The sequence below is a fragment of the Mixophyes fleayi genome, chromosome 6 (assembly GCF_038048845.1).
Source record: "Mixophyes fleayi isolate aMixFle1 chromosome 6, aMixFle1.hap1, whole genome shotgun sequence".
In the NCBI taxonomy this organism is placed as follows: Eukaryota; Metazoa; Chordata; class Amphibia; order Anura; family Limnodynastidae; genus Mixophyes; species Mixophyes fleayi.
The window spans coordinates 180,223,727-180,295,815 of NC_134407.1; the positions used below are offsets into that span (position 1 = coordinate 180,223,727).

General features: G+C 38.8%; 1 protein-coding gene across 1 annotated transcript; it reads right to left on the minus strand.

Annotated features, from left to right (window-relative positions):
- Positions 1-8,750: 8,750 nt before the first annotated feature.
- MEOX1 (mesenchyme homeobox 1) lies at positions 8,751-46,048 on the minus strand. The gene is made up of 3 exons (XM_075215380.1): positions 45,332-46,048; positions 11,003-11,175; positions 8,751-9,590 (listed from the first exon to the last, which is right to left on the minus strand). Exons 1-3 carry the CDS (start codon positions 45,777-45,779, stop codon positions 9,468-9,470), a joined length of 744 nt encoding a protein of 247 aa, XP_075071481.1. The 5' UTR covers positions 45,780-46,048; the 3' UTR covers positions 8,751-9,467.
- Positions 46,049-72,089: the final 26,041 nt, after the last annotated feature.

A 72,089-nucleotide genomic window follows, 5' to 3' on the forward strand; every position in this document is an offset into this window, starting at 1 on the left:
GGACCCCATCAGCACTGAGTGCTGTGTCCCTCCGGTGGCAGCGGCCATCTTGTTTTTGAGTTTGCACATGCGCAGATCCGTCCTGCTATTTAACTCCTCCTCTCTGCTCCCATTCATCCAGCTCCCTCAATTAGCTTGCTATTGAAGGCACCTGAGTTCATTCAGTTGTCTGTTCTTTGTCTACCCTGACTGTGTCAAGACATGGCTCGCTTTGCTCCAGCTATTTTGTTCCAGTGTTCCTTCATTGCTGCTTAGTGCAACTCATCTCTGGATATCAGCTCATAGAGTTCAACTATCTGTTCCTGTGTTCAGTGCTACTTATCTCTGTGCATCATTTCATAGAGATCAACTATCTGTTCCAGTGTTTCTTCACCACTGTTCAGTGCTACCCATCTCTGGATATCATCTCATAGAGATCAGCTATTGTTCCAGTGTTTTTTTACCACTGTGCTCCGACACGGCTCCACAACTATTATCCTCTTAATCTGTTTGTTGCTTTACGGCATCTCCCTGCTGAATAACTCCTGATCTCATCTCCTACATACTGGTCTCGTCTGACAGTCTCCCGGAAGGCCACGAGCTGCAGGGCAGGGGCTGCAACGTCCATATTTCCTTGCGGGGGCTCCTGGTGAAGACAACCTACCTCGTTAGATTCCGCGCCTTCGGGTCAGAGTAGCGTCAAGTCAGACAGCCCCAGGGATCCTACTCCTTGCCGTGAATTGTGACAGTAAGAACAGGCCCAAAAATGACGGATGTCGCTGGAGAACCTTCGGAAAAGGATATGTTCCAACATTTGATCTGTATGGTGGAGCAACACGAAAATACGCAACTCCAGGTACTGCAGTGCCTTTAAACCCTTTCCGCTCACCTGGACACCCTTCAGGTTGCACGTTCTTCAGCTCCCACTCCACCTCCGTTTGAGTAAAGCCCCAAGCAGGCCTCTTCTGTGACTCCCTCTACGCTTAGACTTCCAACACCATCTAAATTTGATTGTAATCCCAAAACCTGTTGTGGATTCGTGAATCAGTGCCTAATCCAGTTTGAACCTCAACCCCATAACTCCCCCACTGGTAGAACAAAAGTCGCTTATATCATTTCATTGTTGACAGGACAAGCTTTGCTTGGGCCTCGCCTCTGTGGGAAATAAACAACCTACTACTCAGTGACTGCACTGCCTTCTTATCCGCATTTTGGAAGATTTTTGATGAGCCCGAACGTGTGTCACCTTTGCAGCCACTAACAATATGAGACTCCGACAGGGGACCCATTCCAGGGCTCAATATGTGACTGAATTCTGTACACTCTCCTCTGAGCTTCAGTGGAACAATGAGGCCCTGGTGGGTGCTTTTTGGCAGGGTCTTTTTGATTGGGTGAAAGATGTTTTGACCCTTCAAGAATTACCTTACACTCTGGATGCCCTCATCTCCCTATGTAACTGGGTAGACCTACGGTTCCGGGAGAGGTCTGAGAAGGATTATCCTCGTCTCCCTACGTTTAGATTGGCTCCTCGTTTTCAACCTCCTACCATTCCGGATGAACCAATGCAACTTGGGCAAACTCGTTTGGCTCCAGAAGAGCAGGAGAGAAGACAGAGGAATAATCTCTGTAACTATTGTGCGGAGTCTGGACATTATCTCAACTCGTGCCAAAAAAAGCTGGGGGACGCCAAGCCCTAATCTGTTCTCAGGAGGTCAAGTTGGGGACATCAAAAACCTCCACTTCAGGTACTTGCTCCATTTCTGTTTCGGTACAATTTGCCTCTACTAAGTTCAACTCCTTGGTCCTATTAGACTCAGGTGTAGCTGGAAATTGTATTTCCTATTCCTTGGTCTTCCAGTGTTCTTTACCTACAGTTTGAAGGTTCCTATGATCATTACCGTCATTTACAGTTTTTCGGCTCCCCAATAGGACCATTCATCTGTAAACGGAACCCGTCGCACTTCAAATTGGCGTGCTGCACTCTGAACAAATCTCATTTCTCGTGTTGTCTCAAACTACCACACTGATGATCCTAGGACTATCTTGGCTCCAACTGCATTCTATGCATCTGCATTGGAACTCTTCACAGATTTTGGTTTGGGGTCCCTTTTGACACTCACGTTGCTTGTCTCAGGTCAAACCTCTTCATGTGTCTACGGTGTCCACAGTTCCTCTAATCTCGGGGCTACCTCCTCAATACTTGTTTTCTGACATTTTCGACAAAGGGCGCTCAGAGCTTCTACCGCCCTAGCGCCCTTGGGATTGCCCAATTATTCTTATTCCAGGCTTGTCTCCCCCTAGGGGACGTGTTTACCATCTCTCTTTGCAAAAGTCGCAAGCCATGGCTGACTACATTCTGGAGAACCTACAATGTGGCTTTATTCGACCTTCAGTTTCCCTTGCTGGGGCAGGCCTTATGTAGACTTCTGCAGTTTGAATACTATTGCCATAAAGAATCTCTACCCCATCCCATTGATCACAGAGTTTTTTGATCAGATTAAAGGTGCCAATATCTTCAGTAAGATAGACCTGCGTGGGTCCTACAACCTCATCAGGATTTCAGCCGGCGACGAGTGGAAAACCGCCTTCAACACCTACGACGGTTATTATGAGTACCTAGTCATGCCTTTCGGACTGTAATTCCCCCGCTGTCTTTCAGAGTTATGTCAACAAAATCTTCTAGGACCTGCTCTACTCCTGTGTAGTAGTATACCTTCATGACATTTTGATTTTTGGGTTTCGCCTATTATAGGCAATTTATTCTAGGTTATTCCAACATCATCACTCTGATTACAGCCCTTACTTGTAAGGGAGCCAATATAACAGTTTGCTACCCACAGGTTGTGGAGGCATTTACCTTTCCCAAAGAAGCTTTCTCTTCAGCCCCCATTCTCAGACAACCGGATGCCTCTCTACTTTTTTTGTAGAAGTTGACACCTCTGCTGTAAGTGTCGGAGTGGTACATTCCCAAAAATCCAACTCCAATAAACTCCTGCCTTGTGCTTTCTACTCTTGCAAGTTTCTTCCCGCAGAACATAACTACACTATTGGAGATAGAGTTACTGGCCATGAAGATGGCACTCTTGGAGTGAGTGGCAATATCTTCTTGAAGGAGCCCAGTATCCAGTCACTATCTTTGCGGACCACAAGAATCTCCTATACTAACAAACGGCTCAATGCCTTAATCCACGCCAAGCTTGCCTGTCGTTATTCTTTTCCTGTTTTGACTGCTGTGTGACTTACAAACCTGGTAGTATGAATAAGAATGCGGATGCTCTCTCCCTGACTTTTTCCACCCAAGATTCTGACCAAGCTCCTGAACATTCCATTTTGGATCCCAGATGCCTTCTTTCCTCAGCTCTGTCCTCTCTCCCTGTTCCACCTCCAGACAAGACCTTTGTTCCTCTCCACCTCTGGAAAAGGCTTCTTCACTGGTTCCATGAGTCCCTCTTCTCCGGTCACACAGGCTTTCTCAAATCCCTGAAAATCATCTCACGAGACTATTGGTGGCCTACTCTTCATTCTGATGTGAAAAAATTTGTGGCTGTCTATACTATCTGCGCCCAATATAAATCCGCCCATCAACTCCATCTTGAGCCTCTCATGCCTCTGCCAGTACCAACTAGACCTTGGACACACAATAGCATGGATTTCGTGACAGACCTTGCACCCAGTCAAGATTTCAATACTATCTGAGTCATCATGGACCGCCTGTCTAAAATGGTCCACTTTGTTCCTTTGGTTGGACTGCCTTCGTCTCCGGCACAATTTTTTATAAAAGAGATTTTCCGGCTTCATGGCTGTCCCCTAGAAATTGTATAGGACCAAGGAGTTCAATTGGTCTATAAAATTCTGGCGAGCATTATGCAAGGCTCTCAAGATTCAATTAAATCTTTCCTCATCATATCATGCACAATCAAATGGTCAGACAGAGAGAGGAACCAGGACCTTCGAGACTTTTCTCATAATCTTTTTCTCCGCCAACCAAGATAACTGGTTTGACTTACTACCCTGGGCGGAATTTGCTCACAACAATCTGTTTCATGAGTCCACATCTGCAACTCCATTTTTCATAGTCTATGGGTTACACCCTCCTTGCAAAATTCTCGTCCCGCCCGGCCACCCAGGTTCCTGCTGTAGCCACTCTCTGGCGTGACTTCTCTATCATCTGGTCTCGAGTTGTAACATCCCTCAGAAAAACTTCTGATTGTTACAAACGTTTTGCTGATTAGAGACGCCGGGCGGTTCCTGTACTGAAAATGGAGGATAGGGTATGGCTCTTCCGCCTTAAAGTCCCTTCTATAAAATTTGCTCCACGTTTCATCGGTCCTTACAAAATCTTGTGGGTGATTAATCTTGTCTGTTTCAAACTAAAACTTCCTCCATCTCTCCGTATCTCCAATTCGTTTCATGTCTCTCTACTGAAACCACTAATCATCAATATATTCTCTTCTGCTTCACCATCGTCTCCTACACCCAAGCTTCTACAAGAATAGGACTTTGAGATCACTCAGATACTTGATGCTAAAAAATCCCGGAGCAAAATCAAGTACTGGGTGGATTGGAAAGACTTTGGCCCCGAGGAACGTTCATGGGTCAACACTTCGGATATCCATGCCCCAGCTCTCCTGCGGAAATTCCATTCTAAAATTAATTGGCAGGACTCTCCTAGGTGCCCATGGCCACCTTCAAAAGGGGGGGTACAATCACATATTGGCCCAGCACAAAGGGTCCGATACACTTACCTACTCCAGACGAGGGCCCCTGTTGGTGACAGAGGCCATCTTGTTTTTGGGTCTGAGCATGCGCAGACCCATCCTGCTATTTAGCACCTCCTCTCTGCTTCCATTCATATAGCCCCTTCAATTAGCTTGCTATTTAAGGCACCTGAGCTGATACTCAGTTGCCTGTTCTTTGTTTGTCGACCCTGTCTGTGTCAAGATGTGGCTACCTTTGCTCCAGGTATTTGGTTCCAGGGTTTCTTTATCGCTATGCAACTCATCTCTGGATATCAGCTCATAGAGTTCAACTATCTGTTCCAGTGTTTGTACATCGCTGTTCAATGCCACTTATCTCTGTGCACCATCTCATAGAGATCAACTATCTGTTCCAGTGTTTCTTCACCGCTGTTCAGTGTTATCCATTTCTGGACATCATTTCATAGAGATCGGCTATTGTTCCAGTGTTTCTTTACCACTGTGCTCCGCCACTGCCCTCTTAATCTGTCTACTGCTTTATGGCACCTCCCTGTTGAATCCCTCCTGATCTCACCTCCTATATATTGGGCCTGATTCATTAAGGAACTTAAATTAAGAAGTTTCTTATTTCAGTCTCCTGGACAAAACCATGTTACAATGCAAGGGGTGAAAATTAGTTTTCTGTTTTGCACATAAGTTAAATACTGACTGTTTTTTCATGTAGCACTCAAATATTTGATAGCTTATTTGTACACTGAAATTTAAAGTTGATATTTGTGTGCTACATGAAAAAAACATCAGTATTTAACTTATGTGCAAAATAATAATAATAATAATAATAATAATAATAATAATAATAATAATAAAAGTACTATGTGCAGCAGGACAATGAATTGCCTATATCCAACCTTTCACAAAATGTATTCTCTTGCTATACAAAATAAATCAATATAAAAAGCCATACTGAAGAATGTAGTGCGATCTTTCGAGTGGTATCATCCTTTTTTTCCTATCTGTCTAACTCACATACTTTACATGTTTTTGCTGCTCCAAGTGTTACTTGTATATATGGCTAAGCAGTAATTATTTTAACATTCGTTTTTTCCTGCTAAGAGAAGATGAATAAAAGACTTGAGGATCTTTCCAAATGGCAAGAAAAATCTTTTACATGAATACGTCACAAACAAAGGTACTTATTTTCAGCAGATTCTACCATAAAAATAAAACTGCTTTTGTGAATATAGCTTAAAATGTATTTAAAAAGTGGATCAAATACTAATGTTCAAGGGTAAAAGAATATACGGGGAAAGCACTTAATTTTTAGCTCTATTTAACCACAGAGATTATGCTAGATATTATATTGCAAACATATTTTGTTTATTAATTGCTAGAAGACATTATATTATCATGTGTGTACAGATGTGATTGTGTTATTGCAGCAAACGAGAAATTCCCTCTATAATATAAAAATCATTAATCAACGACTGCAGTAACATCACACCAGACTACAATTGTACCCAGGGGGACTACTATCTTCAAGCATCTGGTTTTGTCCTTAGCAGATAATCCACTGACTAGATAATAAAATAAAAATGTTTTCAGCTTTGAAGTAGGAATTATCAGAACACAATCATACAGCAGGTGGATTATGTTTCAAAAGACACATTAGAACTAAACCTAAGACTGCCCAATCTTCCCATTACTCTTCGAAGGTCATTGATATCTTGGATGACAAAAATATGCAACGACTTAACCTATGTATTCTTGGATGTATGCAAGGTAATGGTGTGTTGGTTTATTTTATTGGCCTCTTTAGGATTTAATGTATCCATTGACAGTGAGTGTTATGGCTCTCAACTATCAGAACTTTGGCTAGTTACCTCAGTACACTATATTAAGTTAACTGCACCAATTCAAAAAAATATTGGCGCATTCCAGGAAGTAGGGAGTTGATGATCACCCGTTGCCTTTCTATGTCCTCATGACAGTCCTATTATTCTGATGTAGAAAGTTGGCAGGCAGCAATGACACTCAATCACAATCACAACCACTTTTAGAGAACATATGGAAATCAAGTAGTCTCGAGAGGATAAACACTATTTCTGGTCATCTGCTAAAACTGATGCTCCCCCCTAAATGAGCTGTATCCACCTCCTACTCTATCTTTTTGCTTGACACAGATTGTTATTTTTGCCTTTGGGTGATGAGTTAAGCACTTTCTGCTGTGAGCCAACGTTCGGTGTTGGCTCAATCAGCAACTAACGCCCTAATCCACCCGACTCCTCCCATCAGTAGAAGAAAAATGTTGATCCCCTGAAAAAATGGGCATTTAACATCAGGAAAAAAATTAAAACTGCATTTATGATGTGAATCCACATTTGTATGGTGCATAAAGAACCTTTACTGCACTTTGCTGTACTAATTTGATGATTATTAGCCAATGATCCACCCCCCATCGCTTTAGCTAAGTGATTCTTTTTTCCTTTCGACATAAAGCGCAAGAATTGTGGATGAGGCCCTGAGACGGTGGGACCCATTAGGGATTTCCCTGGGATTTCTGGGCCAGTCCAACCCTGCCTTCTTGTAGACTGCATATGTTGTAAGTGATTTACAGAAGACATTTAGCCAACATCTAAAACTCTGTATGCTGTACATTAATATTTAAGCAATTATTTATTTTTCAAGTGGATGAAAAATAAATACTGTGGTCTGAATGTCAGAATATTGATGGTAAAAGAAATGTAAAACACAAAAAAGAAGCTAAAAAGTAAAAAATATAAAATTAAACAAAAGATATATATATATATATATATATATATATATATATATTTGTATGTATGTATAACACAATAACACAATGTTATGATTTTCAGATGCAAAAGTATTTGGTCATTGCAATGGACTATAGCGACAGACTAACAACACGTCATAAAATTCCTTCTGTACTTGCAGATTGGGTTTGAGGTTTGCCACAAAATCCAAAAGTTTTTGTTTTTTTTAAACATATATATAAATGTAGACCTTTATAATCGCTTTGCCACCGCAATATGAGCCAACTATGTGGTTGGTGCATCTTCACAGAAGACACATTTTCTACCTAATTATAATTTTTATATTATCCTTCTTGATTATATCTTGCTGTGACTTGCCTGGTTCATATACTTGCTTTTTGTTCACAAATATATATGATGACATTTCAGGAACTAATTACATTTGATATGCCAAATTGCACATACAGTATAACTAAGAAAATAGCCCAAATGACTGATTACAGAGCAGATAAGTGCACTAGGTAGAGAGCTTTGTGGGGCTGGCTTGTGGGTGGATGGTGAAGACAATAGACACATATTAGTGAAGAACAATGGCGTAATTACCATAGTATCAGGGGCTGCGGTTACAACGGTGACAACTGCTAGGGGATCCGTCTCCTCTGTCAAAGTCCCATGTGTATATGTGTTGTTTTCATCCTTTGGGGGTACATAGGAGCCCTTACAAAATGTTGCCAGGATTCCCACAAATGTCTAGTTATGCCCCTGATGAAGAAGATATTAGTGGGGTGTGTTTGCCTATGTGCTTACATGTGCATGTGTTATATAGATAGTATCCTGGCAGTATTTAGTATGTAGGCAAACTAGGCTGCTGTCCAAGGAAGCAATTGTTCAAGGGCAGCATAGAAATGTTTACATTTTACTTGTGATTTAAGTTGCAAGCAACTTGAATCAAAACATTTAGTTGTTAATTCAATTTTGTTTTCAAGCATGAAAAAATGTATTAAAATGTATTCTGGCTTTATTTATTATGTAAGTTTAACAATGGTATGCCATGCAAACATAACTATAGAGATAGAAAGTCTTTGCTAAAGGAGACTGCACAATTACTGGTTTAGGGGATATTCACTTACACAACGCATAGGACCTAGAAACAGGCTTGTGTACTGTGTATGTTGCTTTGAGTCTCTCTATCTCTTCTGATTATAACATGAGAACAGCAAATCCTCTTAACATTGCACACATGAAACAATTCTTACACCAACTTTACAAATAATATGTTTTATTAATAAAAAAAAACCATGTGTAATAAAAGGGAAGCTTTACACAATTTTCGCAATTTTAAACAATAAAAAAAAAATCAAAGTTTAAAAAACGGTGACCATAGAAAATGAAAATATTTGTCTGAGCATCGAAGTGTAAAAGGGGAGAGTAAAATGCAGCAAAAAAGAGCTTTGGCGTTTCCTGTTCTCATCAATGGGACAGTCAATAAAATGAGATGAATGATTTATACATTTAAAAAAAACACAATGCAAAATACTGATTGAGGCTTATTTTGGCACAATGGGTGGGGAATGAGCCCCTTCATATTATTGTATATACATGTCAGTCTCTGACATTGCTGTCACATGACATAATGTCATAGTATGATTACATTTTCATCGTTCTTTACCCTGGATTGAGGGAAGAAAAATTAGGGAAATGGTAAAAAAAATATTATTGCCATAGCAATTACAATATATCCTTAAACGAAGATGTCCATTGTAGCTTAATAAGTATTTTACAACTATATGTGGAGAGAATTGATTGTCGAAGCATGGAATGGTCTGATTCTTAAACTGAGAGTTCCGATTTTCTACCCATTTTTAGGATGAACTGTGGAAAGTGTGGTAAATTGAACTGTAGGGTTAAAAAAGCTTGGTTAACCAATATGATCAAGATTGGTAGACTGGTAGACCAAACATGGAGTGTGATCTTGACAGGGTATCAAATAGGAAAGTTCACAGAACATGTAGAAAACATGCTACTCAGAGCTGGGCGATGCTGTAGAGTCCAAGTCATCTGCATCTTGTTCATTCGGAGACACTGGCTGCCCGCCTTTGACGCGTTTCCACTTCATTCTTCGGTTTTGAAACCAAACTTTAACCTGTGTGAGTAAAATGATAGTAATTGTCATTGATAGGCTATGAAATCTGCTTAGTATTAATCAGCAAGGTAGTATTAAAGTCTACTGTCACAGTGAAGGCAACTATTTTGCAGGTTGAAACAATAAATGAGAGTATGTATTCTATGAAGTCACTAGTTATAAGTAACATGACTGAGACACTTCAGTCAAGGGCGCCTTCGTGCTATAAGTGGTACTTAGTAAATTGATAGCCTGCATTGTCATTAAAGATTTTATATCACCTACACACGGTAGAGGCATCTATTCATCAATTCTCTAGTAACCAGCATATCATGAATATAAGTCAGGCTTTATGAATATTAGACTGTGCATCAGTGATGTCTGGCTCCTAGCAAATGGATGGTCTGCAAACTGGTTCTAGCCCACAGAATGGATGTAAGTAGGTATAGTATATACACATACACACCGGTAATGCTGTTGCTCACAATATTAATAGCAATGCTTTATTATGCAATTAAATAAGAATATTTAATTTTCATCTTGTCTGAGGGTATTGGTTTGTTTCATTTACAACGAATAAAATATGGGAAAAAAAGAGCTTGTTATGCTGCAAAGGTCTGCCACGTTAGGTGGGAGGTGTTTCTCTAACATAGCACACAGAGAGCGATTGCCAAGACAGTAGACTTGTTTTGCAGGAATGCATTGTGTGGATTGGTGGATATACAAGTCACAGGGCAGTGATATCACAGCCATCTGAACATTTCATCATCATCGCCATTTATTTATATAGCGCCACTAATTCCGCAGCGCTGTACAGAGAACTTACTCACATCAGTCCCTGCCCCATTGGAGCTTACAGTCTAGATTCCCTAACACACACACAGACAGAGAGAGAGACTAGGGTCAATTTTGATAGCAGCCAATTAACCTACCAGTATGTTTTTGGAGTGTGGGAGGAAACTGGAGCACCCAGATGAAACCCATGCAAACAAGGGGAGAACATACAAACTCCCCACAGATAAGGGCATGGTTAGGAATCGAACTCATGACCCCAGTGCTGTGAGGCACAAGTGCTAACCACTGAGCCACCGTGCTGCCCACAACATTTCCGTTTTATGGTTGAGGAGACCTCATATATCAATTTTTCGTTCTTCTTCAAAATTGCAGACAGTTTGAAAAACATCAGATGATTTAGCTAAAATATCCCAACATTTAAATGCTTACATTATCCAGGCTATTTCTGCTACAGTGCAATACTCGTGACTGGTATGTTTCAGTCTAACATATAAGCTTTATATGTGATAGTGGAAGTGTCTTTGCTCTTTTTGTTATGACTATGTTTCTCTATGTTAAAGAGACATAAACCAACAATTGGCATATTATCTAATTTTCTACCATGTAGTCTATCTTACAAGACACCAGATCGAACATACCTGTCTTTCAGTGAGGTCAAGGTTTACAGCTATTTCATATCTCCGAAGCCGGGTAAGGTAATTATGATGAGCAAATTCAGCTTCCAGCTCTCGCAGCTGCTCTTTGGTGAAGGCCGTTCTTTCTTTCCTGGCCTTGCTGTTTGTCTCTGGCTTGGTCCCGGAGTCCCCATTTTCTGTGAACATGAAAAAAATAGGTGCGTTAGATGCCATTGCGTATAATAGCTGATCATTGACGGATATGACTTTTAAGACACAATAGTTTAATCAGACACTTTAAGCACATCTTGAACAGTGGATAGTGTGCGCCCTTTAAAGTGGCTGAAGATTGAAGATCTAACCTAATCTGAAGTTAGACTAAAATAATTTGTTCCTCAATATTATTCTACAATACCAGAAGATACTGGAGAGGAGGTCTGCTTATTTTTCCAGCATAAATTTCCAGTGCTTCCCATTTTATATGTTTTATTTTTTTTACTATCCAGAAATTACACCCGTCCCAACCTCTCACCCCACATTTTAGAAGGTGGGATGTGTGGCAACAGTGACTGCTTCATGCGGCATTAAGGCCAGGGACGGTCCTGAACGCAACTCAAGTGCATCATGACTGATGTGTAAAAAGGAATCATCCATGAATGGATCTCATTCGTCCATGAAGAACGCTAACATAGACCTAAGATATTTCAATAGCTTTTGGGAATGTAATTGGTAGATGTAGGATTTTTCTAACTAATTTCTGCCACTTCTTTAAATAGAAATGAACAACCTATAAATGTACAGTATATTAGCATCAATCCATAACATGTTCGGCCTTTTCTTGTGTGATGCATGTATTAGAGCCACTTACAGAATTACGTCTGTTATACACATGTGTTAGAATATTTGTGATTCATCACTATTCTGTTCTCCTTGCTGTGGGAGGATGAATATATGACCTGGAGGCTAAATGTGGCTCTTCAACACTTTTCCTTGGTTGCCAGCCTCCCAGTAAACCTCCATAACCTCTGACCTATGACACAATCCTTTTGACAAGCCCATGGCAAGCAGGTATGTCATTATAAGATAACCTCAGTGTCCTTTCACATGTGTGTAAACATGTATAATGACAAACAATGCATTGTAAATGGTTAGTCATAAAAGGGGGTGGGGGCATTTACACTTTATAACGGATGTACATCCGACAATGCAACGTCACTGAGGACATGTATTCTTCAACACAAGACCTGCCAATCCAATATAACCAAAATGTGTATACTGCTTTACATTTGTGCATTAATCCATTCGCGTGCACTCAGCGATGATTTATAAACCCCGAACTTGGGATTAACCTGCGCGTTTGCTGCACATATTAAAGGCTTGAGAGACAGAATATTTGTAGTAAATCATTTGAAAGCTATTTGCTTTGTTCTAAATCCTATACCACAATCCTCACATATTGCGAAATGCAGTATTTTCATATGCCTTGCTCTCAACTAGGTGTTAGCCCCAAAACATTCAAACTGTCATCACAATTTCATCCTATTGTGCAAGGATGTGCACATAGTTGCCTACTCTCCTGGAATTTCCTGGGGAGACTCCTGAGTTTCTGAGAGAGCAGGGCAACCTCCCGGTTACTAACTTCTTTTATATTAAAGTGGCGGTGGGCGGGGCCAAATGACGCCCAACACCCCCATCCCCCCCCCCTCGATCTTCTGGAGTACCTCTTGCCAAAGTTGGCAAGTATGGATGTGCATGGTCTGGAGAGACAATATGGTGGTGTAGAAAAGTTTGCCAATGGGAGGAGTTTGGCGGAGTGAGGAATTCCTTGCTCAGTGCACCTACTTTTGAGTTGAAGTGGAAATATTAAATTACATTTTGGGAAATGGGATTATTTAAATCAGATAAAGGGGTGCACTGTTTCAGAGTGTTCCCTGCTTTGCAGGAGGGCCACTGAGTTTTCCTTCCCACAAAAGAATTTCCACTGCGTTTCCGATGTTCCAGAGATCAAGCTCGTCCCCATACTTAAATTAGGAAGCAATGTGCATCTTCCAGTGGCACTTCTGCAAGAAATTATAGTTTCTAAGTGCTCTTGAAGGAATGTACTAAAACTTTCAAACATACAGTCACATGTATTAAAGACAGTCTGATGTCCCTTCACTCTCATGAATAATTTAGTGAGCAGTGCTTTAGTAATTTAATAAAACTAGTGCTAAAGTGGAAGTTGGTTGGATTATAACAGGAAGTTTTTACTGTTTCCAGAATTCCCATTTTCTGGAGCATCTGCTGACCTGGAAAATTAGGCACAGAATGATCTTAATGGGGTATTTAAAAAAATAAACCCTGCAGTGGGCATATATCTTGAAATTTGCTTGGAGGACAAGTAGCTGCACTTGTCTATGTAAAGAAGTTTTGCAGTGATAGGATTTGTAGTTTGTAAATGACCCTTTCTGTCTTCAGCTGGCTGGACTGAGAAAACGTTTAGCTATATTAAAAAAAATATATACTCACAATCAGTGGTGGAAGTGGGCGGTACACGGTGGTACAAAACTACAGTGTGCGTTTCTAAGGTGGAATTGACTTAGTTGGCCTATTTTGTGGACCTGGAGCTGCCATGGTAATCCAGACTTTTGTGTAACTGGACTTGTGTCAGCAGGAACCAGAAATCACCCTTTGTTCTCCAAGTAGTATATTTAGTAAACTGCTGGTTTGAAAAAGTAGATATGTTTCCTATAGCAACCAATCAGATTCTAGTTATCATTTATTTAGTACATTGTACAAAATGACAGCTAGAATCTGATTGGTTGCTATAGGCAACATCTCCACTTTTCAAACCTGCAGTTTACTAAATAATATACCTCTAAATGAGAAGCTCCTGTCTGTCTTGTTTTTTAGAACTAGCAGAACCATAGCAATGTTGCTTTCTAAGGTTACTGTTTATAAATGGACATAGTTTCTAACTTCAATAATCCATACACACAGAAAAGTAAAGTTGGCTGAGCCATACAGCCATACTCAGATGTTATTACAAAATGAAAAAGATATATATGCAGGTACGTCTGCTTCATTACTTTGATGAATGAAACATATATAGCAACTCCACATAAAAATATGACATTGAGGATTAGCAGATGTTAAAATTGTACTCAGACAGCCATCCAGACATTTGCCGTATGATATCATTCCTGCAGTACTATCCTTGGAACTCCTTGACATACTGCAGCCATCCTAATGGAATATTTTGTCTCATCTGTAATTTTTTTTTTCTCTCCCTAAGACATTGTTTTAAGTGCGAGACACTTTCCACTGTGTTTTCCTCATGCTTCACATGAAAAGACTCACACATTGGATCGCAAACCAGGCAGCATCTGGATTCTGCACAGCACAGCTTAGCAGAGCTCACACCTCAAGCGCCTTCTTGCTGCTCGTAAACCCCGTGATAGTCATGCACTACTAACAAAATTGCACCTTCTGTCGAGGTGGGAAGAAAAACATTACTTTGAAGCGCGCAAAAAAAGAAGATCAAGAAAATGTTGCAGCAGCGCCAAAGTACAGTTCAAACTTGTGGACACTGTAAGCCTCTGAAAAAAGGTCTATGTTCTTTGTGTCTGCCATGCTGTACTATAATGAGGCATCAGTTCTCTGCTTGTCTGACAAGATGAAGCCTGGTTAATGGAAAACAGTCTGAAATATTCTTCCAATGACACTGAAATATTTTTCTAATATTGTCTAGTCGTTAATGTAACATATATGTATCACAATGCTGTCTTTTTTTGTGGTCTGCTGTTTTTATGTATTTTAATGTGGCCAGCTTATAAGATATCGCAGCCCAATTTTATTTGAATTTCAAAAAATAATCATCATAATGTAAATTAAATAAACTAAAATATATATTGAGTATTTTTTTATCTTGTGCTTAAATTTGGCCAGAAACCATATATGGAAGTTACTGCCTTAACATATAATATTATACAGCGTACAGCTATATTGGCATTTAATTTATGTTTACCACCATTGACTATAAGCTGAACTAATCCGGATGTTTAAAAGATTCTGCTTATAATAATTCCAAACTGAGTTCCGTGGACTTGGCATCTACTGTCCATCACAACCTGGCAATATGGATTTTCCGCTTTTCTTCCCCCTTTGCAAAACAAAATTGCTAAGTTTAGAGAGAGAACAATGAGTGGTATACTTGATACTTTGGTATTGGCACACACTGCATAAAAAGTGAACATATTTTGCTTCTATTTGGCACCTGTATTAAGTTAGTACCTTGGCTCACAATGATTAGGGCTTTTTAGCACAGCCTTTTAATGTTAACCACATGTTTGTGTGGCTCAAGATGTTGTGAGTATCATTAGCAGTGATACCGGCACAGTACATGGCATGCTAGCACCTTGGCAGGAGAACACCAGGTGGTATGCACATAAAGTGTCAAATTCTAGCAGGTAGCAATAGCCATTCTCCAGCAGTGTAACCAGGGAAATATCTGAGAAATACAAAAATGATGATTGTGATGATATTTAAAAGATCATCAAAACTGAAACTCAATTTGCTTTTTATGGTTAAAAATCTTCTAATATATGTATAGAATATATAAAGGCTCTCATACAGGGCCGGATTAAGGGAATGGAGGCCCCTGGGCTAAGGGGGCCTCCATTCCTCCGTGAGGCACCCAATGTGAGCCGCCCGCCGCCCCCCGTGAGGCCCCCCCCCCAAGCACTTACCTGGCAGTGCAGTCCTCCTTCTGCGGCGCGCTGTAAGCTCCTTACTGAGGAGATCTCGCGAGAGTTTGTGAACTCTCGCGAGATCTCCTCAGTAAGCAGATTACTGAGCGGCGCTGGGGATGGAGGACTGCACTGACAGTGCTCAGCAGCATTGATCGGGATGGGGGCGCCCCAACCCCCGGACCGATCAATAATGCTGCTGAGGACTTTGAAGGGCTACCTAGATGCCCGAGGCCCCTGGGCTATAGCCCAGTTAGCCCTAGGGTTAATCCGGCCCTGCTCTCATACCTTGATCTTGACATGTACAATGTTATTTTTATTGTTGTACTCTATGATAAAGTATTTTTAGGAAGTCTGCTGTGTGTACGGAAAAAAATCTTTCTTCTTGATCACAATCTTAGTTGCTAAAATTATATTTTTTAATGATTTTAGCAAGATTGCTAATTGTCCCTACTTTTCAAGTTTTAAAGACTTGTCCCTGGAAATTGTTGCCTTCGAAATTTGCCTAATTTTCAATAGATATCTAGAAAAGGAGTAGTTAGTGTCCAAAATTCCAAAATTGTTACATTATAATCAAATTCAGTTAACATTGTCATGTTGAGGATTGCAGTACAATAAAGATTATCTGAGAATGTCCCTGGCAAGGGGCGTTAAGTCAGGTTTGGTACAGTACTAGCCTCTTTAATTCACGCACAGCACCAAAATTGAAGTGGAACTGTCACGTACATGCAGTGAACGTGGCCATGTTTTGGGCTGCACCAATATTCATTCCGTGAAGACTCCAGGAGCTGAAAACATCCAGCCTCACGCTACAATATTGTCACAAGTGAACTTATAGACTGATTGTCTTATTGAGTATTGGATCAGCCCACAAAATTGCTGCCTCTATCACGCTTAGTTGATCGATTCACTTTAATTCTCAGTAGAGTTACCAGAAACAGTCTTATAAAAAAAAAACAACACCTATTTCCCGATGCACATAAATATTGCCGGTTTTTGTTTTAGTCAATTACATCACAGGCTGCCTTTGAAGTTGTGGACTGGTGAGAAACACACTTCAGAATGTAGTGGAATTTCCTGTATATAGCTGAAGTTTGGATTGTCTTTCCTTAGCTATTTTCCTACGCGTGGTTACGTAACAAATGCAGGAAATCTTATATCATTTCCCTGAATAATAATATGAACGTTGTGACCTTGTTTATTATGAACAAGAAAGAACAGACACTTCTATTAACAATTTAAAAGCACAGTGTGCTGTATACTTTAGAGAAAGAGCATTTATAATATAGAAGAAAAAAATTAAATTAGGTGAGATCCTCTTGGGCCTATTTGTAAAAGCTTAAACCCTATTTGATCCTAGGTCTTGTTTTATAATGGGACTGGATATATCATTGTTTTATATTAGTCCCAGTTGCAGGAACATGTATGTTGATAGAGTCAGATCTGTATCAGAGGCTGTATAATGTTATACAACAGCTGTGATCTGGGCTTATTGCAATAATGATTAGTTGATTGCAGGCATTAATGAATCTGTAATATCCCGATCAAGGTTAATAGGTGCAGTTAAAACTGGTAAACTGTCCCTCTCAAGCAATAAACAGATTTTAAGCAATGAGGGAGGGAAGAGAAGTACAGACTAGCCAAAATAATTGTACTTTATTAAGCAATGACATTTACAGGTTATATTTCTATACATTTGCCACTTACTTGCTTACTGTGTTATTCCAGTGATTGTGCATTTATACTACTTTCAATAACAGTTGACAAACAGGACCAATCATAACTCTAACAAGACAGGAAAGATCACAATACTGGAACTTTACAGTCTACCTATAAGTATGCACAAATCAAGTGCCAGGAAGGGTTCTCCATTTATGTAACTGGGAGGGCAGCTTGTATTCTACTTAATGATGGTAAGTACCTTTTAAGAAACGTCTGGGGAGATGATTAGTCTGAAATAAAGGCAGGAATATAGAAGTTTTAGTAATCGCATTGAAAACTAAGCCCAACCCCTGAGGATCCCAGAAATTTATCCAGACCTATATTCTGGGTTCAGGGTTCTCGAGGTATTTGGGTTTAAAGCCTGAAAGTTCCAACAAGTGTGCAGATACACTGTACTTTCCTACAACATGAATGTGAGTGGCCCACAGGTTCTTCAATGTCTTTTTAAATTGTGCCTAATGAGAACACTACAAATTTTGAATAATAAAGGTACAGATGGTGAATTGATGATAGGATGGGGTAAAAGAAATCTAACTGAAATATAGAAGATGAGGTAGGAGCAAGTATAAAGGTGTGATTTGTTGGGGAAATATGATCAGGTTACAAAAGCAGGTACTGGAAAGTCAGCAAAATTAGGAGGGGAGAGGTACTATTTCTAAGCTTACAGTGAGCAGTGCTACCAGAGGCACATGTTTAGTTTTATAGATAATTATATAGCAAATTGATTCGGCTGATTCCGAAATTTACACCCTGTCCCTTTTTACAAAACAATAGTGACTGGCAATAACACCACTGCTCTACCGCTATTTTCTATGGCTACTGATCCCATAGAAATAACAGGCTACACGCCCTGAGATCTCAGTTTCAATCCTGGCTTCATATGACCTGCACTGTTTAAACTACAGTACACAGATACTTTTGAAATAAGGTTTCCAATAAATAGTGCGCTGTGTAAAAAATAAATAATTAAAAAGTGGACAGCAAGCTCCCCTGCCCCGTGCCCCACCCGACAATCCTCAAGCAGCCCCAGCACTAGGCAGTCAGGGCTGGTTATCAATATAACAGGGAGACAACAATCGCACCACCCACCCCTCCATAAAGGCACCGGCTCTGGATCAACCAGCCTTGGTCTAGTTTTCGATGTAGTAAAGAGACCCACACTTGTCTTCCTGTTATAGTATCAACCAGCTCAGGTTTTCTAGAGCTTTGGTTGGAAGAGGATCTGGGAGACATGCTGCCCGCTTTTTATTTTCTAACGTGAAGTTTTATTACAAGTGGCGAGTGCGCCTGCAAACACGTGGATCCTATCCTAGAATAGGCCTTTTAATTAATGTATTAGAAGATCAGAGTGTAATTTGCTGTAAAAGGCCAAATTCTGGGACTTCATACAACCCTACTTATTTTGCGTATATGGTAAACACAGCCAGAATCGATAGTGCGTAAACCTCCAATGAGTGTGAGATGAATAGTATTCTTTTGTTTCTTATATCACACAGGATATAAAGTCTAGCCCAAGTATAGGCAAACATAGTATACACCTTAACAATGTCTACATAGATCCTCTCCAGCTTGTTGAACCACAGCTCCCAGCATTGTCTGCCATCCATGTCGTCTAAACAGTCTCCTAAAATATTGGCAGTAATACATTTTAAAAAATATAATGAGATTAACATATAATATTAAAAGTGGCAAGGTTTACTTAACTACTGTCTTTTTTTGTATTGAGCCAATCATTGTACTGCCATGCTTAGATCTGAAACAGTTCTTTATAAAAATCAACAAGTTATTCCAAATTATTTTGTGGCCTTGGCTCTCTGCAGATCCAGAGCAGGGCTGATGGAAACAGATAAATGAAGCGTTACTTGCAATATGGGTCTTTCCTGCCAAAACTACTATGTAAAAAAATAAAAGCATGTGTAAATGGAAGATGTTTTCTAAGTAAGTGAGTTCCAGTTATTTATGTTTTGTTGACATTTTAAAAGATGAAATTGGCACTGAATCATTTGGGATCAATGCCATGAAATGTGGACAATTCATCCTCAATAAATTACATTCAATTTGTTTGCCTAACTCTTGTAGCGTGGAGTGCTGGTAGCTAAAATGATGATACAGATGTGTTGGTTTAAAGCAGCCTGATAGTCTTTTAGTGTATTAATATACGGTATATTACTGTAGGTCAAATATCATAACCTCTGCAACTGTGGATTCAATAAATATGTATATATAATAAACATATTCAGGGTTACTTACTAAGTGTAACACAAGTTACATCACTATATAATTAGCACAGAAGAATGGCCATAAATCTATAACACTAGAACAGCTCTTGTCCCACAATGCATTACTATTTTGTGTGCAAATGGAGCACAAGGTACATAAAAGGTAAGAAGGTGATAACATACAATAATTCTTAGACAAAAACAACAACCTCATAGCTTTGTACTTAAGCTTCGTATATCATAGATGGCAACATTTGTGATTTAAAATTTGGGACGGAGTGCGCACTCCACCACACAAGAAAGGGTATAGTCACAATACATAGGAGCATAGCTACATTACATTGGATGCGTGCCACCTCCCCAGAGTATAGTGTTGGACTGCCCTTAGCTCCCTTCCCCACCCCTAAAAGCACATGTTCACTGCAGTGCACACCTTTAGCTGGTACGCGTGGAATTGACAGATCATCACCTAGTGAGACTTATCCCCCAATCAGGACACGATCCTTTCACTCAGACGGCGGGATCAGTCCCCTGAAATCAGGACAGCTGGCAGGTGTATATAACCCTGTGTCTGGTTTCAACAACACAAATTTACTTCATATGTTTACAGTGTCGGACTGGGGCATGAAGGGCCCACCGGGGAACTGCAATGCTAGGGGCCCACCAGAGGGGGTGTGGCCAGTCATCATAGAGGCGAGACTAGACGCTAGAGGGGGAGTGGTCAGCCCACGAAGGACAGCTAGCACCATAGTGTAGTATATAAAGAATGCAGTGTGTGTATAAAGAGTACACAGTCTGACCTGCCCCTTAGATTGGACAGAACAGTCACCATAAATCGGGATTGTCCCACTAGACCAGGCTTGGCTAACCTGTGGCACTCCAGGTGTTGTGAAACTACAAGCCCCAGCATGCTTTGCCAATATATAGCAGCTTATTGCTGGAAGGGTGTGCTGAGACTTGTAGTTTCACAACACCTGGAGTGCCACAGGTTAGCCAAGCCTGCACTAGACTCAGAATTTTTGACAGACTGTCCTACCTGTTGTTGTCACTTTTACCACCTGCAGCTGCTGGTTTCTTTAGTTGCTGCTTGTCTGGATCTTGGAATGTTGAGGGCCCTATTTGGAAAAAATAATGGGTACATTTAGAAGATTCCAACCAGCCCTGGCATTAAATCAATAGGACCAACAATTAATACTTAGGCCTTCCTCCAGCCCCAACATTAAAGTTATAGTATTCCCATTTAATAAACCTATTTCCCTCCCCCCAGACAGCCCCTGCAATAAATCGCATTTATGTATAATACGTATAATAAATATACCTATTTCCCGCAACCGTCACTGCCATTAAATAATTCATATTCACATTTAATTAAAAGCCCCCAAACCACCCCATCTTAAATTAAATTGCCCCACCTTCACCCTACAAAGAAAATAGCACCCATTATTTAGCTACCACCTACCACACACACTTTACATTGCCACAAGCCCGCTGTGCCATCACACACACATTACTGTGCCCCTTAATCACCATGCTGGGCCTCCTTATGATCAGACTGCGCCCTCCATGCTGTTTTTGCCCCCCCTTCATCACCCTGTGTCATGCTGCTTTTGTTTCCCCCTTCTCCTGGCCCCCCTTAACTCTGCCATCATGCTCCCCCTTCACTCTGCCTTCATGCTCCCCCTCCACTCTGCCTTCATGCTCCCCCTCCACTCTGCCATCATGCTCCCCCTCCACTCTGCCATCATGCTCCCCCTCCACTCTGCCATCATGCTCCCCCTCCACTCTGCCATCATGCTCCCCCTTCACTCTGCCATCATGCTCCCCCTTCATGCTCCCCCTTCACGCTCCCCCTCCACTCTGCCATCATGCTCCCCCTTCACTCTGCCTTCATGCTCCCCCTCCACTCTGCCTTCATGCTCCCCCTCCACTCTGCCATCATGCTCCCCCTCCACTCTGCCATCATGCTCCCCCTCCACTCTGCCATCATGCTCCCCCTCCACTCTGCCATCATGCTCCCCCTTCACTCTGCCATCATGCTCCCCCTTCATGCTCCCCCTTCACGCTCCCCCTCCACTCTGCCATCATGCTCCCCCTTCACTCTGCCTTCATGCTCTCCCATCATGCTCCCCCTTCATGCTCTGCCATCATGCTCCCCCTCCACTCTGCCATCATGCTCCCCCTTCACTCTGCCATCATGCTCCCCCTTCATGCTCCCCCTTCACGCTCCCCCTCCACTCTGCCATCATGCTCCCCCTTCACTCTGCCTTCATGCTCTCCCATCATGCTCCCCCTTCATGCTCTGCCATCATGCTCCCCCTCCACTCTGCCATCATGCTCCCCCTTCACTCTGCCATCATGCTCTCCCATCATGCTCCCCCTTCATGCTCTGCCATCATGCTCCCCCTCCACTCTGCCTTCATGCTCTGCCTTCATGCTCCCCCTCCACTCTGCCATCATACTCTGCCTTCATGCTCCCCCTTCATGCTCCCCCTTCATGCTACCCCTCCACTCTGTCTTCATGCTCTGCCTTCATGCTCCCCCTTCATTCTGCCTTCATACTCTGCCATCATGCTCCCCCTCCACTCTGCCTTCATGCTCCCCCTTCATGCTCTGCCATCATGCTCCCCCTTCATGCTCCCCCTTCACGCTCTGCCTTCATGCTCTGCCTTCATGCTCTCTTCTTTCTTCCATTCCCTCACTTACCTTTTCTATCTGATTCTTTATTCTCTTCTGTCTTCTGTCTTCTGTCTGCGGCGCTCCTCACTGAATGTCGGGCGTGATGACGTCACGCCCGGCATTCAGTGCGCACGGAGCCAGCGCCGCAGACACGCAAGGTTTTTTTTGTTTTTTTTGTCTTCAGTTACTCGCTCCCCCACCAACGAAGAGGGGAGCGATCAGGGTCGGGGCCTACCGGGGGATAGACCGGTCCCCCGGCGGGCCAGTCCGACCCTGTATGTTTATATATTACCACTGTTAACTGTCTAAAATACCAGTAAACTCCCAAAGCTCAACTACTGGTTTCAACAGAATAGATACAGTATGTTAGATTCATAGGCGGGAATTCAATTGCCGGTGATGTTGCTGGCAATTACAGTAGAAATCTCCACTGCGAAGTGTCTCACGAACATTCCAGAGACACTTCGCTGCTGATCGAATTCCCCCATAGACAACCAAAAGCAAGAGTATCCAATGTATGTTTGGAAAATGTGCAATAGGCTAACAATAAAAAATTGCAGATGAACTAATAGCTTGTGTATCAGTCTTTCATAAATGGAATTCCAGATCTTTTTTCTAGCCGTATCTTTGGTGAATACTGGTGTTTTCATCAGAGATAGAGCTTCGCCCCATATACAACAAGGGCTAACCACCAGGGATAGGTTCCCTATCGGGTTTTGGAGATGACAGCTTCCCCATGCCACTGTATACCGCTACAACCCTTCTTCTGTTATCCCATTATTAAGATGGAAAAAATTATTCTTAGGCAGTTTAGTATCTCTCAATGGCGATCACGTGTTCAACTGAGACGCACTACAGTCTGAATATGGTGGCATGGGATTAGATATGAGCCAATATTATTATAGTTATTATATTTTATTTATAAAGTGCTGGCATATTTCGCAGCACTCTACATTGAGGGGGTCATGATGGAGACAATTTACTTACAATGACATAAAGCAGGAGGTAAAGATGACCCTGCTCAAATGAGCTTACAATTTAAGAGGTGTGTGAAACATTTGAACTAATGTTCAATCGTGTGCTGCCCTCCTTCACCCAGACAATTTTGCTCCTTTAAACGTTTCTGCAGTCTCCCGATCCATCGTGGTAAACAATGCTATTATTTTTTTAAAAGCAGGGAGTGATCAAACACCTTTAATAACATGGTGCTACATATTACAAGTAATAGCCCAGTGAGGTTTTATATCTACCCTTTCTTAATGTAAATAAATTAATTTAGATTTCATTTTTTAACAACATTTTAACAAAAATTCTTTAGTCATTTTCACTTACCCAGACAATCATTTTCTTGAATCAGAAAAAAAAAATAAACATGGAGAAAGAATTGTTCCTTTAATTGCTTCTTTATGACCCATATGGCAAGTGAACACCTTATAAAAGCTGGTGGCAGGGGTCAGAGGTTTGAGCCAGCATGCAGCTCGATCTTACATGTTTTGGTGGCAAGATTTGCACATAGTCTGCGCGCAGAGAAATGACACATGGCTTGCTGCAGCAATAAAAGCCTGTGGGACAGACTTGATCTCCAAATGACCCAGCCCTATTACCAAGAAAGGAGGGTTAAAAGAGCAGGGAGAAATATTAAAGAAACCAAGGTATTGACAAGAGATCATTTCTCAGCCCTGTCAGACTGGCATGTGAGCTGAGTGGTTTTATACCAAAACTAGGTTCTATTAATATATTTGCTATATAAAACAGCAAAATCTGAATAAAGTTTTCACTGACACTTTGTTGATGGGCAAGTACATTTAATTACATCATCGAGCAATCTAGATGGACGAATCGTTATTACAGACCTCAGGATTATATGGTCACTGAACATGTAATATTATTGTCAGGTCCAGATTTACAATTTTTCTCCTGTACGGTATTTTTGAAAACTTGAATTGCCTGCCACTTGTACAAAATATATTATATATATATATATATATTATATAATATCATGTATCAAACTCCCATTGTGAACAGCTTGTGAACTGGGCTCTCTTACTTCTTTGTCTGTCTGTATTACCCAGTAATTTTTTATTGTGTATTGTTCCCAATTGTAAAGCACTACGGAATATGTTGGCGCTATATAAACTAATGTTAATGATGATTATTATATATCTACATTGTGTCACCCCTGAACATTTGCCTCCCTAGACCCAGGTCTGTGCGGGCGAAAACTGGCCTGGTAGTTATAATATACTCTAAATACTCCTATTCAATAAATATTATACAGAATAGTGGGCTAGAATTGATACTGGGAATTGAAATTTGTATACAGAGAAGGGAAGGGGTACTGTGCAGTTAGTCAGTACTGAAATATAGGGACATACTTTTTGTAATATTTGAAGAAAGCTATTCCTGGAAATTAAGGATCAAAATGAACAAGCTCAGAAAGAACAACTTTTTCCCAAAACTAATAAAGAGATATTTTGTATATTTTACTTAGATGAATGGATGGAAATGTGCAGCCATGCCTTCCCCTCTAATGCTTTTTTCTGTCAATTGTTTGACTTAGTAAAACAGGTATAGTTTTGCTGTTGGCAGATGCAGTTCCGTATATCCATATCAAGGACCAAGGAACCGCCTGCACGATATGTTCCCAATGCTGTCTTATTTAAGAAGATCAATTCAGAAAGCATTTATTTAACAAAATCATTTCAATTTTACGCCAAAGGACCAGAAATTTGTGTAAAATCTGGTAAAGGAAGATGAGTTAAAGCTTAAAAATATCAGAATGTCAAATATATTAAGAAAATCTAAACACATGGAAAATTGCAATTGACAGCATTGTATTTTTAACTTACAGAATGTAAAATCTCTACACTTGTTGGACTTTCCATTAAAAAAACCACATCTGTACAGTAAAATAAAATGGCAGCTTACGAAAAAGAAATTAAACTTGTGAACAAACATATCCATTAGTATTTACAGCATATACAATATTTTATCACTTTTGTGACATGAATTACTGTTCTGTGTTAAGCATTTACACTAATACACAAAAAAAAACAATCTACACCAATATGACAGTATACAAAACTGGATATTGTTTGTGGTGTATATTTAGATTAATGAACCCAACTGAAACATATTAGGGAAAAAGATTGTGTACTTTACGTGACAGTTTAAAATGGCGGTTTAACTGTAGGTGGATAAATCTTTTTTTTAATAATACATTTAATTATTTTTATATTAATATAATACATTTTGTTGAAGGGTAGTATATAAATGAGGGATGGTTAATTTTTTTTTTAAAAATTTGAATTGCAGAAAAAACATTTGGCACATTATACAGTATTCCATGTAGAACTTACAGATATACAATGAGACTTCTCTGGGGTCTTTCTCTTCTTTTAATACATATCACATTCACTTTGGTTTATTCTCCATAGGTTTAGAAGGGGGGAGAGGGAATATGTTGTAAATTGACACAGACTGGCAGACAGCCAATAGGAATGGAAAGCCAGAATGCAGGTGTCCTGGGTGATTCCTGACCTCGGCTTCCCTGCTGTTGGCCTGCAATCCCTGGGGTGGAGTTTCAGTGACACTGACATAGATACCTTCTCTGATCTTTCCATTTTATTAATAAAGATCAAGTGAAGTTATGGTTGGATTTAGTAATACATTAAATGAGTGGACATTTGGCAGCAAACAGATGTAAGAAGACAGCAGACGATGTTGTACAAAATGGAGGATGAGGAATGATAAATCCTGGTATTATCCGCACACAATTTCCATTTCCTAGGCTTAATTGACATCCCTCAGAGTACATCTAAATGGAAGCTAAAAGTTTCTTTATATGTTGAACACATTTCCTAAAATTCCTCTGGAGCTTTCAGTGGAAAAATCCAAGTTTTGGAAAACAATCAGATCCGTAAAATTCAATCTTTCATTTTAATAACTGCTGTATAAATTCCTCTAAACACAGCATTAGATGTGGGGCAGGAATTAAATGGTCCGCATTGAACAAGGGAATAACTTTCAAATCCATTGTGGCTAAGGGATCTTTCCACTAGACTTAAATGCATGATGTCAATTCAATGTTAATAAAATACTTTTGACTGGGAGGACAACACTTGTTAAAAAAAAATATGTAAGTCTCAAAATATTTGTGGGGAAAGAAATGGAAAGCAAAATACAACCCAGATAATCTGATTCCTGATATATTTATTATTTTTACAAGATTTATTTGAAATTCCATAATTCTTTCCCAATAGTATAATAGTGTCAAATAAAGCTGTGTTTTGTTAACTCTTCTGCTGCCAGGGATTCCTTCCAAAATTGCATCTCAGAAGGCCCCACCACTTTTTGCATTTTCATGATGTGTTAATATAAGTTTTTTTAAATATTATTTTTTTTCCTGTACACATAACGCATTTGCTGCGCCATGACCATGTAATTATATTCTTTTATTCTCTCATTTATATATATATATATATATATATATATATATATATATATATACACAGTAGTCGGAATAAACATATAGGGGTGATGGTATGGAAAATGTAATGGGAATTTAAGTGAGTGGAATTATATAGTTTTACAATGAATGGCCTACCACTCTCCCACTTCGACCCAACCACTGAATATATATATATATATATATATATATATATATATATATATATATGTATATATATATGTGTGTATATATATATATATATATATATATAATTTCTTTGTTATCTACTTTTACTAAATTAATTCAACCTATGAAATACACTCCATATTTTACTCTGAGACATCTATTGCTCACAAGGACACCAAATATATTTAATTTGTTGGATGTTTTGTGTGTGTCTATTTTATCCATATTTCTTCTTTACCTCTTCATTTTTTACACTGTTTTAAATAAAGCGTAAATCATTAAGAGAGCAAAGTCGTATTTGCATAGGCGTTATGTTGATGGCATCCTCCACGTGTGTGACAGGCATTGATGTAAATGCTTCAGAGGCAGTGAAAGAGTTAATAGCAATTGAGAGGGTTTACTAAAAGTTGAGACATGACTTTATTTTATTATTTGTGTGTGCATCTGTATGTATCTGTTCAAACCCCCAATCCAGTTTTTCGCATGACAGTTCTGACTTCTAGTGGTCAAAAGGGTTGTTTCCCCCACGGAAAAGGAAAGTACATGATGATAAAGGGGTCTGTGTGGATCATGGTCTCGCTAGATTTTGGTCTTCTTTATTAATATGTTGACTTTTTTTTATGTGGGAGGTATTTATGTTTTATTTAATTTAGGATAATGATGTGCATATGCAGTTACACTAGATTACACAACACATTCAATGATGCTCATTGCAAACAATCTGATTCTGTAAACTTCATAGTGTTATTTAGAAAATGAAAGCAAACCTGATAGCTAGCTATGGGTTTTAGTACATTGGTGCAAGTTATAACATGGAATGATACAAGTCTTAGCAGGGGCGCACGGAGGATTGTGACCCCCCCCCCAAAAAAACAACAAAACACGCAGCAGCTCTGTATCGGTAGCGCTGTCCTATACAGCAGCCACGGTGCTGTCAAAGAAGCGTCCGTGGCGGTGCTGTATACAATACAGTAAAGTGCCGCTATGGCGGCCACTTAGTTAGCGCAGGGGGGAATTCTGGAGACTCAGAAACCCCCCCTGCGTGCGCCACTACTTAGGGGTATATTTTCTTAACTGGGGGTTTGAAAAAGTGGAGATGTTGCCTATAGCAACCAATCATATTTTAGTTATCATTTATTTAGTACATTCTACACAATGACAGCTAGAATCTGACTGGTTGCTAGAGGCAACATCTCCACTTTTTCAAACCCGCAGTTTAGTAAATATACCCCCTTTCTGTGGTCTATAACAATTTGATTCATCTTTGGCAATCAAGCATTGTGCTTCTGCTAAACATAATGTATAATACGTATAAGATTGTTGCCTTACAGTTCTGCGGCCATGGCTTTGATTACAACCAATGTTTTCATGGGTTTCCAAAATAAATAAAAAAAACATACCAGTAGGTTAATTGGATACTGGAAAAATAGACCCTAGTGTCAATGTGTTTGTGTGAAAGAGATTTTAGATTGTGAGCTCCCATGGGGCAGGAACTCATTTGAGTGATCAAATATTCTCGGTGCAACATTCTGTAATATGATGGTGCTTTATAAATAACCGGTAATAAATAAATGTCTGCTTGTTTGCTATCTATTACAGCACATCTGTGCTTTCTCGGCATCAGTGTTCTGTAATAGATACACTGCTGTCATGATCGTGTTATTAACATATTAATAAATCATTTTTAGCGCTATAAACCTAATAAAATTATTTAGAAAATTACTTTAAACATACTACTAATGATAAATAATAACTTAATAGAATATTAAAGTTATAATACACAAGTGATGTTAGTATATGTAGAAACTGTACTATATAGTAAATAATATCTTTATAAACAGTGAGTTCTGATGTCATAATTTAAAATTGCTAAGTTCTGATGGTGTCACTTCAGTGTTCACTGGAAAACGTATGTATTACAAGGAATAATGCACCCACTAATGTAAAGTATTATGGATATTAGAAGTCACCTTGGATTTCTGTGACCTGTATAAAAGCATTTGCCTATAGCCTCATGCTTTTCTATGGTCATAGATCCTCAGTGGGACTGTCTGATTTGAGGGGGCTGATTTGAAGGGACTTTCGCTTGTTTTGCTGGGGGTTGGGGGAGGTCCATTAGTGGCGCTGATGGGCCACACCTTTAATGTCATGCAGTCACACCCCCTTTTTGGATTTTTAATTCTTGGGAGGTATGCTTCTAATATCCTTATCATTTACATTAAGGAGTATATTAGCCCACATGTCTGACATACAGCTGCTTGTCACGTGATACTGTTTATTACCTCATCCACCTCTCCAGCTGTAAATGGAGGACTGTGACATCATCTGTCTAGAATGAAAGCTTCATCTGAGTCAGTTTGCTGTTAACTTCAGGGTGCATAGATTTGTAGAGGGATTTCCTCAGACTTAAAAGTAAATATGTGTAGGATATAAATCAGTGGAACAGAGGAAACAGCTCTGTAAAGAAGCTATTCACAAAATATGTATTTTTAGAAGTAGTCCCATCAAGGTGTCATTCAAAATACATAAAAGTCTCATATAATAACAACTAATTAATGCTGTTATATAATATATTATACGCACGTGTAGCACAAAAGTGTGTGTGTGTGTATGTATATATATATATATATATATACATATATATATATATATATATAGATATCACTACATTCATAAAATAGGCAGAAATGGGCACTCTCCCTTAAAAAATTCATTCTGACGCCAGAGTCAATATTATAATGAAGAAAAAAGTAGCAAACGGGACAGAAACTTGGAAAGAAGACTGAACACATGGGAATATATTTTCTCCCTCTCTCCTTCTCTATCTCTCTCTCTCTCTATATTATATATATATATATATATATATATATATATATATATATATATATATATATATATATATATATATATATACAAGTATAGATATAGATAGATATAGATATAGCTATTGATGTATAAATAGTAGGAGGCACTTGGGGATTTATAAATAATATTGATAATTTTGCTATAAAAATACTATATATATGTATATATATATATGTATATATATATATATATATATATATATATATATATATATATATATACATATATATATATATATATAGATATATATATACATATATATATATATATATATATATATTTATATATATATATATATAAAACTCTTCTGTAGCTAAAGTTTATATAATTGATCAGAATGATGTCATCACATCAGTAACAGTGGATCACAATTCTGATCCCATAAATTCAGTCTTCGTTAGAAATATCTGTGCTGCTCCCTACTGTAAATAGTAAGAAAAGAATTATGCCACATAGGAAAACACTCAAGTTTAGGATATTGATTAATCTAGAGATTAGCCTCTATACTTTTACAGTGTCTTTTGTTTTAGTTCATGGTTGTCCAACCCGCGGCATGCGGGCCGCATGCGGCCCAGCATGCCTGTAAATGTGGCCCAGCAGGAGTTTTGGTTGTGACAAGGGGGCAGCGCTGAAAAAAAAAATCCTGCAAACAAAAATTAAAAAAAAATACTTACCTTGCGGTCACGTCAGCTGGCGCTCTGGCTCCCTCCCTGGTCTCCTCCTCCGTGTGGCGCTCACAGTGAATGTCGGGGGTGACGTCATCACACCCGACATCCATTGTGTAGCGCAGCACAGAGGAGTCACCTGCACGAACTATCAGCAGCAGTGAAAGATTATAGAGTATCTTATTGTTGTTACTCTGAATTTGGACTTTCTGCACCATGCAATTATGAACTAGCTGTGTTCTCTGTATGTATCTAATATAAATATTAAGAGATAATTGTATTTTTAATATTGTAAACCATTTTAAATGTGCAGTGCTGAGTAGGGTGAAAATATCACCCACTGTTACCCTCATCGGAGGCTGCTCCATGAGCCATTTTTCCCGCCACCCTATCTTTAAATCTCTGTAGATTTCCTCGAACCCCACTAAGGGGCAGATGCAGGTAAGTTAAATTGTAGCTGGTAATGGGACTACTGCTTTAATCATGATTCTGCAACAGGTTTCCTAACTTTTACTAACTTCATTTCCAACTAAGTTTAATATGTTAACTATGTTTTCTATGGTTTTTTCGATGATCAGCTATCGTTAGTGTTAGTGTATTTTATGTGCGGCCCAAACCAACTCGTCGTCTTCCAATGTGGCCCAGGGAAGCTAAAAGGTTGGACACCCCTGTTTTAGTTCATATGTTGTATTATGGCATTCTATTTGTTTATTGGTTAAGAACATACACTGCATTTTCTGAGCAAACAATTGGGGCAGGTAATTCATACTTAATTTTAAAAAAAAAATGTTCGTTCAATATGAATAAATAATATTATTATTATTATTTTTATCATCGCTACTAGCAGTAATAATATTTTTCATACATTTTCAGGAGGGCCATAGTACAATATCCTTCTTATACAGTTTCACCGTTTTGCAGCTCCATTAAGAGATTATAGTTTAATATATAACAAAATAATAAAATAATGAGCAGCACACCAATATTATAACTAGCACAATCTTGCCCCATTTTTTGTATACTCTTTCTACAATTAATAAGTTGATATACTAGTGTTGTGTAAAATGCATAAATTCTATTTGGGACAACAGCAAGAAGTCACAAATGTGCAGTCATGTGTCATGTGTTTTATGTGGATGAAAATTTTATGACCCGGGATAATATTTACTATCCATAGTTTGTCATAATTTACACTTTGACTATTGCATTACAAACTGGAGGAACGGAAGACCCCATCCTGCTTATACTTAAGTACATCTGATATCACTATTAGCTGTGGTTTAAAGCTGTAATGTAGAACATCTGCTCTGATTGTGGTTGAGGAGCTGCTATGCTGGAATTGTGTGGTGCAGTGGTTTAGGATGCAGTGCATTATATTCTATTAAGGAATTATATATCTTTCAGGCAAATTACACCACAGTGAAAAGATATGGCTCAAACAAATGAAATTCTGCATGCTTAATAGATCAAAACAGCTGGAGAAAATAATAACATGTCTATGATTTAAATCTGTCTCGAACCTTACTTCACTTTTTTTCTGAATTAGCCATATACAGCTCTCAGGGCTGAGGTCATTCTGGTCAGGACCCAATGATGGACATCATTCTTTGTTCTCATTACCTGACAGATGGACACTTGGGGGCAGATTTACTAAAGCTTCTAAAAGAAAAAGTGGAGATATTGCCCATAGCAACCAATCAGATTCTAGCTATCATTTTTCTACAATGTACTAGATAAATGATAGCTAGAATCTGATTGGTTGCTATGACTAAATCTAATCCTTGGACTTTTTTGTTCACTAAACATACAAGAAGTTTATTTTCTTCATAATTCAGACTTCTGAGGAACCCATAATAACATGATAAGTAGGATTAGGTTCCTAGACCTGTATTATCTGGGACTTGAAGTATAGGGTGGATTTTATGGACTCAGCAAACTTCAGCCACATACATGTCCTGGGTTTTCATTTCAGAATTATGAGAACCTTGGTATAGAACAGATAGTAAAGGTTGTGTCCAAGTATAAATAAGGGTACATGGAATGGTATTACTTCTAATATAAGTTTACTGTCAGAGCACATCTAAAATTTAAGCTGTTGCTAATCCCGTTGTGCTACAGATTGATCAGTTTGGTCATTTTTAACCAAATTGATTAACTCTTGTATCAGAGTGGGATCCAACGTGACCATTTTATACAAAATCTCTCCTACCTAATTGGATTTGTTCAGGTATAGTAAAAAAAAACATTTCCCATGAAGTAGTAGCAGTCTGATATGGATTTGTGCCTCTTGTTTATCATATGGAGCCATCCCATCCTGGCCTAGGGATCCTTATGGTGGTCTCAGGACACCTATGACCAATAGTGGCAGATCAGCAATGTATTATTTGGTCTTTAGGTTTTGTAGTCCAGTTAGTTTAGCTTTATAATATATGTGGTGCAGCCAAATAGGTCCAGCAGCTGTACAGTTTTATTTCTCGTACTGAGGAGTTGTTAGTACAGCAGTGGACAAGGCAACTTCCAAATTATCTCTCCAGCTCAGAATAAGCCTGTAATTGGGTGTCTATTAGGGTTCAGAAATGGTGCATCTGTGTCAAATGCGCAAAACAGCAACTTCTCCCTATTTATCCTGTCAGTTTGTGGGAAAATAAGAATTTGAACAATTCAGTTAAAAAAAAAGGGATTCGTCTGGGAAAACTGGGTCACATTGAAGCCCCAGCGTACACACTGGAAGGAACAATAGTTATTGATCTAGAAAAATCAGCACAATGGTACCTTATGAAATGAATTATAGCATATGAAAATAGTCATTGGGGCAACCCATAATGTGTTAATCAGGTTTGTTAATAGATATGTCTAGTCTACTGTTATAAATACACACATAAATATATATTGTTTATGTTAATTTAATGTTTGCATGTAAATTATTGCTTGTACCACTCATCCGTAAAACGACAGATAGATATATATATATATATATATATATATATATATATATATATATATACATACAAGTTAACCCGTGCATGATACTCATGCATTCTAGTCAAATCAAGCTACTTAAGGTGTTAAAAAGGTTCTTGTCATGCATTTGGGCCATAGCCCAGGCCTCAACCACCAACCACTCCCCACTGTCACCCCCGGCAACCACCAACCACTCCCCACTGTCACTTCTCCTTCAAGAAATATATATATATATTTTTTAAATCTTTATAAACACTTTTAACAATTAACAAATTAAATTAACAAATTAAAAACATCTTAGTATACCAAATTTCAGCCCTTTCTGAATTCTTTTTTCCACACACACTAAGAATTTAGTAGGTCAGTGTATAACTCCGCCCAGCAGGTGGCTCTACAGCTTGGTTTTATTTTTTCCACACACACACTGACAGACTATCACACACGCCACTAAGCATTTATATTATTTATATATATATATATATATATATATATATATATATATATATATATATATATCTGTATGTATCTCTCCATCCCTATCTATCTATCTATCTATCTATCTATCTATCTGTCTGTCTGTCTATCTATCTACCTGTCTGTCTGTCTATTTATCTATCTATCTATCTATCTATCTATCTATCTATCTATCTATCTATCTATCTATATATCTACATATAAAAAACTACTAATAGCACCAATATATATACTCTCACGGGCAGAACAAAATATATGAAAACTATATTTACCTTTTCTTAGTGCAAGCTATTGCTTTCTCTTATCAACCATTTCAGACATAGAGGATAACTCAAGTGTTTTTCCATACTATCCGGAAAGGTAGTCTGATGTGCATAGATAAAATATCTCTCACCTTTTCCACAACTTTATTTTAAATATCTTTCATTCTTTTCAAGCTTTTACATATATATAGTTATGGATGGTGTTAGTGGCGCTCTTAGAAAAATCAACTTGTGTTAGGTTTAGAGGTCCTTTAAATCAGTTATACTTTGAGTTGTATAAGGGCTTGAGAGTATACTGACTCTTTATCATATGCATTTTACTAACATTTTAACACTAGTAAAATACATGGAAATGAGTTTTGTTTCTAGTGTCACCATAGCCATTTGCAGTTTTATTATCATTCCCAGATATATTAGTTTTCTCACTGATGCTTTATGAAGTTAAGGTTTACAGCTAGTACTGATTTAAATAATGCATTCTTGTAATGTTACATCATAAATACTGTATACTTATGTCAATTACTATGTTATTTGTGTTGCTAAATCATTTCTGTTATATATCTAGTGATTATTTTGTAACTTTTTTTTAGCTTTAAGGTCCATACAATACTATACAAACAATTAGCATTTTTTAAGGTACAGAATTATAAACATAATAATTCATGTAATTAATTTTTTATAGTACTCAGAAAAGAATTCAGGCACATTTCCAGATACAAATTCAAAGTATCATAGAACTATAAAATGTGAAAGCCTAGCGTTTATAAATAATGCATTATGATTACAAACAGTAAACATTATATACTGTAAACATATAAAAATGGAAGCTGTAACTGTCTCACATACAGCCCTTTAAAATATATCTAATTTTGAGAACATATATCACTGGTAATATCAATAGTTGAAATAAAAATTGACCTGTTACGCCTGCGCCAGTGATTTGCTACAGGGAACAGTGGGTCACTGCTAGGCATGTAAAGCTTGAATTAATTCTCCCAGTGGCAATCACTGATTCTTCTGATTGGCCTGTAGAGCAGGCAGCAGCGGCACAGAGTCACATGCTTCAAGCTCTATAGGCCAATCAGAATGGTTGTGTCTGAGTGAAGAAATTAAAAGCTGTTTCCCGGCACTGGTAATCCCCCTACCACCCCAGACATGCCACTGTGTCAAATAAAAGGCAATTACACATATGACATTATGAGAGAATACACACAACTGAAGCACTCCGCCTAGACCTGGCAAGTTCTGCTATTCAAGTCAATAAAATTTGTAAAAGACTGAAATACTATGGCATAGACACTTGGCCTCTAGATATTTTTCTCCTTTAATTAACATGTGTCCCGTCTGTCAAAAAAATATTTTTCAGACAGATTTTGGTTGCACACAGTTTTAGTGCACTTGGCTCCAATAGGCATTTGGGATGGATGGGGAAATAGGTAATGAGCATAGTGCAAACAATTGGAACTGCGTCAGAAGTGTCTGCCAACTTTAAAATGTGCTCTATATCCTTCGCCAGGGTAAACCATGCGTTTAAATAAGGGTATTTTAACATAAGATTGGTATGTCATTTTTCTTCACTAAATAAAATGACTTTTTGCATTGAATTGCTTTTGGAAAAATCCATTAAAAATCCATAATATTACTCAACACAAAAAAAAAAATCCGCCCATGTTTGAGGTTATTCTCACTGCTAGGATATACTAGACTGCCTAACTTCTGATAAATAGGAATATCGTTTTCAATAGAAAAACATCAGTCATCTAATCTAGGGCACACATAGAAGGTCATTTACAAACAGGGAGACTCATATGACCTTAAGTTTGCTCAGGGTTAGTTACATAAATCCCCCAGTACTTCTTATTAGGTCCCAAATAAGATAAAACACTTATATACAAACTCATTCTGTTAACTTGTGTGCAGACAGTTATGGGAAAAGAAGTATTGGGGAATAAAGGGGCTTTTCTGTAAAAACAAGGAAAACTGGGAAACTAGGAAAACTAGTCCTTGTCCTAGTCCTTAGTTTAGTAAGAAAAGGATGTATACATTGAGCCACAACATTAAAACCACCTGCCTAATATTGTGAAGGTCCCCCTCATGCTGCTACAACAGCTCTGACCCATCGTGGCATGGACTCTACAGTACATCTGAAGGTGTCCTGTGGTATCTGGCAACAAGACATAAGAAGCCGATACTTTAAGTCCTTTAAGTTGTGGCCTCAATGGCTCAGACTTGCTTTTTCCAGCACATCCCACAGATGCTCGATTGGATTGAGATCTGGGGAATTTGGAGGCCAAGTCAACACCTTGAACTCTTTGTCATGTTCCTCAAACCATTCCTGAACAAATTGTGAAGTGTGGCGAGGTGCATTATCCCACTGAAAGAGGCCATTGCTATCAGGGAGTACCGTTGCCATGAAGGGGTGTACTTGGTCTGCAACAATGTTTAGGTAGGTGGTACGTGTCAAAGTAACATTCAAGGTTTCCCAGCAGAACATATCACAAAGCATTACACTGCCTTTGCTCGCTTGCCTTCTTTCCATAGTGCATCCTGGTGCAATCTCTTGCCCAGGTAAATGACGCACAAACATCTGGCCGTCCACATGAAAATGAAAAGCACGGGCACTCGATTCACTGTGTGTTCTGACATCTCTCTATCATATCCAGGATTAACTGTTTCAGGAATTTGTGCTACAGTAGCTCTTCTATGGGATTGGACCAGGCAGGCTAGCCTTCGCTCCCCACGTGCATCAATGAGATTTGGGCACCCATGCTGCTTCCTACACATCAACTTCATGAACTGACTGTTCACTTGTTGCCTAATATATCCCAACCCTTGACAAGTGTCATTTTAATGAGATCATCAATGATATTCACTTTACCTTTTAGTGGTTTCAATGTTGTGGCTGATCGGTGTATATGTGTAGAGGTAAAGACCATGCAGTAATCATATTGAGGGTTCTGAAAGGCTTGGTTTGTGCCTCATGCCTCAGTGAGGTCAATAGTTTCTACTGAATATTTAGGCTGAATATAATACACACTTTAATATAAGGGCTGCCTTCACTGTGAGTAGTTGATGGCTCCACGCTATTATGGAGAATGGGCAAACAATTAGCTCAGATATGGCTTTGCACTTAGATTATAAACAGGGCTCATGAAAGTGGTTACAATCCCCTCATACGTGGCATGTATATCCACTTGGTTTACATGTACATTGTATATGTTATGACGCATACGAGACTGCAAACAGAGATGCACATATTCAAATTGTAGCTGTATTTGGAATTGGCTCCTACTGACTAGTTTGCTATATCAATGTTCACCTTAGAAGTAATGGCATCATGCTATTCTATTTAATGCGGGGGTGAAGGAGGTACACAGGGCTTCGAGGGAGTGAGTGTCGTCCCTAAATCTGAATCTCAAAGTAAGTATATAGTTTGGTCCACGTTCCCACTTTACATTTAGGTACTGTATATAATATATATCACATTGCATATTGTTCCTCTATACTTAATTAATACACATAGTACTATTGAAAAATAATATTTAATGTTTTATATATATTTTGTACATGTCTATTTTTACCAGCTTTTTGACAGAAATACTAGCGCAAAATACCCAAAACAATGTTTCTATTAATGCAACACAATCGTTTGGTGCAAAAATTAATACAAAACACATATTTTACCAATTGTAGTAAACCCATTTTCTCTATGCAGAGAATACTGTTCCCTTACACATTTCTTTTATCTAACCTCCTGTTTTCCTAGCACCTTGTAAGCTGTGAAAACAACAGTTTATCACCTCCTCCTATCTTGCCACCTATCAATCCCATTCTCAGTCTCTCTAGGGTTCTTTACTCACTTTCCAAACAAACATTAGGCCTTTTGGCTTCTCTAGATCACAAGCTGTGATTCTCTATGTTCTGTATTTCACATGTTAACCCCTCTTTAGCTGAGCTTTACTGCTGCCTGTACTTTAAGGGGGGAAATCTTACTTTGGCACAGGTTACTTATACATACAATATATAATTTCCACTGTTTATTGGTGGAAAAATCATCAAATAGCTGGTAAATGCAAATCGAAAAATGTTCCAAATCCTAATATAAGTATATGCAGGGCCCTCTTAACAACATTTGGGGCCCCCGGGCAAAGCAGTGCACCGGGGCCCCTATATATATAAAAATAAAAATAAAAATGATTATATATATGGGCCCTGCAGCCCAGGGGGCCCATCAGAGGCAGCTAAAAAAAAAAAGTTCCTGAAAAAAAGATGAAAATACTTACCTTGCTCTCATCTGGCGATCCGGCTCCCTCCATGGTCTCCTCCTCCGTGCTGCGCTCCGCAATGGATGTCGGGCGGGCGTGATGACGTCACTCCCGACATGCACTGCGAGCGCCGCACGGAGGAGGAGACCATGGAGGGAGCCGGATCGCCAGATGAGAGCAAGGTAAGTATTTTCTTCTTCTTTTTTTCAGGAACTTTTTTTTTTTAGCTGCCTCTGACGGGCCCCCTGGGCTGCAGGGCCCCCGGGCACCTACCCATCGTGCCCTATGGAAGAGACGGCCCTGAGTATATGTGAATTTGATGCAAGAACTTGCAGTCTAACTCTCAAGCAAGTAATTCAGCAAAATATAGCAATGTGTTTAGGAATTTCACAGTCAATAATAGACATTATTCTGTGACATCATATTAATAATTACACAAGTAGTTATACATTGCATCTAACAGGTTTAAGCAGTAAGGGGTGTAACATTATAATTAAACGGAAAATACTGTTTATTAAAAATCAAACTAGGACTAGCAATGTACAGCACTTTAAAAATGAGGCAAATATTTCAGTTTTAGTTTTGAGCCAGCTTTGCACTGTAGACAATTCATGGTTAGTTCACAATTGACATTAATTAACCATGAATGCATAACTACAGATACAACATTTACTCATATGCATATAGATTTTAACAATAAATGTAATTAGGTATTAATGATTGGGAAAACATGTACTCAAGCGCTTATTAATATAAATTAGCAGCCCACGCTTACCGCTTTAGGATCCACCAGTATAGGGGGCCGAGGGTCCAAATCTCTATCTATCTATCTATCTATCTATCTACCTATCTATCTATCTATCTATCTATCTATATATATATATATATAGAGAGAGAGAGAGAGAGAGAGAGAGAGAGATTTATATATATATATATATATATATATATATATATATATATACTTGTCTTTATTATATATATATATGCATAATACATATATAAAGACAAATATATATATATATATATATATATATATATATATATATATTTATATATATTTACACACATATATATATATATATATATATATATATATATACATATTTATATAATATATATATATATATATATATATATATATTATATAAATATCTCTATCTATCTATCTATCTATCTATCTATCTATATATATATATATGTGTGTGTGTTATCTGGGTGTTTTTTGGTTTTTTTAGTATTAGATTATAGCCAAGAACTTTGCGCTCGCCTATGGGACACTGCCAGGTTACTTATAATGAATTTGACCAAGTGAAAAAAACATTAGGCCTTCATATTTCAGTTTCAAATTAGTCTGCCCAAAGGTATAAATTGAAAACCAATTAATTGCTCCTTACTGTATAAGCAATAAATATATCCATGCACTTGTAGCAAATATAATACATTTTATTCTCAAAACTTTTCTATGCAAATCATTAATAACATACTGGTTTTATAACAATACAGAACACAAACAATCTAAAACTAATGATCAGGCACATTGTGCATAAAAGAATACTTTTTGCTGTTCTACACTAAGTATTCGTTCTATATGTTATATATTAATGCAGAGGTCATTGCCTGGGAAATTGCAAACTAGTTGTCCCACAAAAGTTTTAAGTCACTTGCTCCATTAGGACACTTGTGTGAAATGAAGCTAACACAGCCCTGTTAATGATAATCTGTGATTTACAAAGTGTGATAAAGCAAATCCTGGGGAAAGTAATGTCTGTTCTTAGTTACACTAATGTCCTGTCACTTTCCCTGACTGCAAACAGTTTATTGGACCCAGCACAGAGTGGGTGCAAGGTTTAAGCGTGCAATATTATTTGGGGGCAAGTAAAGTTTGGTAAGTCTCCATGAAAACGATCGTTTGTGTAGATTTAGTACAATATCAATATATTGGTTTACATGTATCCTTTCTAGTTATTACACTTTTAAAAAAAATATTTGTTATATTAAAAGTAGACAAATGACATCTATTTTATTGTCTTTAACCCTATGGTATTGCATTTAACCTTTCATCTCCCAGTATATCACTACAACCAGAAAATTAAGTTTAGCACAATCTACATTATATGACGTTACAATGAGCAAACCAGCAACATTACATCCTAAGCTTTCCAATTACGTCTCACACTTTTGGTACTATACAAGTTTTAAACATTACTATAAGATTTATCCAAAGGACGTGCATCAAGTTTGTCTGCGGAGCAGGAAAATCTAAAATACGTGTTACATTTGTACCAGCAGTCATCTATTGTGTATAATACCTTTCCAGCTAATCGATCATACGGATTCCCTTTCTAATTACCTAACAATAGCCAACATGGTAATATTTTCTGCATTTTATTTTCCCTTAAAATGGAAAGTGAGACCTGCTATAACTATAATTTCTTACATTTAAAAGATATACCTCCTCTGTATGTTTATGCACTCAAGCTTTCAAACATCACTATTAACAGCAACAGCGCCACCTAGATGGTGAAAGACCATGAAAACCTCTCTTGGAAGCTGGTTTACTAATAACTTAATGCCACCAGTTGTCAATCTTTGCTCCAATACAATTATATTATTCCTTCCAAAAGAACAAGTATATAGTAAGACAAACAGTATCCATATAGGCATTGAACTTCAGTTACAATCGCATCATCTGCAATCACCTTAAACTTTGCAATTATCTCTACATTAAGGGGTAGATTCAACCAGCTGCCAGGTGCCGGAAGGCATCGCTTCGGTGTCTGGCTTCGCGCATTACCGGCTAACGCGGTACAGGAATATCCGCCCATTTTCCCTCCTGTATTTATGGGACGTGAAAGAAAATGAGCGGAAATCTTAGTAAAAACGCTGAACTGAATCTGCCACTTATTGTGGGTCTTTTTAAATGGAGCTGCACTATTTCACTAATTCCTCAAGACAAAACATAGACTCTTAGTTATATTTCTTTGCAGACTGAAATATGAAATAAAAAGAGGGATAACTCAATCTACTGGCTCAATTGCATTTCCTAGGGGTAGGACATTTACTCTTCGTTTGAAAGAATGATTACTTACTAGCTTTTTTGGGGTGTGAGCGCCTTACTTTTAACTTATTAGTTTTTTGTTTTTGCAAAAATAAAAATCTGGTAAGACATACACTAAAGGGCATGTGCAATGTTTTTGAGCATCAGAAACAGCTTGAGTGTAAACCTGGAAACACGAAATTAGCAATGGTATTAAGATATACCCATTAATGTAACTAAAGACAGACAAGCGTATAAAGATGTGTTGTTGTAGGGCACAGCTAAAATGTGTCTATTCCCAACCAGTAATCAAACCATTGGTATCATTGCACAATATACATTTAGAAAGCAATCAAGGTTGTTTGTTAATAGAGTGGATAAGTGAAGTAACCCATAGCAACCAGACATTTGCATTAATTCTAAAACATACAGTAGACCACTCAAACCTAATTGCTGATTGGCTGCTGTAGGTTACTGTTATTGTACTTTTTAGTAACTTCTTCATGGAGATCGGGTGCTACCTTTCAATGGCCATCATTACATTTATATGAATAGTCAATATGGCACCTTTCATTAATATTCTTACTGTTCATAAATATAAAATGAAACTAAGGGCTATTGTGTTTTTAATAAAAAAAATGTGAGCAGGAAATAATACCGCTGATCAGGGTTCAAAATGAATAAATATTTCTTAGACATTAAATTTAACTATAATGCTTATGCTTGGCCTTGGTGAATTCGGTATACACTCAGTAGTATACACTCAGTATAATTAAATCATTTTCTGTAAAATCGGCGCAGGCAAATGGCCACCACAGTTATGACTATTTGTTGGTCAGAAGCACGTAAGGAAGTGATGTGCTGGTGTGATTCCACCATATTATACCTGGTGAACATGGTTAAAGGGATCAAATAAAAAAAAATAAGGGGGCTACTGTATCTCAGAGATTTTGGGGCTATATATGGACGGTTTTGACAAGGGACAAATATGCTTGGGAAACCACTAGCTTATTTAGAAAAGACAAATGATCAAGTAACTACCAGGAAAGATGTAAAAATGCATGAGTCCTCTGTTGCCACAATTACTCTGAGGTAAAATTGAGTAATATGGCTGTCTTTCACAGGGTTGGAGTAGCACTTGGTAATTTCTGTCGCTAAATTAAATTGTGGACAGTAGAGCTAATTTTAAAATCTGTCAACATTTGGCATCATGTCTTCTTACAGGAATACGTACAAAAGTGGGTAACAGACAAAAATACCTCTTGTTATTGTATAAGATTAGCCTTGTTTAATGATTGATTGCAAAAATGTAAATTTAACTGAACGTGGCCCTCAGTGAATTTTGTGTGGCCTCAGCTTGTCTGAAATGTAGATTGGATTGCATAATGCAGGTTGACTAAACCATTTTGTTAACTGAGGTGGCAACTAAAATGGCACCCGCTCCATTTCTTTTACAAAACAAATTAAGCTGTTGCATTGCAAGCTACGCTACATATCACTTTATTAATGCTTAGCTCTGTTACCAAGGGAGAAGTAGCTTGTAATGCTAGTAAGAAATTAACTTTTATCATTGATTTCCTAATCCTGCTATCTAAAACAGTCAACCCAATCTGCCTATTTTTCGACCACCCCCTAATTACATGCCTTTGAATTTTATATGAAACACAATCCACAAATATACTTTATAGAAGATAGCTAGCCACATGAAAATAGAGTAACAATGATTTACTAGATGTTTTTCTCTCAATATTAGTTCTCATTAGGAATTAAATAATCATGATCACACTGATTTTTTACTACTATATTGGACGTTTAAATTCATTCATCTCAAATGAAAAGTAATAGGAGTATATCACAATTAAACTAACACATTACCCAGAATGCCCCATTTATGGAAACAGTTGACTTCCTGTTGCATAGCTATCAGCGGACATATTGCCAGCTTTGATCTGTCCAGGTTAGTGATTTAATAGATTCACAGATTTGGCCAACAGCTTTTACCAACAAGAGTTTAATGGTCTGTGGAGGCAAAATGTTTTTTCACGTGTCAGTTTATTTCCTATTAACCACTGCACACATGACACCCTTATAATAATTTATGGCTGTATTGTACACAGAGATACACAAGGAATTTTTGTTTTGCATGTGTAAAAGTAATGGAATGCAATGCTGTAGATCAAGAGTGTGAATATTATTACCAAACATACTATTCAAATATCACTCAATCAATGTCTTCCAAGTGTAACTGCATCCTAAGCAGCGCAGATAGTGCAGTTGCCCTCAGCTTTAGAACCTCCTCGCCCCGCTGGACCAGAAAATGCACTAGTCCAAGTGAACTGACAGTATTGCTGTTATAACCGTTTAGTGTCATTTATTTAGCAAACAAGGCATTGTTATATTCTCTCTATTAAAATATTTTATTTTTCATTTGCATTAAATAAAAGTCAGCCCCTCACATGTAAACTTTAAGCCCTAACTCAGGATATTGAGTCAAAAGAAATATTTTAAAAATGCAGCCACGTCTTTTAACGTAGACGGCTGCATATATTTTCTGTATAAAAACTTTATGGCTAGATCCTATTAAAAATTGATGTCATACAGCAGAGAGGATAAATGTTATCAGATAAGTTGGGTCTATAGAATTGTAACGATGTTCTCAGTCGGGTTATAAAAGATACATTTAGCAGACAGTAATACATAATCAATATTAAATTGCTGTCAGCTTTTATGACATCAAATGAAGTACTAGCAATATAGATGAACTGATAATGGTTAAGTGATAAACAGGTGATCGCTAAAAGCCAGTATCTTATGCTACATAACCCGTGCGTTTAAACTGTGCAGTTTAACATAACGTTTTTTCAACGCAAATTAAATGTATGTAAATTGATATGACTCTAGAATCCATTGTTGTAAGTGAATGCAGCGCAGATTTCGTAACACTGTTTGTCCGTTTTTTCTGTGCATCTGTCGCACTTCAACGCTGTGGAAAACTTTACAATCATCTCTAAAACGCGTGTTAAAGCACAAGTAAAAAGGCAGATCAAACGCGTATGTGTTTAATATGCGTTTGCACTTGCTTTAAAAACGCATCTCAGACGCCAATAGGCATGTAGCCTTACCATGCGTTTTGATGTGTTATGATATTTTACATTATAAGGTGCTGACTTACATGTGATATGCCATCTGGTAAGGTTAATCATATCATGACAGTATGTGTAGATGTACTGTATGCCACATGTATCATAGTATCATGTGTATATCATGTGGGAGTCACAAACTCATCTGTGTTCTAATTTGCAGATTTCACACACAGCTGATTGTCACACACATGGATAAGTTATGGTACGTTACATATATCTTACATACATATCATCTTTCTTTTATACCTTCCCATATGTTTCCTGCAAAATAATGAAGAGAGCAATACATGTAGCATATTAAATGTTATACAGGAGTCCTAAATACTGACATGAAGTAGCCTATCCTCAAAGCCTCCAGATTATTTTATAACAAACTTTCATGGACTACCATAAAGAAAAGCTACTTTCAATGCACTGTCTTCTTTACTGAATCATTAACAGATATGGTGTAAATCTACGTACTTTGCCTTAGATCTGTAAGGAAACACCTGTGCAATCCTACTTACTAACCAAACCTGGTGTTCCCTCTTGCAGTGACACGGTTCAGCAGCCACCTAGGATATCTCTGATGGAATATATAGCATATTTAAGTCTATTTGACAAAAAAAGATGAACAAATAGCAGCAAAATGACCGTATGTTAAAATGAAGCCAGAGCTGAATTAGGTTTTCTTTAAAAGTCCTGTTTCATTTCGGCTTACCTGCGATATCTTTTTTTCTCTTTAAAGTCTTTTTTTCATTCTCCTGAGATGCGCCACCTGACACCCCATAATCTTCGTTGATGCAGCCAGAACCGTCAACCAAATTGGGACTGCTGCTTTCTATCTCTCCAGAGCTCAAGCCCAGCTCGGGGTTCAGTCGTCTCCGGGCTTCAGTGGCTGGAAAGTGCCAGTCTGAGTGATGAAAAGTGTGGTGCTGTTCTGCATACAACCTCTCCTCACGGGGGAAGCTGTGGGGTGCAGTCGCTAGGCACGACGCAGAGAAATCTGAATATGCCGCATAGTCCGGCTTCTGGTGAAAGAAAGATACTTGTTGATAAGGGTGCAGCGGAGAAGCGGAACTTAGTTCTCCTTGGGGATTCCTCATGCAGCCCCAGAGTGGAGCACCTGAGTGGCTGTTTCTCATACAGCTACTTGCCGAAGGATCCATAGGTAAAAGTGTCACACCAGTTGCTTGTGCCAAGCCACCAATAAAATGTGCTTAGCCTGCACCTCCAAAAACTTCAAAAGTTTCTCCTACAGTCACTTTTTAAATGTCTTTCGCCTCCAAAGCAAAAATATGCAAAGCCCAGTCCTTCATTCAAGACACTAGCATCTTCACTTTACACGTGTGCCGGCCAGACTGACAGGCTTTATAGTATTCAGCAAGCTGTGCCTGAAAAAGAGTGCTGTACTGTATATCCAAAGGGGATCCACTGTTTAAATACTATGCAGGGAGAGAGAGTGACAAGTTTGTGAAGTGAAATGTGAGAGAGGGGAGGGAGGGGTTAACGACACACATTGCATCCCTCCAACCAAAGCAAACCAGGGCTACTATTAATCATCAGTAACCTTATATCCGCATCTAATGGGATTTGCAGATGCAGACTTTTTTTTAAAGAAACATTGTCTGTACTATGAAATGGACAAAACTGCACACACAAAAGAGGGTCTCTTTTATCTCCCCTTGTAATACTGCACAGCAATTTTTATTGCACTGTTAACAAAATTCTTTGAATTTAAGTGTGTGTGTGTGTGTGGGGGGGGGGGTGTTGTGGGGCTTGGTTTAGGATCTTGGAGGTCAAATCCTGAGAACAGTGCAGTGTTCTAGGTAAATATTAACCCCTACTCTGCCGGCGTACCTATAATGTAAACCAATAGACCAACATAGAAGTAAATAAGCAATACAATAGACTGATTTTACTTTATTCTGTTAGCTAATATTTATATTTTGCCGTTTGTAACAGTGATGTTCTGATTTATATTTCATCTGTATCACATACAGGCAGGGGAGGGCCAGCAAATTTTACCCGGGAGGCAAACTCGTCTCAGCAACCTATTAGGAAAATTTTAAAGGAGAAAAATGCAGGTGGCCCTGTGACCCAGCTCAAGGTAGCCCACTATAATACTGGAAGGGGGGGGGGGGGGGGCAGATGCCCCCCAGCCCAAGTCTGCCCCTGTTATATACAGTATAAAGCTGCACTACCACCTAGTAGTAGAGGGTTATGCGGGGGATTTCCCTGCTCCTAGCTGGTCCGTTCCTTTTACAGCCCTGGGAGAAAATTGGGAGTGTGGGGTGGTGGGAGCAGAAGGACCTATCTAAAGCTGCAAGAGATTGCAACATGTGCTTGGCCCTCCCACTCAACCCCCCACCCCCTTTGCTACTATTTGATAGTAGTTACATTAATTAATTTGCCTCAGCCCCCTGACTTTTTCTTTGTGTTTGTGCAACTTTAGCATATGTTACACATGTTACACACAAACCTCACATTTTAAATTATTAAATGTTCACACATAGATGGAACATGGAGTTTTACCTGCTCAACTGCATTGGAAATTACAAAATGACCACATCTCGTAAGTCCAGTTTTCTTATTAAAATGCTCTGTTTTATTTATTTTTTGCTTTTATTTGTGACTTGACAGTTTTACAAATAAATAACACAGATATGTTAATAATGTAGACACATTTCAATTGAAAAAAGAATCCAGTGGCACTGGTCCTTGTCCCAGGTGCAGAATTTAAGCCTGACCCCACTCATCCCCCTACTCCTAATAACATCTTGTCTGATTTCTGGGGTCTCCAAAATTAGAAAGTCTCCAATAACTGCTAACAGGCTGTGCTGGTGTTTCCACAATGATGAGGAAATGGAAAGATACAAGCAGCCCTGAGTCATGCAGCATATAGAAGACACAGCTGGGCTCCTGGGGCCCAGTAGAAGCTGGTACTGCTGCTATCCCCATTGCTACTGCAGGTAGCTTCCGCTGCCTCCTCTGCCTGACTATATGAGGTCAGTTGATTTGTAGTTGTTCATCTGTTACCTTAAACTTTGAAATGCACAGATGTTAAATCCTGCGTCTTTTTCCACCCACTCATGGCTATCAGAGATGATGATATATATATATATATATATATATATATATATATATATATATATAAAAATATATATATTAGTATTGGTGTAGAGGGAGGGAGAGAGAGACTTCAGGTCTTCTGGACTGTACCTTCAGGTCTTAGCTTCCACAGTGGAACGCAAATGCGTTCCAAAAGCCGAACTTCCTGTTGGTGGAACGCACATGCGTTCCACTGTGGAAGTTAAGGCTGAAGGTACAGTCACGGCTCTGCCCGCTGTCCTTCAGTCACTGCGTCTTCGCTGCTGTCTTTAGCCTGGCTGTCACTGTGATAGCGGGCCCCCTGTTAAATGTGTGCCGCCGGGCCCCCTGGTGAGCCCGGGCCCGGTACAAGGGTACCCACTGTACACACCTGATGGTGGTCCTGTGTGCGTGGCATGTGTGGAGGTCTGAGTGGCATGTTCAGAGGACTGTGTGGCATGTGGGGAGGTCAGAGTAGTATATGGTGGTCTAAATGTGGGTAGATCTCACTGACATTTGGGGAGATCTGAGTAACATGATGGGGCTTGTGGGAAGTCCTGACTGGGATGTGTGGGAGTTTTGGAGTACATTTCAGATCTGTTGGCATGTGGTGGCAATTAATGGCAAATGGGACTCTTAGTGCTTATGGTGGCAAGTGGGGGGCTGAGTGGTATGTGGTGGAATTTTGGAGACATGTAAGGTCATTTTGACATAAATGATGTGAGGTCGCCAAATATTTTTTGGAGCTGTGTTTAATTATTTAAATTAAGGGTGATCTGCAGTTTATTTAAAGGTAGAAGCACCACACATGGAGTCTGTCAGGTTTCCCATCTCTGCTTTAGAGAATCCTATTAAAACAGGTCTGACAACTCCTGGAGATCCACAGGTTGGCCAGGCCTGTATGTGTATTCTGTATTTCTAGGTTCCTCCTTTAGGACAATCAACATAACGTGATTGCCACTCCTAGACCATGTCATTGAAAAGAAGTGATACAATAGGTTCTAGAGCTGGACTAGTCAGGGAGGGTAATTCAAATATGTGATTAGGAGGTATGTATTGAATGAGACATTGATGCCCATTTAAATCTGAATCCCCAGGATGGCTCCAGACAGTCCTTCATTGCTGGAATCTTCTTTTTCATCTGCTGAAAAATGGTACAGTCCAGTAGTTTACAATCAGGTAACAGTGTTGGACCCAGTGAACAGTCTACACTAATGTGCTACACTTTATGGTTCAGTTATTAAAAAAGAATTAACTGCTGTCCTAACCACTTTAAAGAGATACTTTAGTTTTCTATAAAAATAAGTTATGTCTTGTCTGAGGCAAAAGTAATTAAAATAGCAGGTTTTATCTGTACAGTTTAATAAACCATACCTTCCACCAGCAGGGGTGGGCTGTCAAAATTTAGCTCGGGGGGAGAGGCTTGACTCAGCAACCTATTAGGAAAATTTTAAGGGAAAAAAAATGTAGGTGACCCAGTCCAAGGTAGCCCACGATGGGAACGGTCAGGGGGGCATGTGCCCCCTCCCCTCCCCCCGCCTCCCAGCATTTCCGACTGGGAATTCAGGGCATTTTCAGCTATGCCCACAATCCAACCAGAACATGGCAAGATATGCATAAAACATACCAATAAATCACAAAGCTACTCTTAAATTACGAAGACATGAATCGTTTGGCATGGGGTTCAGCAATTGATATTTCAGGGGTATAATAAACTAGTCCCACTCACATTTATGACTTCATTCACTTAGACTGCATTCCACATTGATGTGTAAACCATCATCTGGGATTAGTGATGCGAGCAAGCAGAATCACCAGCTATAATTGTTGTTATTTGCTCTTTCCTAAATGCGTATTCAGTTATGCTGCATTTTAGATACCCATATGTGTCTAACAATAACAGAATACAATCTTAATCGTAAAGGCAAGTTATTTCATGGGTGATCACCAGACAATTACACTTTACACTACAGAAAGCATTAAGCTTTCAAGGAATTGGGTAGGTTATAATATCCAGATCTACCCATCCTAGTTCAAATAACCTCAGGGGTATTTTTCTTTAATGCGGTAGTTTTCAAAGAAGCATGCCTTGTTGGGCTGCCTATAGTATCCCTACATATTTATGCAATTAATTCAAGACAGTGCAAACTAGCAAAAACGCATTATCATTTAATATTCAGATTTTTTAATAAAATCTATGTGTAGAATTCTATTTTTTCCTGTTTTGGAATGGTGGATTGATGCCAATAAAAGAACCAAAAAGTATTTCTCTTGGTGTTATAAAAAAAAAAAAACATTTGCTTTAAGTTCACTTCTCTTGCAAAGCCAAAATGGGCCATTTTGGGCAGACTTTCTTTGCTGTGTCTTTAGGTATAAGCAAATGGTATTTTCTGAAAATAATAAGGTATAATTTGTGTGGTTACTGTATAAACAAATTAGTGATTATGAGTGACATTATTGATATTGGAACTAGAGATGTTCACTGACCCCCCGTGTTTTGGTTTTGGTTTTTGTTTTGGATCTGGATTAACTTTGTGTTTTGGTTTTGACAAAAGCACCCTTGCGTGTTTGGGTTTTGGTTTTGGATCTGTATTTTTTTACAAAAAAATAGCTAAAGTGTGCTAAAATCACATCATTTTGCTCTTATTTGTTCCTACATTATTATTAACCTCAATAACACTAATTTCAAGTGATTTCCAATCAATTTTGACCACCTCACTGGTCACAATATTATTTTCATCCACTCTCAGACAAAGACTGCAGCAAGCTAGCTGGATGCTAAGCGAAAGAGCAAAAACACAAACACACGGCAGTTCATAGCACATCTAGGAAACATTGTCACACAGCAGTGGCAGAAAAGAAAAGTGGTGCAAGATGGAATTGTCCTTGGGCCCTCCCACCCTCCTTTATGTAAGATATTGAAAAGGACATATACAGTTTAACAAAGCAAGTGCTCCAGCGAGAAGGAGTGCAACTTTTGTGACTGAAGTGCTTGGTATGTTAGGGCCCCCACAAAACAAGCTAACAATTGGCTTAAGGCACCTAAGCAAACAGTTATGTTAATGAACTGTGGCAAATCATGCACCAGTGTAAGCAGTTCATTTCAGTAAGAAGAAGGCCATTGTCCTGCCAGGGCTTAAGACCAAAAAATCCACCTCTTATGTGTGAAATTATTTTTACACAACTCCTGACAACAGTTGTCTAGCCATTTGTAGCATTGTAAAGCCACAGTCAGTAGAGGTAGGGACCTTAACCATCTAGGTACCTCACCCATGTTACACCATTTGAACCAAGTTCATGGAAATTTTTTGTGAAAATCAGAAACGTATGCTAAAATATAAGAACAAGCAGTCCAGCATCAGCTACCTCCCTTCTCTCAGCTAAATCCCAGTACCTGCAATCTACACTCCCAACACCTTCATCATCTATATCCTCACAAGTGATCGGAGTTAGTCCTGCATCCAAGTTGCTAAGGCGAGATGACTCCTCCCCTATCCAGGACTCCTCAGAGAATCCTTAAATGTTAGGCCCACTGCTGATCACAAGTGCCATGGCGACTTACTAGATCTGCATTCAATATCCACCATTAATACAGCAAGAATAAGACAGTTAACTGAGGTCATTTGTCCTACTTACCAAATTCCATCTCAACATCAATTTACTAGACAAGCAATTCTTCACCTGTACCATGAGGTTACAAAAAAGAAAGATATTGGGCTACAAAATGACATTCTACCCACTGTACACTTACCCACAGATATGGGGACAAGCGGAACTGAGAAAACTAAAGACTATATGACTGTGACAGTCCACTGGGTTGGTAAATCGCCTTCAGCAGCAGGAACAGCAGCAGCATCTATCAAACAATGCCAGATCTTTCAGAGGCAGGTTACTCTGTGTATCATCTGTTTCACTAACAGGCATACCGTTGACAACCTATTTGAAAAACAAAGTGATGTAATTGCAACATGGCTTATCCTGCTTGGAATCTCCTGAAGATATGTGATTTCTGATAACGCCACCAATATTGTTAGAGCATTACAGCGGGGGGAATTCCATCACATTCCCTGTTTTGCTCACACAATCAACTTGGTGGTACAGAACTTTTTAAAAAATGACAGTGACATGCAGGAGATGCTGTCTATGTCCCGAAATATTTAGGGTCATTTCGGCATTCTGCAACAGCATGTAGGAAAATGCAGCAGTTGCAAGAAGAATAGAATTTAGGGGGAATGTACTTTAATCCAGCGCAGTGGAGAATACGTTCTGTGTTGTGCAAGGTTTCTGAAACCACTCGTAGTCACCTGTGAAGAGAGTGCAGACACTGTTAGCTTGAGTCAAGTGATTCCCCTAATTAAACTTTTTGAAAAGCAGTTAGAGAAATTGAAGGAGAAAATGAAGCAAAGCAATTCAGCTATATTGGACTTGTAGATTAAGTACTTATTTCACTTCGCCAGGATCCAAGAGTTATCAACATCTTGAAATCGGATCATTTCATTTTGGCAACTGTGCTTGATCCTAGGTTTAAGAGCTATGTATTCTATTTCTTTCCAACTGACACAGATCTCAAGAGATGCAATGAGCTACAGTCAGCAAGCTGACAGCTAAAGTGGTACATGACACAATGACGTCTCCTCTTTCAGTTTCTCTGGAAACTGCAGCTAGGAAAAAACTTAGCTTTCCCAAGACACCCAGTGGTGATGCAGATGAGTTATCACAACATTTTGACATTTGGTCTGGTGTAAAAAAAAATCGCCCAAAAATCGTGACAGCTCTTCTGTAAAATTAACTACAAATTCCATGAGGAAGGCCATTACCGGCAACTACATCAAAGTACACAGACTTCTATGATGGTGGATTCCAGTGGAGATGAATTAGTAATGTTCATCATCATCATTATTTACTTATATAGCGCCAACATATTCCGTAGCGCTTTACAATTGGAACAAACATAGTAAACTAATAAACAAACTTGGTAAAACAGACAAGCTTACAATCTATGTTTCAGGAGGTTGTACAATGACCAATGGAGCTATCCTGTTTGTGTGTTACCTATATAATATAGTAGAATGTGACTGCAGATTTAGTAGACCAAGCCCGCCAGCCCCATTATTTCTATTTCAGCATTGACAATTAGCAATGGAGCTCTCCTGTTTCTGTGTGAGCTATAACTCGGTATAATGTCACTGGAGACTTTGAAGAACACTTCTACCCCTCCTCTTTCTTTTCTAGCTATGACGCTGGCCAACTTCACTAGAGACTGCTACCCCTTCTGTGTCTCTCTGTGAAATGGCGCTGGATCGCCGTAGAGGGCGGTACTTATAGAATCCAAAACTCGCAAGATCCGACGATGTAACAATGATGTTTTACCTCGTGTTCAATTCCGAGGGCGCTCGAAAGTACCGAGCTGGCTCGGCTTGGTGTTTGGATCTGCTAAGTTTGGGTGGGTTCAGTTATCGGGGAACCGAGCCTCAGCATCTCTAATTGGAATATGACCAGCCCAAAAAGTTCCAAAATACACTCAGCACAGGGGTGAGAAAAGCCTCAACAGCTAAGGGGCTAAACGTTAACAAACCAGTTTTTTGCTGTCAGGTGTGTGCATTGGGGTCCCAGAGGTTGCATTTGCAACCAAGCCCATTTGTCCCATCTATAGCATTGTAGCCAATGAGAGTATTATTTGCTTGAAGTTACAACTGGACCTTATTTCTAGCATGCACAGAATAAGTGTCAGTAGCAGTGTCAGAAATATTAGACAACGGTTATATCATTGATTAGATATCAGTCACTGTGTCATATGCAGAACAATTGTGGCTGCCTGGTTTTGTGCTATTTCTCATTTTTTGCACTTGCAAAAAACTGTGCTCTATTTTTTTATTGGATGATTGGAACTGTGCTATATATTGAATAATGGTACTAAATTTATATTCTGATTATTGGTGCTGTACAATATACTGGGGATCAGACCAGGTTCCAGTGGTTTGTGATTTTTTGTGAAGTTATGTAATATTAAGAAGCAATATAAAGGGATACTTGCCAACTCTCCCGGAATGTCCGGGAGACTCCCGCATTTTGCGAGAGTCTCACAGACTTCCGGGACAGTGTCAGATCAGTGACATATCTACCGAATCTGCCCACTTCACTAGGAAGTGCCCACTTCCCAGTGAAGTGGGCAGAATTAGGTCCCAAATGCCGCGATTCACCGGGAATTTGACCCGTTTTTGACCCGCTGTCAAATGGCACGTTTGCGTCATTACGTCACAGGGGCGGGTCCAAAATGACGCGCATTTTGGAGCCCCGCCCCCCCCCCCATCACGCCCACCTGCCCCGGCAGGCTCCCAGAAACCAACTTTCTAAAGTTGATAAGTATGCATATACATGCTTTCTGTAGAAACTTTGTGTAAAAGCTGTTCGCACCCCTACTTCCATTTCATTTTACCAAATAATACCAATAAACGTGCTTTCCTGGGAAGGTGCAACTAGATGATGCAAAGTTAACACCAGTATAAGTATAAGGATGAGGCCAGGGGGTATATTTACTAAACTGCAGGTTTGAAAAAGTGGAGATGTTGCTTATAGCAGCCAATCAGATTTTAGTTACCATTTATTTAGTACATTCTACAAAATGACAGGTAGAATCTGATTGGTTGCTATAGGCAATATCTCCACTTTTTCAAACCGCAGTTTAGTAAATATACCCCCATATCTCCGGTAACTCAGAAGTGGCAGATAAATTAAGTCAAGGTTCAAAGGCTGTACACCCTCTACCAGCAGGAAACGCCCATGTGTCCTCTTCACCCATTTATCTTTTATATTTAAGAAATATCAGAAAATTAAATCTATTTTTCTCACTTTAGTGCAAATCTTAATCTGTGCCTAGTAAGATCATTCCACCGCTTCCTATCTACAAATACAATACTTCGCACTCCCACAAGTGCCGGCATTATGGTCTGCACATTCCTGCGCTTCCCTGTAAAAACTAGGTACAATTGCACAAAAGTGCGCAATTGTACCTAGTGCAGTTTAGCACTTTGTGGTTCAAAAACGACATTTACTGTGCTTGTTATTTGAGTTTGGAATGTAAATTGGTGGCAGACACTAAATCCCTGTAAAACGTTTACCTGTATCCCCTATATATCTCTTATTTTTTTTGTACAATTTTTTTTCTTGCATTTCAATATTTGCATTATCAAAATGCAAATGATGTTTTTTTATTTTAATTTGTCTTTAAAATACAGTATTTTGAAGGGCAAAGATGTTTAGTTATCTGGCTGTAGATGAGCAGATCTAGCAACAGATGGACCACAGTATAGCAGAAGCAGATTTTGCAGTATTGTTCTCTGCAATGAATCAGAGGAGAGCGGAAATCCTTTTACATGTAGCAAGAGCAAGCTCCTTGTTAAGGATCTGGGTGTTTTCTCCAGGGAACTGAACTTAAGACAGGTTTCCGAATGTAACATTCTTATGTTCTTTGACAGTTAGATGGCATTTTAAGGAACACAAGGGGCCGGAGTCATTGGGGATTATTTCTTAATCATTTTTTTCCTTTCGGGGAATAGCCGCAAATCTAAGTACCCTGCAAATTTATTATTGGGGCATTGCAGCAGATACCATAGATATCTGCTGCTTTGCAATTTTTTTTTTTTACAAAATACATAGCAGTACCCATAGATGTCTATGGGGACTGCTAAGTACTGCAATTCAACAACTTTCGAAAATGTATTTACACATACAGTAATGTATTACAGTTTTTGATAGTTTTCTGCCCTGTTCAGCTTTGAAGAGCAGAGCTTTACAGCACATGTGCAGCCCTGTCACATGACCCAGGTCCTTCTGCCAGTGCAGTTTAGCTGCATGTGCGCATACCCGAGTTATCAATCGACACATGTGCACAGGGACTGAAATGCGATAAGGATTGAAAACTACTTTTAATTTTTTGCGGTGTGTCTTAAATATGCCCAAAAAAAGATCTAGATCAACTTTAAGCTTCAATGTAAACATAAAGTATCAAGTATCTGTTTGCTACATGAAAAAGCAGCCAGTATTTTCCTTACATGCAAAATAATATACTAATTTGCACCACTTGCATTGTTTGTCCACAATCAAATTTACTTCTTTTTTTGCCTTGCTTTCCTTAATGACTCAGGCCCAAGGAGTACAAGTTGAAGAATTAGAGATCCATTGTCAATTTGATGGTGTTTTCAGTCCCATGAAGACCCTTCTAAGTGTTAATTATCCATACCATATATTGTCCCCCTGCTTCTTATGCATAGTTGCTTACTCTCCTTGAATGTCTGGGAGAGTCCCGGATTTCTGGGAGTCCTCCCTCACTGCCAGGAGAGCAGGGCAACCTCCCCGTTCCTGGCCACTTCATTAGTTAACTGGTGGGGCTTAGTATGTAATTCACTTGTCATTGTGGCCCCACGCCCAGCTGTAATAGGCTACACATTTTGTTGACAGTTTAGGGGTGGAGCCATATGACACAATTTGTCGAGCCCCCCCCCCCCCACACACACACACCCACATCCCCCTGGAACACCCAGAGGCCAACTTGCCAAAGTTGGCAAGTATGTTCTTATGTCTTTCTTTACATACAATAAATCATACACTACATCCAATCGGACTTGCATGCTCCAACAGAAAAGAGCAGTCACCTTTTTATATACATAAATGATTGGACAAATGAGAAAATAATAAAAAAAGAGGCGGCGGTTATGTACAAAGCTCAAAATGAGCAAAAATAAGATTTACTCTTTTATAAATGAGTGGAGACTGTACTATTTTAGGGTTGTTCCTTGCAGAGTAGAGGGGCTGATGTCATTTGCACTACACAAAAGCACTTGGATTTTGGACTTTATGGGATATATTTACTAAACTGCGTGTCTGAAACAGTGGAGATATTGCCTATTCCAACCAATCACATTCTAGTTATCATTTATTTAGTACATTCTGCAAAATGACAGCTAGAATCTGACTGGTTGCTATAGGCAACATCACACTTTTTCAAACCTGCAGTTTAGTAAATATACCCCTATGTCTTGTCCTATACCATTAATATGTTTTTTGCTTCTCCTTGTTGCACTTCAGCGTAGATCCTAGACACACTGAGAAATGTAACAAAAGGCATCAGACACAAAGATAAAATAGTCCTTATATCCCATCGCTAATTCATTTAAGCCAAATTGAGCCTAACCTAAGCAATATTTTAGGAGAAAAACAGAAAATGTTATTTAAAGAAAGGGATGGTACTAAGGTGGTAGGATGTTGGACTTTTGATGCAGGACGTTTATACTTTTGCAATGCATCTCATAAGATTTTTCTCTGCACACCTCACCACACATTTAGTTTGTGGAGAGATTTCCCAAGATGCATTGAGTAGTGGCCTTCAGCTGAGTTCGGATCAAAGCAAAAAAAAAAGTTTGCTCCTGGACAAACCATGTTACAATGTAAGGAGTGCAAACTAATTTATTATTTTGCACATAAGGAAAATACTGGCTGCTTTTTCATGTAGCACACAAATACTTGATAGCTTTATTTTTACACTGAAGCTTAAAGTTAATCATCCCATAGTAGTCGACTGCTTAGGAATGTCCGGGAGACTCCTGAATTTCTGGAAACAGCAGGTTGAGCAGGTTGCCCTGCTCTCCTGGGAGTCCCGGGAGAGCAGGGCAACCTCCTGGGTCCTGGACACACTTAATTGATTAAATGGCGTGGGTGGGGCTTATGACGAGAATCACGCCTCCTACCATAATAGGCTAGAACTGATTATGTGTGTTTAGGGGGCAGGGCCCAATGTCAAGATTCGCCGAGCCCCGACCCCACACTCTCACCTGCCCCCACATCTCCTGGAGGCAAACTTGCCAAAGTTGACAAGTATGCCCTATCCCAACTATAAATCTGTCCCCACATTTTAAATTTACCCCCCCCTCCAATTAACAGAAAAATATTTTTATACAGGGCATCCGGAATGTACTCACAACGCTTCACTTTTTTCACATTTTGTTATGTTACAGCCTTATTCGACAATGGAATACATTCCTTTTTTCCCTTAAAATTCTACACACAATGCCCCATAATGACAACGTGAGAAAGTTTTTTTGAGAGTTTTGCAAATCTATTAAAAATAAAAAAAAATAAAAAATCACATGTGCATAAGTATTCACAGCCTTTGCTCAATACTTTGTTGATGCGCCTTTGGCAGCAATTACAGCCTCAAGTCTTTTTGAATATGATGCCACAAGCTTTGCACACCTATCTTTGGGCAGTTTCGCCCATTCCTCTTTGCAGCACCTCTCAAGCTTCATAAGGATGGATGGGAAGCGTCGGTGCGCAGCCATTTTCAGATCACTCCAGAGATGTTTAATCGGATTCAAGTCTGGGCTCTAGCTGGGCCACTCAAGAACATTCACAGAGTTGTCCTGAAGCCACTCCTGTGATTAAATTTGTTTTTTTATTTGTAATAAATTTGCAAAAATCTCAAAACTTTTTTCACGTTGTCATTACGGGGTATTGTGTGTAGAATTTTGAGGAAAAAAAGGAATGTATTCCATTTTGGAATAAGGCTGTACCATTACAAAATGTGGAAAAAATGAAGCGCTGTGAATACTTTCCGGATGCACTGTATTAACTCAAGGAGCATACATGCTATGGTTATTCAACGTCATCGCCCCACCCCCGCCATTCACTTCATTCACCCTGCCATGAACTTCAGCAAATTCGGGAGTTTTGCCAACTCTAATGGGAATCTGGGAGAACTCCCCAAAATTCGGGAGCCTCCCGGGAATTCAGGGAAAGTAGGCAAGTATGTCATGGAGTGACACCTTGAAATTTACGTGCGGCTGCACCTAACTAGCGTTTTATTGAGATGTGAGCACGGTATACTAACACAATTTCTTCTCCCCCTCTAATGCATCATAGTTTTGCCAAGGTGCAAATTTGCTCCCTGTTTTGCTTTTCTCCTAGAAACAGGCCCTAGGTGTATAGTTTGATGTGTGCTGGGCAGATCAGCCAGTCACATTGATGCAAAACCAAGACATTTTGCGGTGAACAGCAAATGCTCTTCTTACATGCTGCCCAGTGAAATACCCACAAAAATGTATATAATTTATTATAAATTCTTACATAACATTCACAGCATGAATCAGTCCCTTGTATTAAATGTATATATAGCATACAAGATAACGGTTCTATCCAGAGATATCTAATACATGGAGGTAGGTGAATTGAACCCCAGACAGGGGACCTTTGGGTATTGCATTTTATTTATACATTTGTGGCTATGATACTCCCCATTTTGGCTTACTTATTACTGTGCAATAAGAGAATAACACTGCATACTTTTGCTTTTATATGTTTTTTATTCTAGTGAAACCACACACTTCAGTCTGATTTATATAGATTAATAATTACTTTTACTTTTGAGCGTTTTTAAAAAAAAACACTTTTGGACATAATATTGTAATATGTTATTTTTTTCTATTCCTATATATATATATATATGCAAACCACTGGTACCACCAGAGCAGAAATTACCCTTAGTAGCCACAGTTATATGATTACATCAATAGTTTCCTTTGGATGTTTTCCAGTTAGACTTTTACAAGAGTTGTACTGAAAGGTGCACAGCCCATTATGATTTAACTACTGCAGGGGACCTCTAATCAGCCGCCTGCCTTTCATTATTATCAGCCAGACCTCCCAGCATAGGCTGTACTCTAGATCTTTCATATTCCTGCAAAGAACTTTTTTCAGTAACAGGACTATTTTCATTCTGCTGCAAGTTGGTCCTAAATAGAGTTTATGCATGCTGCCCAGGTGGCACTGTTAGGTCATAGGAGGGGGAGCAGGGGGCATACATGTTAAGGACAAAACTGAGAGAAAGGAAGGTCCTCTTTCAGTACGTAGTGCACATAGCTTGAAAACTTGAAATACTTTTGCCCCTTTTTACTAGAGATGCTCACTGGCCCCCGTGAAGTGGTTTTGGTTTTGATTTTGGAGCTGGATTAGCTCCATGTTTTGGCAAAACCACCCTTGTGTGTTTTGGTTTGGGTTTTGGATCTGTATTTTTTTTAGAAAAATTGCTAAAATATGCTAAAATCACATAATTTTGCTCTCTTTTTGATTCTTTATTATTATTAGCCACAATAACACTAATTTCAAGTCATTTTCAGTCAATTTTGACCACCTCACAGGTCACAGTATTATTTTCATACACTTTTGGACAAATACTGCACTGATCTGGCTGGATGGTAAGTGACAGAGCAATGACTCAAACATACGGCAGTTCCTAGCACATCTAGGACACATTGGCACACAGCAGTGGCAGAAAAGAAAAGTGGGGCAAGATGGAATTGTCCTTGGATCATGAAACCAGTTATGTTTCATTTGATGGCTTCACCTGTTTCTTGGATAAGTGAGGTAATTCTACAGCTAATACATGGCAACGAGCGCTGATCCCCCCCGGGATGCGTGCTTTTATCAGACACACACCAATCCAGGGTGCCAGACAATGCACTAAAAAGAGCCATTGTAATTCTCAGCAAAAAGCCAGTTCATCAGTGAGCTTTGAATCAGCCCCAATTCCCATAAAATTATAATCTAGGTAGGTATCTTTCATGTAAAGTGCAGACTACAAACACTTGATTGAAAAAGGCGAAGGCCTCATTCTTTCTTTGCCACTGCATCTGTAGAATAGCATGTTGGCAATTTTAGTTTTTCTTTGCAGATAAATTTGCCTGGCTTACAGCTCTTTTTTTCTTGACCAAGGTAAAAGGTGTTTTTTTACTTTTTTGTTTGCCTGACTTAAATACACGACATACTTTTACATAGGCTTTACCAAATGACGTACAGGGATTACTATCATCATGACGGTTGGCAGCAGCTGCTTGGTGCTCCTGCTCTTCTGTGTACTGCTGTGAATCCATTTTGATAACATCGTACACTTTTTTTTGTGCAAATTTAGAAGAAAAGCCTGCAAGGATTAGTATTTGTATTTCAGCAATGACAATTAGCAATGTAGCAATGGAGCCCTTGTCTTTGGGTGTATATAACTCCCCACACTTTTTGGTACAAATTCAGAAGAAAAGCCTGCAAGGACTAGTATTTGTATTTCAGCAATGACAATTAGCAATGCAGCTCTCCTTTTTGTGTTACCTATATAACACTGTATAATTTTACTGCAGAATTACAACAACCCTGACAGCACTATTTTTTTTTATTTTTATGCAATGAGAATTACCAGCGCAGCTCTACTTTTTGTGTGTTACCTATATAACACAGTAGAATTGGACTTCAGTATTACATCAACCCTGTAAGCACTTTTACTTGAATTTTTCTGCAATGAAATTTAACACAGGAGCTCTCCGATCTGTGTGTTACCTATACAACACAGTAGAATTGGACTGCAGAATGACACCAACACTGCCTGCAGCAATAGTATTTGTATTTTCCTGCAATGAGATTTAACACTGGAGCTATGGAGCTCTTCTGAATGTCACTGATTACTTTCTTTAACACTGCTACCACCGTCCTCTTTGCCCAATTGCTCTACACTCTATGCTACCCTTTCTGTATCCCTCTCTTAAATGGCGCTAGATCGCCGTGGAGGGCGGTATTTATCGATTCCAAAACTCGCGAGATCCAGCGACGTCGCAATGGTGTTTTGCCTTGTTTTGGAATCCGAAAGAGCGCTTACCAAGCCGACTCGGCTCGGTACTCGGATCCAAGGAACCGAGCCTGAGCATCTCTAATTTTTACCTATATTTTTTAGCTATATGGTGGCTGTCCCTCAATAGCAAGACTAACAAAGTTCAACTGAGGAAAGCCATTATTAATGCCGTTTAAGGTTTTTACTTTTGGACAAATCCCCTGTGTATAGAAAATAATAGTGATTACCCCTAGGGGTCCCCTCCACTACCTGAAATAAAGATCTGGCTGGCACCAAAGCACGCTAATTATCTCTGCTGAATACGAGCATATTACATACTGTCCAGGTTTCTTTGATAGAGTGGGTCATGCCAGATCTTAGCTTTAGGTAATAGGTGGGAGGAATGTTTGATATAGAAAAGATTGCCCACACTGGACAATCCCTTTAAGATGAGCTACAAAATGAGCATCTCCTTTATATTCTAATTACTACAGAATTTGTTTATTTCCACAGCATGCATTTAGCCTAAGCTTGGAAATAAATTCTTATTAGATTGAAGTATCTGAGTAGCACACTGAGTAGAAGGCCATTGAACAAGGGATATTGGGAGAGGTGGCTTCCTGAAAACGTCTCTCACGTAACAGGACATGGGATGAACACGCCAAGCATTTCTTTATTTTACAATCAGAGGATTCATGAATCTTCAGCCAGAAATGTTTAACAAGCATAAGTAATAAATGTTGCCATATTTACTGCTATTAATAATAGATATAATTTAACCAATACATTTTAAGTATTCTCAGCAGGCACTGAAATATACATGGCATGCTTCCAAAACGGTGGATATATGATACAGCACACAGAGAATTAAATGTTAAAGAGCTACAACTCTCTTAAACATAATACATGATAGTGAAGTAAAAGGCCGATGTCTTAGAAAAGAAGTGATGTGATATATTTTAACAAACTTACATTTTTTAATCACATACATAGAAAACCACATCCATCCAATAACACCCAAAGCACTACAGTGAACTGGGGTCCCTTGGTATTTAGTAAAATGCCATTGCAGATATTCCTGGAGGGCCCTTTTTTAATCTGTTCTGAGCTGGACTACCTCATAGGAGCCAGTAGGTATACAAACTTTGGCACCCTAAGCCACACCCCATCCATTAGCCACACCCCTATTACATAAAACATAGCCTTCTGGTCCTTTCATGGAGCAGAAAATGTATGGACTTTACAATTCATTCTCTCTTCAGTAAAATTGGGAATCTCAGGCAGGAAGATAACTAGAAAAGTCTGGGCAGCATAGCAAAATTTGGATGGAAGTTTGTTTGCAACTGTTTGCTTTAAGTGCCTTTAATAGGGATTGGAAAAAGATAATAAAAACATTCATCTTAAAATAACTTTATGTAAAGTGTTACAAAGTTAACTGTAGAACAGCAAGTGGTTCCCATAGCAACTTTAATTTTCTAAACTATACTAGAAAATGAGAGCTAGAAACTAATCACTTTCTGTTCTACACACTTTCCTGTAGAGCAGTTTTCATAAATGTCCCCCATATATGAGATAAACTATTAATATATCTATAGTGGTAAATTATTTTATACTTACTTATATCAGTCCTATAGTCCAAATGTGATGAAAGGGGGCTGCTATGCTGGTCTCTCTCAAAGTAAGCTTTACTGTGCTGTATTTACAGACAAAGAAATACAAAAAACTTGATATCACTCACTACTATGTTTGGCAAGATACCAATTCTACAGTACAGGTATATATATATATATATATATATATATATATATATATATACTATATGGACAAAAGTATTTGGGCGCTTGACCGTCACACCAACAGGGACTGTAATGACATTATATCAGAATACATATGCTGTAATATAGAGTTAGTCCCCCTTTTGCAGTGCTTCCATTCTTCTTGGAAGGCTTTCCACAAGATGTTGGAGTGTTTCTGGGGAGTTTGTGCCCATTCATTCTGTAGGGCATTCATGAGTTCAGGCATTGATGTTGGATGAGAAAGCCTGGCTCGCAATCTCCGTTCCAATTCATCCCAAAGGTGTTCGATGGGGTTGAGGACAGGGCTCTGTGCGGGCCAGTCAAGTTCTTCCACACCAAACTTATCAAACCATGTCTTTGTAGTCCTTGATTTATGCACTGGAGCATTGTCATGTTGGAATAGAAAAGGGACTTCCCCAAACTGTTGCCACAAAGTTGTAAACATAGCATTGTCCAAAATGACTTGGGATGCTGAAGAATTAAGATTGCCCTTCACTGGAGATAAGGGGCCTAGCCCAAACTCTGAAAAACAGCCCCATACCATTATCTCTCCACCACCAAACTTCACAGTTGGTGCAGTCAAGCAGATAACGTTCTCCCGGCATCTGCCAATCCCAGTCACACCCATCTGACTGCCAAACAGAGAAGTGTGATTCGTCACTCCACAGAACACGTTTCCACTGCTCCACAGTCCAGTGTTGTGTGCTTTACACCACCCCATCCAACGTTTGGCATCGGTCTTGGTGATGTGAGGCTTGCATGCAGCTGCTCGGACATGGAAACCCATTCCATTATGCTCCTGTCGCACAGTTTTTGTGTTTACATTAATACCAGTGTAAGTTCGGAACTCTTCAACTATAGAATCAGCAAAGCGTTGGCGACTTTTACGCATCATCGCTTTAGCAGTCATTGACAGCGCTCTGTGATTTTACGTGGCCTTCCGATTCATGGCTGAGTTGCTGCTGTTCCTAATTGCTTCCACTTTCTAATCATATCACTTACAGTTGACCGTGGAATATCCAGCAGAGATGGAATTTCACGAACCATCTTATGGCAAATGTGGCATCCTATCACAGTACCACGCTTGAAGTTGCTGAGCTCTTCAGAATGACCCATTTTGTATCACAAATGTTTGCAAATGGAGACTGCATGGTTAAGTACTGGACTTAATAAACCTCTGGCAGAGGGTCTGATTGAAACACCTAAATTCAATAATTAACAGGTGTGGCCAAATACTTTTGTCCATATAGTGTATATTGGTCATTGTAAAACTATACAATTCCATTTGCTTACATTTTCCATAACGCCACATCTAAATTTCCATACCCCAACATCTAAAATCTATCCATCTAAATAAATATATATATATATATATATATATATATATACACACACACACACACACACATATACAGGATGTAGTCATTCTGGGAATGGTGAAAATGTCAGCAGTTATACTTTAAATGTCGACATTGTGACTGTCGACATTACTAGTGTTGACAGTCACAATGTCACCATTGTAAACATGTCAACAGAGTATATTGATATTTGCACTGTTTTGGTGTCAACAGTAAAACTGTAGACATGTTCAGGCCATATCGTACCTAAACCATATATACATTACTGTACAAAATACTGCTAATATGAGTAGTTAATTAATAGATTCAAGTCAGAAGGTTAAAATTTGGAAAAAAAAATAATGTCAGAATTAAGTTTTGATTAAGTAGAGCTGACATTCAAAATAAGAAAAGATAATACAATGCTCTCGGCTCTACTCTCAACTCATCTGAGGCAGATCTAGTTTCTCAGGATATATGTGAAGTTAAATAAATCTAAATTAGATTGTTAGTGTGTGTGGCCCACAATGTGACCCCCAATTCCATGGATGGTTGTTAGATTATAGAATCGAAATATGTTGCTTGTCATGGCCAAGCCCATCCTCCTGCTCACCTATTATGTTACTTGCCATGGGTGAGCGCATCCTCCACCTCACCTATTATGTCACTTGCCATGGGCCAGCCCATCCCCTGCCTTACCTATTATGTCACTTGCCATGGGCCAGCTGATCCCATGCCTCATCTATTGTGTCACTTGCCAAGGGCCAGCACATCCTCCTCCTCACCTATTATGTTACTTGCCATGGGCCAGCCCATCCTCCTCCTCACCTATTATGTCATTTGCCATGGGCCAGCGTATGCTCCACCTCACCTATTCCCCTTTATGGCTCTGTGAGTTGATCCGCATTGTTGATCTGCTCCTGGAAACACTGGACTCCATAAGTATTTATCTATTTCATGTTGATTCCAGCAGAAAAATTAAACAATTACAACAACAAAAAATTATTTGCATTTTTATATCTTAAGGAAACCTCTTTCTATTCTTTGCTGAATATACAGTATCTTTATACCAAATCGATGTAATGTTACACCTATCATGATACACATTTTTTTGCATAGCACATATATTGCACAGGTTAGTGAATTAATTGTTCATTCCTTTTTATAATTGTCATTCAGAAACGCGTCATTTTTGCCCTGCCCCCACTATAAAATGCTGGCATTTACGGTATTGAATAGTGGGGACGGGGCTTAATGATGTGATTAAGCCCCGCCCCGATATTCAATTCCGTTAATTTCTGCATTTTTTTAGGATCCAGCAGTTGTGCCTACTCTTATGGGAGTCCTGGAGGCCTCCCTGGAAATTCCGGGAGAATAGGCAAGTATGCAATACGCACACATTCACGAGATTCGCTCCTTATTAACTCAGACCCTCCATTTCTAGATACAATTACTTCATTTACTTTTGTGGAGAAATGTTGGTATAACATGAAATGTGTCAGTAAGAAATAATGTCCATTTGTCAACTTGTATAAAATCGTCAGAAAAAATTGTTTACAAAGCAGCCTTGAGTGTCTCCCAAACACTAACACCAATAAAGAACAGTAGACATTCCAGCTTAGAACACTACTAAATAAGTTTATCAAAAAGCAATTAGCACCACTACCCAACAGCAACAAAGCTGTCTGAACTGAAACACATGCTCTGTCCAGCAAATGAGAAATTGCTGAACAGTCTCCCAAATGTCTCACGGGCCATGGAAGTTTTGTTATGTCGGCTCACGCATAAACTCGCCCTATTTCATTTTCCAATATTTTCCTTTTAATTGAAACTCTGCCATATGAAACAATAACTCTTTCAAAACAAGCATATAACTCATGTGACGAGCCTGCGTTCTCCCCGAGTAGCAAATTGTGAATGAATTCCCTTTTTCTCATTGCTGTGCAATTTCTATTTACAGAAAATTAATTGGTTTGCTGGATGACATCAGCAGCAGGCAAAACTTCAGTCTTTTTAAAAATGGAGCCGATCAGTAAAAATATAGCGAGTAAAGTAGTTTATTATTGAAACATAACAAGCAAAAAAGGAATTTCAAACTTTATTGCATTTTTCCTATTCTGTTAGAAAAAAATGTTCTGTTCACAATTCTCTAATGTAAAGTTGAAGGTGAGACTGTAACTTGTGATGTTATAAGATTTTCATGCTGCCAGTCATTTGGAGACAGAAACAAATATTCTACCCGCTTGGCTTGCCGTTTTGGTTTCACAGTTCATGTGTCTCATTTATTTATTGCCTAGAGGCACGACTGGCTGTAGCCGTAAGTAAAGTAAGCGTTTGCCTAGAGCAGCATATAACTAAAAGCAGCTAGCATTGATTCAGAATGTTTTCGTAAAATCCTTCTAGATGGAAATATACTTGGGTCAATGTGGTTATGATTTTACCATCAATATCTCAAGCCCAGTTTGTTTTATTCTGCAGAACTGTGTTTTTTTTTTATATATTTATAATATATGAAAATCAATAAATATACTAGATTAAAATAAATAAATAATAATAATAATAATAATATTAATTTAAATAGAGCGTGAGCTCAATATTTCACCTGCTCTTATTCACCCAGTTTGTGATCTTTGTCACCTAATAAATATATCTGTTCATCATTAATAATTAGGGTGCCACTAGGCAGCTCTTGTTAGCAAAACTATTTTATTTTGATAGTATATAAATGAGGCTTGCTAATTGTTTTTTTCTGTTCCTTATATAATTATGAAGTTCATTCTGTAATCAATTATGTGCATTTAATATTCATTTATAGCCATGTATATTATTTATTGTCATGCTGTATTAAAGATGTATAAATCACTCTCAATTCGCTTCACCACAGTCAGGCTCAAACTTTGTGAATCATGGCAAAATAAGTCAATTGACAAATAGCACCAATTCATTCTCATTCACTGGAACAAAACAAATCTTACAACCGCTGTAGAAGAAGCAGAGAATGGAATACAACAAAGTAGAGCTAGGGAGGGTGTTTAAAAGTTTTTTTTTATGTTTTTAGTTAAAAGTTTAGCTAAAAGTTTGATTACATTTAGAGAAGTGTCATTTTTGTTTCCTGCTGGTAGATTTTTTAGCTAAAAAATTAAAGTTCCTCCTTTGTTTTGCTTTAGTTTTTTCCTTTTATATTATTTTATTTTGAATTAGTAGTTCTCCCATTTAACAAACAGGCCTACTTCGGCCGACCATCCCCCAAAACTACATTAATAGCATTCACATTTAATAGGTAGCTACCAACTACCCTGACATTCAATGAATAGCCCCCAAACCACCTCAACATTAAATTAATAGCCCCCACCATCACCCCCCAATAAAGTAACCCTCACCACACCATTAATTTAGCAGCCTACACCCCCCCCCCTAATTAGATTAAGAGTTCCCCCACCCCACTCTTGGTGTCTGTTGGTACTACCTTCCCTTGCTGCCTGCACACATGGAGCAGTGCTCATATGTCAACAGGTGCGTACACCATGTGACTTGCTGTCAATAAGGAAGAAGAGGGGAGAGCAGAGGAAGGCTGCGTACACAGAGGGGAGAGAAGAGGAGAGAATTGGAGGGATGAATAATGGAACAGGGCGATCTGTGTGCAAAACCCGATTTCAAGATTTCCTTGTAACCAGCAGTTAATAGCAATAAATATCATATCAAGCCATGATGTGTCAATGAAAGAAACCAAAGGTATTCATTTCTAATCAACTCTAACATTATAGATGTATAAATTGAAACCAACGCTTTTGTTTATAATATTGTTTAAAAAAGGAACCATTAAAAAGGTTACATAACAATAGCACCAATAATTTAGTATGCCAATAATAAATAAATGTATGATATTAATTCATAGTAAATCCTAAATCAATTAAAAGTAAAGTGTACAAAATAATCATCATTAATAATATATGTTTGTAGGCGAATATCTACGATACCCCTGCACCGATTTGAATGAAAGTAACGCGAGGTGATCCAGTGGGATCCCAAACAAGATTTTAAGAGGTTTAGGGACTTGGTCGGACCTCCCGTTGGAGTACACTGGCCAGAACTTTGACACCCGGAGTCTGTTCAGAATCTTCCACTGGATGGAATTGGATGAAAATTTTGAAAGACTTTTAACATTGGTTCCCAGAAGACAAAATAGTAGGTGTCAGTAGAACCTCCCATTGGTGGACGCTGGCCAGAACTTTGACCCAGGAAGCCTGTTTTGGGCCCTCCACTGGATGGATTTGGTTTGGTTTGCACAGATTGGGACAAAACCAACGCAAGGTGGTCTAGTTGGATACTGGCCAGGTTTTAAGAGAGTTAGGGTACCGGTCGGACATCCCGTTCGTGTATGCTCGGCAGAACTTTGACCTGGGGAGCCTGTTCTGAGTCTTCCACTGGAGGGATTTGGACAAAAAACTTTACATACTGGTAACATTGGATCCCAGAAGACATATTAGGGGGTTAAGGTTCTGGCTGCCCCCCCCCATTGGTGTACACTGGCCAGAACTTTGACATGGGAAGCCTGTTCTGGGCCTTCCACTATATAAATATGGTTTGTTTGTCTGTCCAGTTAGACATTCAGATACCCCTGCACTGATTGGGATGAAACCAACGTGAGGTGGTCTAGTTCCAGTTCCTGGGCAGGTTTTAAGGGGGTTTCAGATACTGATCGGACCTACCGTTGGTGTACGCTGGGCAGAACATTGACCCAGCGAGTCTGTTTTGGGCCGTCCACTGGATGTGCACTGGCCACTTTTGGTGTCTCGTGTTTTGTGTTTTGGATTCGGATTTGCTTGAGGTTTTGGGTTCGGATTTGTTTCGCAAAACACCTGACGAAAGGTTTTGGTTCGGATTTAAGGTTTTGGATTCGGATTTATTTTGAAAAAAACATAAAAAGTGCTAAAAACTAGTTTTGTGTTTTTTTTTTCACTCCTACGCTATTATTAACCTCAATAACATTCAATAACAATAATTTCCACTAATTTCCAGTCTATTCTGAACACCTCACAATATTGTTTTTAGGCCAAAAGATTGCACCGAGGTAGCTTGAGCACATAATGCCAAAAAAAGAGGTACAAGATGGAATTGTTCTGGGCCCTCCCTCCCACCACCAATATTGCCTGTACTACTAGCTTTTAGCTCAATTTTTTGACCCTAATAGTGTGACGGCATCTCACATTATGTCCTGGATATACTGTAGCTCCTTTTTCATTCTGACCTTTTTGCTAACTATGATCATATTTGGCTGTTAAGTTATACGTCTGTTTATATATGTAACACAACATGAAATCTTGGTCAAAAAAAACTTTTTAATACTTTGCTAAAAAAAAGTTATAGAAAGAGTAATTGTGAAATGTATAATGCAATTATAGTGTGCTAGTAACATCTGAAGAGCATGATTAAAAGTGTTGACAGACTTACACATCCTTAAAATCCTTAAAATCATTGGTGTGATCCAAAAATCTCCCCATATACTACAATGGCTAACGTCATCTGAAGATGGAGCTAGCTATCGGGGTCAAACTCTGAATTTCAGAACTTCATAAATAGGGCAAAATCACAGTCCCCATAGACACCAATGGGGACTGGATTTGCGATTGAAGAGACTGGCACTGCGGCAGATAACGGAGATATCTGCTGCGGCCCTCTATGAATAAATAGCCTTGTTACTATTTCAATGCGTTACTCCCATGAAAACTGCCATTAAGGGGGGTTTATAGATAGATAAATAGGCCCCTTTGTCCTAAAATTGTGCTCTTGTTATATCTAGGTTACATTAAACAGTGGTAATAGGGGAGATCCTGGATAACAATAAATTAAACAAAAGACCTGACCCAAACCCGAAATATGTAGTTTGTGTTTGTGTGGTTGACATAAATAACAGGGTGAGTTTTAAAAGTACAAGTTAATCCAATGCAAAAAAGCATTACATATAATTTAGACCTCTATATGTAATTCTATATGTAAAAGTGTATATGTCAAAAATACCATGGGCCTAATTCAATAAGGAAAATAAAGCAAAAAAAAGATAAATTTAAAATTTCAGTGCAAAAATAAAGCTAACAAGTATTTGTGTGCTACATGGGGAAAAAGGCCAGTATTTAACTTATGTGCAAAATAATAAACTAATTTGCACCTATAGCATGGTTCTGTCCAGGAGAAAAGTTACTCATTTTTTTCCCCTTACTTTCCTTAATGAGTCAGACCCCATATGTAAAAGTCCTTATACTTTGAAAGAAGTTACAGGAGATATTAACATTTAACTGATAAGTCCCGTGTAACCTGGACGTGTCAGCTCCTGTTACTGTATAGCCAGTTTATACTAAATCTCCAATAGTAGCAATATGATTAAACAATAAATAAATAAATAATATACCTCCTTCATACCTTACATAAAGTGCAAGTGTTTGTTACATGGTTGCCAACTCTCCCGGAACGTCCGGGGGACTCCCGGAATACTGGGAGAGTACTTGAAAATCCCGAATTTTGCGGCGGATTTCGCCAATTCAAAACTGCGCACGCGCCGGTGACGTCATCCATTGCGGAGCACGGAGCTCCCACGCCCAGCAGCAGACTGAGCACTGAGCACGGAGCACGCTGACAACGGAGCAGGGAGCAGGGAGCAGGGACCTAGGACCTGGGACCAGACTGAGCCAAAGCAGGGAGCATTTAGTAAGTATTAGTTATAAGGAAGCACCTTGAAATAATTATTACATTTTGATGACCACATTAAATAATTAAAAAAATATTGCTGACCATATTAATATAACATTTAGAGTTTTGCTGACCTAGGTCTAGGATCGGTGTATTATTTAAACTTCTAATTTGTTATTAATTTCTATAGTTTATTTTTTATTACAATATTTATTAAATGGTTATGCCAGAACTTTATTATTTTTATCTTAGAGCTCTAGTGTTTAGCAAGTGGAGGGCCCCAGTATATGTAATTCTAATGGAGTTAATGTTAAACTATAGTATTTCATTATTTTCTGATTTATTAAATGTGTTTGACAGGGTTCTTTGTGGTCTGTAATGATTCTGCCCTCTTTATTTCCATTATATATAGACCATTAGGGGGGTATTCAATTGTCTGCGGGTTCGAGCACGGAAAAACTAATACCGTTAATACGGTAATCTCTCGCTGGATTTCAGCTCGCAGCTCCCTGAGCTGCGAGCTGAAATCCAGCGACTAAATTGCCGTATTAATGTTTTTTCCGCGCAGGATTACCGTAATAACGGTAACAATTGATTATGCCCCTTAGAGTGCTGTAATTGTGTTTTTTTGTGGTAGTTGTAAGTATAATAAAAGTTAACCCAAAAACTGCTTTTAATGAAATTAGTTAAATAAGAGCATAGTCATTTTGATGCTTTTGTAGTGAAGACATATGTAGAATATATGTAGAATATATATATATATATATATATATATATATATATATATATATATATTTATATGATTTTTTTTCATTTAATCAAACCTCACTAGGGATAATGAAATAAATATATTTATATATATGTAGAGCCGTGGGTGATATGGGGACACAGCCATTTTGGACGTATAACCCCCTTCCCCAGTCATATCTA

What these genes read in the sequence shown, in the direction of transcription:
- MEOX1 (XM_075215380.1), bottom strand. Translation starts at nt 45,779, where the DNA reads ATGGATCCTTCGGCAAGTAGCTGTATGAGAAACAGCCACTCAGGTGCT. An exon ending in GAGAAAAAAAGATATCGCAG is followed by an intron (nt 11,176 to 45,331) that starts GTAAGCCGAAAT and finishes TCATGTTCACAG; the next exon opens with AAAATGGGGACTCCGGGACC. An exon ending in TTGACCTCACTGAAAGACAG is followed by an intron (nt 9,591 to 11,002) that starts GTATGTTCGATC and finishes TTACTCACACAG; the next exon opens with GTTAAAGTTTGGTTTCAAAA.